Source organism: Monodon monoceros, unplaced genomic scaffold (assembly GCF_005190385.1).
Source record: "Monodon monoceros isolate NGI ecotype Baffin Bay Population unplaced genomic scaffold, NGI_Narwhal_1 Super_Scaffold_18, whole genome shotgun sequence".
NCBI lineage: Eukaryota > Metazoa > Chordata > Mammalia > Artiodactyla > Monodontidae > Monodon > Monodon monoceros.
The window spans coordinates 60,236,796-60,308,884 of NW_021703774.1; the positions used below are offsets into that span (position 1 = coordinate 60,236,796).

The following is a 72,089-nucleotide window of genomic DNA, read 5'->3' on the forward strand; positions in this document are numbered from 1 at the left end:
CTTGATCAAAGTTAGTAAGACACACAATTACAGGCTTAAAATGGTGCTTCTTCCCAGCTAGGTGGAATAATGCTTGGCACAATAACAATTGGCTGAATAAATGAATGAGCTCACAGTTTATTAGGAGGGATGAGACACAGACCAAAAATAACTCAGGCAGAAGGCAGAATGTAGTTAGTTAGTATCCCAAGAGAGATCCAGGGTGCTGTGTGAGTTCAAAGGAGGGAGAGAGCCCTTCTGGCTGAAGAAGTCAGGAAAGGCTTCATGAAAGAACAGATAATATATGAGCTGGCCTTTAAAGCACATGTTGGACTACAACAGCAGATACGGTGGGGGGAAGGAATTCCAGAGGGGTTGGCATGGAAAAAGTTTTGGGGTAGCAAAAATTAGTTTCATATAGTGGTTAGAGCTTTGAAGAAAGAAAACAGGGTTGTGCGCAGAAACTTGGCAAAGCTGGGATGGGGGCTCCTTTGGGTAGAGTGGTCCAGGAAGGCATCTCTGAGGAGGCACGTGGCATCACCAATGGCCATACCCCTGTCCTGGGTGTCAAATAGGGCCTCAGTGAGTGTCTGTTGAAGAGTGGAAGAATGACCACAACTGAGTAACCATGGGAGTTCAATTCACCTCCAGCCTTCAAGGTTCCATGAAGATGAAAGGTGGTATGAGAAAGAGGTGAGATGAAGGAGGGAGGGATGGAGAGTGGATGGGAATGGGGCAGAGGACTGAAGGGTGGCATCAGTCAGGGCGAGGCTTAAGATGACAGACCCTCAGGATAGGGAAGAAGAAGGTGGGTGGGAGGTGGGGGAAAGATGGAGAGCCAGCACACCTAAGAGAGGCAGCAGATAAAGAGGGGACCACATAGGAGGAGAGAGGAAAGAGGGCTTCTGTCTTCTTTATACCCTTTAAACCCTTACTCACCACCCCGGAACTCACAGAGGGTGACATCTGGGTCCCTAGCCTGGTGGACTAGAAATCAGAAAACCGCTTCTTAGCTATGTGACCTTGGAGAACCCATTTAACTTCTTTGAGACTTAGAAGCCTGTTTGTAAAATAGAGAATCATAATACTCATTTTGTTCTGATCACCCAGGTCTAAGGTGGAACCCCTTCCACTGCCTCAATTTCATTATCTATGTCATTTCCCAGGTCATGCTCCCCATAGCACTGGCACTCTTTTTTTTTTTTTTTGCGGTACGTGGGCCTCTCACTGTTGTGGCCTCTCCCGTTGCGGAGCACAGGCTCCGGACGCGCAGGCTCAGCAGCCATGGCTCACGGGCCCAGCCGCTCCGCGGCATGTGGGATCCTCCCGGACCGGGGCACGAACCCGTGTCCCCTGCATCGGCAGCGGACTCTCAACCACTGCGCCACCAGGGAAGCCCCTGGCACTCTTTAAGTAGCGTGACCAGCCATCCCAGTTTGCCTGGGATGGAGACATTCCTGGGACATAGGACCTTCTGTTTTAAAACTGGGAGAGTTCCAAGCAAACTGAGACAAACTGGTCACTGTATTTCTGACTATCTTGGTTGCTTGTATACTATCTTCCTCCCTGACCAGATTAATAGTTCTCTGGGGGTAGAGATTTCCAGTCTTCCTCATGACTGTGTCTCTAGCGTGGTGGTGAGGTAGACCGGAAGGGAAGTAGATTAACAGATCGTATTATGCCTTGAAGTATTTCAGCAATTGTGACTAACACCCTTTTTTTTATTGGCTTTGAAACCCTTCCTCTGAGATCATTTCCCTTCATATTACGAGGCGGCAACTTCCTGTCCCTTATAGGTGAAGCCCACGTGATAGTGAGAAGCTCAGGACTTTGCCCACCTGCTAGGTGGAGAGAAGGCAGGGGAGGTAACTGAGAAGGTGGAGAACGTTCCTTTTGGGGCCTTTGGTGAAGTGGGTGGAGCAGTCCAGTCCCACAGGTGAGCTCACCTGTCAGTCCAGCCGAGGGGTGGGCCATGGGGGCCAGGCTGGGCAAAGGTAGACAGGAAGGGAGAAACCACAGGGATCGAAGTCTTGACTGGGCCAGAGGCTGTCGTAGCTTGAACCAGTCAGCCCAGACTGGTTAAAGTCAGGGGCCCACCAGTGCCAGGCTGGACTCGGGGCAGAGAGGACGCAAGACCATGGAGGGGAAGATGCAGCCCGTGCTGTGGATGCTCTGTGCAGGTGAGTAGTGCCCAGGGGTGGACGAGACAGGGGCTGAATGCTGAGGGTCCCCCAGAGTTCCCCCAGGGAGGGCCTCCAATGACACAGTTGTATTCCTGCTGGGCAGAATGACATGTCTGTCGTTCAAAAAGCAGGTTCCAGGCCAGTGCCCAGAATCAGAATGTTTTTCATTCTCATATTAGTAAATAAAATTTCAGCCCATTTCTGGAATTCATAATACTCTCAAAACGATATTTTCTGATCCCAGATTAGATCATCAGATCAGACATAAGATCTGACAATTGGGACAAAAATATTTAAAATCAGGGTTGTCCCAGAAAAGCCAGGATGTGTGGATCCAGGATTTGTGTTCACTACCTGAGATTTTAATCATTGCCTTAAAACCAGAGAAAGAGGCAATGGTAAGAGTGATAACATCTGTTATCACATATAGGAAAACTGAGGCAGAGAAAGGCTGCAACTTACCCAATATCATCTACAGAGCAAGAGAAGACTCAAACCCTTCGAAAAACAGCCAGTTAGAAATAGAACGACCCTTTCCAAAGGCCAAAGCCCTTTAGCTCTCTTGATACTCTGGTCATTGCAAACTCAAAACATGGGGAAACCCCATGGAAACCCCACAAAATAAAAACCAGACATTCGCTGATATAATGGTAGACTCCAAATCAAGTGCTAAATAGCAAAGTCATTGTGTGAGGACCCACAGAGTGCTAAGGGTTAGGATGGAGGTCTTGGCGTTAGAGTCCTGGGCACCAACAGGAAGTAGAATGAGCAAGGAAGTTGAGAGATGGGGGTTGGGGGGATTTTAGGACTATCTTTTTTTTTTTTGCGGTACGCAGGCCTCTCACTGTTGTGGCCTCTCCCGTTGTGGAGCACAGGCTCCGGACGCGCAGGCTCAGCGGCCATGGCTCACGGGCCCAGCCGCTCCGCGGCATGTGGGATCTTCCCGGACCGGGGCACGAACCCGTGTCCCCTGCATCGGCAGGCGGACTCTCAACCACTGCGCCACCAGGGAAGCCCAGGACTATCTTTAATTCAGTGTATTTGAACATGCTGAGAATCTCATCAGCTTGCAATTTATTTATTTATTTTAAAATTCAGCCACATTTTAAATCTAAACATATTATTTCTCATTGAATGAAAGATTCTTTAAATTCTGTAGTGCTTTACAACTGGCAAACTTTCACACACACGATTTCATATAATCCCATAATAATCCTTTTTTTTTCTCCTACTCCAATCTTGCCCCTCTCCTCTTCCTTCTCCCCACTGGTAACCACTAGTTTGTCCTCTATGTCTGTGCGTCTGCTTCGTTTTTGTTTTATTCACTAGTTTGTTGTATTTTTTAGATTCCACATGTAAGTGATATTATACAGTACTTGTCTTTCTCTGTGTCAGCTTGCAATTAGAAATTGTGGGCTTCAGGGATCTGGCAAAACTGGGGCATGTCGAATCCAGGTTCGTGTGCCCCATGCACAGTGAGGCCGAACAAACCGAAATGTCGGGGTTTGGAGCAGAGAAAGTTTCATTGCAAGGGCAATGCAAAGAGAACAGATGGCTTATGCTCAAAAGAACCAAACTCCCCAATAGGTTTCAGGGAAGCATTTTTAAAGGCAAGGTGAGGGAGGGGAGTCACAGGGTATGTGAACAGCGGGTGCACATTTCTCTGATTGGTTGATGGTGAGGTAACAGGATGGTGTCACAGGGGTTAACATCACCAATCCTCAGGCTCCAATAGGTCTGGGAGCTGCATACTCATGGTCATCCAGTAGGTAACTTCTTCCATTTTCTGGGGGTTTTAGCAACTGTAAAACAACTCAGGAAATGTGCATCAGATACTGCTATCTAGGTATTTCAGGGAGGAACTAAACATTCTGTGACTGCAGTATGGCTGATTTACTATTTAAATTCTTACCAGTTCTCCTGGCCCAACTGCTATTTTTGCATTAATTCCTGATCCAGACTTTTGTGACTCAGGGGAGGTGTGGGAGATGAAAGCTTTTCTACAAACAAGAGACAGGCAGAGGACATGGGGAGAGGAGTCTGTCCTGGGAAGCCCCCATGGAATCCTGCTTGGTTACAGGAAGAGGTGAAGAGTTCTACCAGGAAACTTGGGAGCCCCAAGGCCTGGGAAGCAGAATGGAGGAGGGTCTGAGTTAGAGCTCACTTTTCAGCTCCTACAGGCAAGGCCCAGGCCAGCTGGCCTGCCGGCCCAGGGTGGTTCTCCTAAACCCCCAGGCTCCCCCTCCTGCCCCATCTCTCAAAACACGACCTTGGAGCTCTTGGCTGGAGAATAGCCCAGTGCTGGGGAAGGGTTGGGTCAAACTCAAAGGCCCTGCCAGGAGGCCCATCTAACTGGGGCAGAGGGGCCCTCGTCATCAGGTTAGAGGGCATACTTGGTTCATTCCTTCATTCAGACAGCTCTTTACTGAGCACATAGTTTGTGCAGGCACCACAGGAGTGAGGGGTCTGGAATGATTGCAGTCATGAGGGACCTGTCTCAGCCATCAGATTCAGACTGCAAGGATGTGCTTCAAGCCCAGAGGGTAGGAGGCTGAAAGGAAATGACCACCCTTTCTGGGCTGGGCCAGTGACCTCTGATCCTCTTTTATAGGGCATAGAAGTCTCCCCCCTGCCCCGCCATCTGTAGTCTGGCTGCAGCCCAAAACCCATGCATGAATCAAAAGAGGGGATTTGGGCTTGGGAAAAAAACAAAGCAGAACAAAACAAAACGTGCACCCAGCTTAGATTGAAATGTGGACTTAACTGTGAACTGCCTGGAGCAGTACATTTCACCTCTTCCTGTGAGAAGGCATGTGACCCCTGGGTGAACTCATCCAGCTCAACCAGCTCTTGGGTTTGTGTTCAGACACACTGATAATGTGTGTCTTCTGCCTCCACCCCCTTCCCTCCACCCTCCCAGCCTGCCCTGCCTCGCACCACGGGCTCATCACCTTTGCCTCCATACTTTACACTAAGGGGAAGGGACTGGAGCAGTGGGGCGGGGGAAGCTGGGCTTGGTGGCTAGCTCCGGGCATGTGTTTGCCAAGTGGAAATGTTTGGGGTGAAATAGTCATTGCTATGTACAAGTGAGCAATGAAGGCCTTCAAAGTTCAGATGTAAAAGCAGCTGGGTGGCCCTCCCCACCATGGCTCAGGAGAGGATGCCAGAGGAAGAGCAGGGAAATTAGGGAGGGCTTCCTGGAGGAGGTGGAGTTTAAGTTTAAGTTGGGTTCCAGAAGTCATACTGGCTTTCCCCCTACTTCCGTTCTTCATCTGAACTTGCCCAGTAACAACTTAAATTTTGCTGATGTCCCGGGCAGAGTAACATAACAAAGTTGATGAAAATAGACCCCAGGACTCATCGGATTTTGGGGAGTCAGAATCAAATCACATAAGGTCATACGAAGGGGACACAAACAGAAGGTGGTGCATTTGAGAATTTAAAAACAGTACTTAAATGGAATAAAAGTCAGCCTGACAATTCCAAACAATGTCAGTGACACAATACCTCTCCCTCCCTGACAGATGCTCCCACACCCTCCCCCTCGGACGGCACTTGAGAAGGGCAGGCGCTCTTCCTTAACTGACTTTAGCGTGGGGCAAATTAGTTGACCTCGATAAATCTCTATTTCCTAATTTGTGAAATGGAGAAGGTAACCTATAACGTGCAAAAATGCACACTGTACCTCATTCGGTTATTAGGGATAATAAATGAGTTTGTCAACGTAAAGACCCTGGAACAGTGCCTGCCACATAATAAGCATTCAGTAAATGCCAGTTATTTATTATTATTGTTGTTGTTATTAGTGTGGGCAAGTGTAAATTATAGGAAAGTAACTAGACTTTGGTGATCAATTGTCTCATCACTCTGATCTGGCAGACACCTGCCAAGAGAATGAGAGTCACTGAGGATGAGGGATTCTGTCACCCCTCCCAAAGGCTGCTAGAGAAAACACCCCAGCTTGTGTACAGGACCAAGGCTCTTCCACTCTGGGAATTTTTTCAGCCACCAGAGTCCATGAATGATTTGATGTGATGGAAGGTACAGCTGCAGGAAAAGAGATACATAAAGAGGATCCCACCAGGGGGAAAACGTCTCTGAGAAGCTCTGCCCAGAGTCACTAAAATCTTTGAAGACTTGATAAAAAGTACAAACAAACAACAACAACAAAAAAGCCCCATCTTCCTATAGCTAGAGGAAACCTCGAAGCTTAAATTTGAAAAACTTAGGAAAGTACTGCTTTTCACTGAGAAATAAGGGAATCCATCATCCCAAAATATTCCAGATGAGAAAAAAAAATTTTTTTCTCCCCCATCTAAAAGTTTCAATAAGCTCATGGTTGCTTCATCCATGGTGGGGTTTTGATGGGAACTAAGTTTCCAAGCTCTTGTTCTTTTGAGGTTGATCATGCCATTTTAGAATCCCTCCCCTGGGGCCTATGTTAGAGCCACAGTCCCCAGCAGGATAATTTTCCCTACATTCCTTAGACTTGTCCACTCTGAAGTGCCATGATCCTGTTTGTCACACAGGCTCGGGGAGCTCCCTGGTATCTTCCCTGTCAGAGTGTGACCCAGTGTCACTTGCACGTCTAAGTCCACGCAGTGACCTGGCCCAGGCTGTGAGGGTTACAGGGCTCAGCCTCAGACATGTACATCTGATGAGAATCAGATAAGAGAGTGGCCTTGTGCCCAGTTCATCTTGACCCCGAGAGGGTGGTATTCAGGCCAGAGCCAGAGTGGTATCAGCCGTTAAGTGCACTACAAGATGGGCAGCCTGGCCTTTCATCTGCTCCATGGTTGGGAGCCCCGTTGCCACACCAGTCCCCAGGACCTGGCTCCCACCTGGAGCCTGGGCATGACCTGCTGGTGCCTGAGCACGACTCAGAAGCCAGTGCTCACAGGAGGGCTCATGTGCCTGTGGAATCACACTGTCTTCCTGTCAGAGCTGAAATCAGGATTAAAATGCTCCAGTTCCAGCTCCAGCCTTGAAGTGGGAAGGACGTAATGCATGGTCAGCTTAAGAGGGGTATGTGTGCAAAGGGGGAGGAGGAGTGATGGTTTAGGGCATGGCTGGCAACCCAGACTGCCCATCACAGTCACCTGGGGAGTAAAAGTACAAATGCCCAGCTTCCCCACGACCTTCTGAATCAGAATATAGAGGGGCAGAATCTGGGCATCTCTCTGATTCTGAAAAGTTACCCAGGTGACTCTGATGTGGAAGTCTAGGTTCAGAGTTGCCTATTGGACCTTGAGGAAAAATAGGCTTAATGAACAGCCATCTCTGTGACTAGGGCTGATTCTCTGCATGCGACTTGCAGCTCAGTTTTGCACCATCTCACTGCTTCCCTGAGTTAATGCCCAGCCTCTACATTGGTGTGTTAACTTCTCACATTTTCGTGGGCATAGAAGTCATCTGGGGATCTTGTCAAAATACAGACTGACTCAGTAGGTCCCGAGATTACGCATTTCTAACAAGCTCCCAAGTGATGCTGCTCCAGGGACTACAGTTTGAGAGACAAGGCTCCGGGAAAGAGCTGGTTCATGGGCATGGCTGTGATCCTCATCTGGCCTTTTTGCCCTCCAGAGTCCCATCCCAGGGCTTCTTGGTGACCCAGCAACGCTGTTTACTGTGATGCTGGTCAGCAGGAAGGAAGCCTGGGGGAAAGTGCACCTGGCTCAGCAGGTGCTCGTACCCCTGGCAGTTCCTCACCCTGCTAATCCCTCCTTCTTTCCCGAAACACTCTATTCTGTCAGTTCCCATGATTCACCCTCTCCTGGTTCTCCCCCGACATTCCTGGCCCAACCGTTTCATGTCTTCTTTGCAGCTTCATGCTCCTCAGCCCACCATGAAACGGCAGAGCTCCCTGCACTCAGACCCCCTTCTACATCCACATCCACATCTCTAGCTGACACCCATTTCAACTGACTCACAAATTTCTGTCTTCAAACCCAACCTCTGTCTTGAGCCATAGAACCATAAATCCAACAGTCCGCATGACTTCTCGACTTAGACATCTCAGAATCAGTTCAAACTCACAAGCTGAAAACCAAACTCGTGGTCTTTGACCCCATATCTGGGTCTTTGTCAGTGACCTCTACATCAATAGATGACACCCCATCCATCCAGGAATGAAAGCCACAAACCCAACAGTCAACCATTACAGTTTTCTATTCCTCTGTAATAAACTACCCCTTAACTTAGTGGTAACTTAGTAACTTAAGACAATAATAAAAAACATTTATTTTGTTCACAAATCTGCAACTTGGATGGGGCTTGGCAGGGACAGCTTGTCCCTGTTCCCTGCAGTATCAACTGGAGTGACTTGACTGGGGTTGGGGGACCCACTTCCAAAATGCTGGCTCACTGGCTGGCAAGTTGGTGGTAACTCCAGTTCCTCTCTTTGTGGACTTCTCCACGGGGAAGTTTGGGCTTCCTCACAGCATGGTGGCTAGATTATAAGAGCAAACATCTAGAGAGACAGAAGGTGGAAGCTGCCAGTATCTTAAAGTCTGGGCCCAGATACTGATCCAGCATCTATTACCATACTTCCACCACATTCTATCGATCAAGCAATCACAGAACCCAGACTCAAGGGAGTGGATATGAGTCCTATTTATTTATTAATGTATTTATTTATTTTTAAATTTTTATTGGGGTATAGTTGATTTACAATGTTGTGTTAGTTTCAGGTGTACAGCAAAGTGAATCTGTTATACATATACATTTATCCATTTTTTTTAGATTCTTTTCCCATATAGGCCATTACAGAGTATTGAGAAGAGTTCCCTGTGCTGTACAGTAGGTCCTTATTGTCCATTTTATACATAGTAGTGTGTATATGTCAATCCCAATCTTCCAATTTATCCCTCCCCCCACCCTTACCCCCTGGTAACCAGAGGAATTTCAAAGTATTTTGGGACCATATTTTGATGCCACCATATCACCCTTAACAGCTCCTTCTCCTTCAGATACAAATTCAAGTCATCAGTATGTCCTGATGATTTTAGCCCTCCAACATCTCTTGAGTCTGTTCATCTTTCTCTGTTTCCTCTGCCACCTCACCGATGTAAGCTGCCTCTCCTAAGCTACTTCCATAGCCTCCAACTGGCTTTGGGAGCCTGTTTTATCCCTTCTCCTATCTGCTGTCCACCCTGAAGCCAAACTGATCTTTTCAAATGAAATTATGACCATGTCACTACCCCTACTTAAAGCTCTTCATTGATTTCCCATTACTATTAGGATAAGACTTATATCGCGAGGATAGATTCTCCTAAGTCACGTTTAGGCTCTATAAACCACTGAAATGTTCCCCCAAATCCCAATGTTTCAGCACCTAGACTGCCTCCTATACCTTTACACCTTGAACATTACAAAAATGTTTGTCATATCACATCCTGAACTTCTTGGTCTGGAAAAATATTATCATCAGACCTACCTGTCGTGTCAACACCTTCCTTTCTGTCTAACCTTAAAAAAATCACAAGTCCTTTCTCTCCATATAGCCTTCCTAGGTAACTTTGGGCCCCAGTGATTTCTTCCTGATTTGAATTTGAAGTCTCAACCACTTTTTTGACTCTCTGTTATACTGCCATTTAAGCTTTCACCCACTTTGGGACTTGTTTTCCTTAGCAGCTTGGGGATAAGAACTACTGCTTATGCTTTTTTTTTTTTTTCCCTTGGTATCATAGTTTCCAGAACAAGGGCTCACAGTATATGTTTGGTTTTCTACTATCAAGTTACAACTTTCCGGTCCTCTTTTCCTCTCCAACTCTTTTCATTGAGCTCTCTCCTCAAATCTAAAACTCCCTTTAATCCAACTAGGGCATCCATCTTACCAAACATTCTCAGATACTACTATTGACCTTTAAATTGTGAGACTCTACAACGTGTGCTAAACATAAACAACTAGATTCTTGTCCTTGGTGATTGGTTTTTGGGGGCTGTTCTGCCCAGTTCTCTCCTTTATAATTTTCCTTTCTCTCCCCTCCAAATCTAAGTTAACTTCCTATCTGGACAACTTCCCCAAATAAGGCTTCTTTCCAACCAACACCTGGCCTCTAACCAGCCCCACTGCCTCCCCCAGTGCCCATTTCTAAGCCCTGGTTCTCTTTTCTAAAACGGCCTCCAAAAAGCCCAGGGAAGGCAGCCCAAGTCTCACTCCCGCAAGGTCACTGGCATTCTGGGGGCCAGAGGTGGATGGACTAAAAGAGGATGGGCCCGCGGAGGGGGGCACTGAGGAGTGGGAAGGGCTGGAGAAGGGGGCCCATGGAGGGTGGCGACCACGATGCCCACAGCCGAGCCCCCAGCCTCACGCTGTGACCAGAACCGAGACTGCCGGGCACAGGAAGTGGGGACCCTGCCCGCAACATCAGGGAATGGAAGTGAGCGTTGCTGGGACATGGCTGTGGGGCGAAGGCTACTGGGGAGGGATCCGTGTTTGGAGCGTGCCCTTGGATTCGCCTCCTTCATTTCCAAATTGGAAGAAACTGACGAATTGTGCCGATGTTGCAAATTGGCTACCTGTCCCTTTCACCATATTCCTTGGGCTGAAATCAATCATCATACTCAAATTGTGACGACAAAAGTTGTATTGAGCAGGATGTTGTCAACCAAACCAGGAAACTTAGACAAGAGACTGGCTGAGAGCACTTGGCAGTGCCCTCCTTGCGATGAAGACTGGGATAAAGATTTGTGGAAACAGACCAGCACCCCATTTCTCTGGGGCACAGCCATCTAGTATAGTAACAATAGCCCTGCAAGCAACATAGTTATGGAATGTAAGCCTAATCTGGCTTCAGGTACCTGCGTTCCCAAGTCTCTGCCGTATGTTCTGCCTGGGGAAAAACAGTGGAAATCCACAGCAACTGAATATCTAGCTCACCAAATGCCAGACTCTAGAGGACTCTTGCTTCTTCCTGCTACCAGTGGGTTCTTCATTTTTCTCCTAATTTAATTATGGAAAGATAGACATCAGTGATTTTCTAACTGACAAGTACCTTTTGTCTCTCCCTCCTTTGAGCGTTCGCTCATTTGATGCAAGAACTCTCCGTATATGTAAAGCTGATTCACTTTGTTATAAAGCAGGAACTAAAACATTGTAAAGCAATTATACTCCAATAAAGATGTTAAAAAATAAATAAATAAAGTGTATCCCTTATAGAAAGTCCAAAAAAAAAGAACCCTGGTACTCAAAAGAACTGCTTGAAATAAATCATAGATTGTAGATAGCAAAAAAAAAAAAAAAAAAAGACTCCAATTGCTGTCATGGCCTCGCAGACTTGGGCCCATCCCATATTTCTGGCTGCACTGGGAGTGGTATAACTTCGGAATTGCTTTGTAGGAGAACCTTGAGGGGTGAAGTTTGTCAGATAGTGAAGTTTGTCCTAGACTTCCCCGATGGCACAAGTATGATGTTTGTACTTGGCCTCTGTGTTTATTTGGAGTCATCATGGGAGGCTAAAGGATATCACACAGAGGGAATCACAACCCCCCAAACCACCCCTTTGGTTCCATCTCTACTCACTGGCTTGTTTTAGTTTCTGGAACGTGGCCCACCTTCTCCTGTGCCCTGAGCTCTGCGCAGTGCAGTTCTCTCCCCCACTCACCTCTTCCCCCATTTTCTTTTTTTTTCTTTTTTAACATCTTTATTGGAGTATAATTGCTTTACAATGGTGTGTTAGTTTCTGCTTTATAACAAAGTGAATCAGTTATACATATACACATGTTCCCATATCTCTTCCCTCCTGCATCTCCCTCCCTCCCATCCTCCCTATCCCACCCCTCCAGGAGGTCACAACCCCCGTTTTCTTGTGGTTCCCTCCAGCTCATCCTCCAATGTCAACTCAAAAGGCCCTTCCTAAGGACAACCTCTTCTCATGTCCAAATCCTCTGTTATATCCTGTCATTGAGTGTGTACCACTTGTTACCATGGTGGTTTCACATTTGCCTCTGTGATTATGTATTTATTATCATTTGACTCACGCAGAGGATCAGACACCATGAATGCAGGAACTGTGTCTGTCTCTGCTTGCCATTTTGTCCGCAGAGTCTGTCAGGGTCCCTGGAACAGCCATTTGCTGGGTGGGTGTTAATGAATGAGTACCTACCCTTTTGATCCTCACCAGGCAGCAAAGTTGGTTTACTCTCAGCATCTCTTATCCCGTCTCTCTTCCCTTCCTTCTTACTCTGTCCTGCTTCTCTCCAAGCCTCAATTTCCTAATTGCATTTGTTTCTATCAACATTACCCATCGTTTCTAGGGATGGACGGATGAGAGGGGCTAATTAAGGAAATGGATTTGCCCTGCGTGTTAAAGGAAGAGAGTCACTTCACCATGTCTTCCCTCCCTCCCAGAGGGCACTTGTGTTTTAGCAGGGGCTTCAGCGCCTTCACTCAGCAGTGGGCATTTCAGTACTGAGACAGCCAGTGGAGGACATATTTGACTTGGAGGTAAAGTTTAGTTGTTCCTCAAACTACCCCACCTTGGCAGCACTCCGGTTTGTTTTCTTTTTTTTTTTTTTTTTTTGCGGTACGCGCGCCCCTCACTTTGTGGCCTCTCCCGTTGCGGAGCACAGGCTCCGGACACGCAGGCTCAGCAGCCGTGGCTCCCGGGCCCAGCCGCTCCGCGGCATGTGGGATCCTCCCAGACCGGGGCACGAACCCGCGTTCCCTGCAACGGCAGGCGGACTCTCAACCACTGCGCCACCAGGGAAGCCCAGCACTCAGGTTTTGTGTCCATGTCCTCCCTGCCTGCCGGGCTTGTCTCTGCTCCTAGATCATTCTGTCCCTGGAGCAGCCCTCTCTGCCCAGGGCACCAACTCCTTATTATTTGCACTTAACACTTAACACCACCTCCTTCCTGAGATACCTTCCTCCCCTGCCACCAAGGGACCTTTGGGCTGCTTCCTTGTTCTCTGCCCTGGTGAGTCAGGGATGCCATAAACACCTGGCATGGGCAGAACATGGTGACAGACAGACGCTCCCACTTAGGACTGTCACAAAGTTCCTGGGAGAGAGGCATAAATTGTGGAGGACAGGGTCCGCCGTCAGAGCTCACTGCTCCACACCTGCCCACCGACTTCTCTATCTCTGTACACATGGGAACAGGTGACTCTTGCTGTGGGCAAGGCTAGTCCTCCACCTATGCCCTCCCCCACCCAGCCAGAGGTCTTGCTCCATCTGGCTTCTCCTCTATTTTCAGTCTCTTCCTTTCTGGGAGTTCCATCCTTATAACCTAGGAGCCTGCTTAAGTCTCTCCATCTTCCATCCCAGAGGGGACGAAAGAAACCTTCTCAAGACCTTTCATGGCCCTCTGGCTCCAGCTTTCCCATCTCCCTGTGTTACGTGAGCTCCTTGACAAAATGGGCTGCCCTCACCTCTCTACTTCTTCACTTCCTGCTTGACATATAAAACTGTAACACGGCTTTATGGTTACAAGAGTACCGCATGTCTGCTGCAGAACATCTGGAAAATAAAAATACACAAAGAAGAAACCCATCATCCCAGAATCCAGAGATCACTGGTATTAATTCTGTATCTGGTATATTTTCTTCTAAGAATTTGCTTCCCCTCTGTGACTTTGTAGAAGTAGGATACTGTTGCATGTAGTTTTGCATCCTGCTTTACTCTCTTCTATGCACAAGTTCAACATAGTGAATTGAATCCCTTGGGGGCTATTTCAAGTCCCACCTCCTCAATAAGGCTTTCCATTAAAATCCTTCTTCCAGGTCCCTCCCCTCTCCACCCCTCCCCACAACCCCTACACTTCACTCCTTATCATTTGCACTTAACACTTAATTAGGTTCTATTAGGATGCGGGCTGACAGTGATGCTGGCTAACAGCTTCCTAGGCAGGGACTGTGTCATGAACCACTCAATCAGTAAAGTCTTATTAGCACCCAGCTCTGTGTACATACCTTGGGGTGGGAACTAGCAAGCGATGGGTGTAAGAGAAGTCTGAGACACAGACCCTGCTGGAAGGAGCTGCCCTATGATGAGGAGAGACGGCCCACACACATAGACCCACACTGACATGAGAATGACGTGTGCGTGGGGTGCATGCTCCCTGAAGCGCTTCAGTGAAACCAGTAAGGGCTGGGATGGTCCAGGTGGATTCCCGGAGGAGGTGGGGCATGAAGATGCCTCTGATCATTTTTCCAGGGCCTTGCACTAAACTAGGGCCTTAGGAAAAATTCATTAAATTGACCGGAATTCATAGATTCCTAAAGATCCATGTTGAACAAAGAGTTCCTCAAACATCCATGGAGTTCTAACCCCCCTCCCCACCTCTCCATCCCTCCTCCCCCATCTGCCAGTCTGAGAGCCTCCAGGAGTCATTCCCACCTTGTGGGGGGGGGCAGGACAAACCAACATGCACGTGCGTGTGTGAGCTGCACCCCTTTCCCTAGAGACCAGCGCTTTCTCAATGTCAGAGCATGTATCTAGTCCTGGGGTGCGATGGGCCCCTTCTGGCCTCGGGCACCTCCTCCCTAACTAAGAATGTGGTTTCTCTGAGCAAATGGATTTTGCTAAGTGGAGGCATTCCTGCCAGTTTCCCAAGGGTTCCCATAATGTGCTGTGTACGCCTAAAGTCTCCAGTCCATCGAGCATTTTATTATTCTCCTTGGATATATTGCTTTCTGGTTAGCTCTCAAGAGACAGTTTATTATCTTCTTAACAAGCCTTAATTATTTACAAGCAATCCTGGAGGCTTCAAGCTGTCGGTTCACACCCCGCCCACTTAGGGAGGTTAAATGACCTTTCCCATTTCCATCTGGGACCACTTGCCGACTTGGCATCCCCTCTCTGGGCTCCTTTTGTTCTTAATTTAATATTTTTTTTTGACATTTTCTAGCAATGTGTAAGGTAAGTTCTTCAACCAAGTTTCTCTGGTTGCAAATCCTACCCACCTTTTAAACTTAAGTTCTCTAGAACTCATTCAGTTTGCTGTCCAAGAGCACTTATTTGAGCATCTCCTAAGTGTTAGGCAGTTTTCTGAGCCCTGAGGATATGAAAAGGAAGGAAAAACAGTGTGGTAGAGGAGAAGGATGTGACAATATGGAATGCTGGCATAGTTCTTGCTTATGTGCCAGGATGAAGGTCATGCATGCTAAATATGTTTTCATCCAACCCTCACAACAACGCTGGAGTTAGATAATATTATTATCCTCATTTTATAGTGGAGGAAACTGAGGCACAGAGAAGTTAATTAAGTTGTGCAAGGTTACACAGCTAGGAAAACTAAGAATGAGGATGACAGCCTGGGCAGTTTGGCTCCAGCGTTTGTGCTCTTGGCCACTCTGCCATATGTAATAAACTCTCATGAGAGAGTGCTAGGATGAAGGTACTCGTGGGTGGTACCCATGGCACAAAGGACAGAGTCATCTACTCTGCTTGAGAGCCTTTGGGCATTTTCTCTAGGACAATGTATGTGGTTAAAATTTCTTCCTCAGCAAACCCCTATTGTGCTGTGAGATTTTGATTCCTTCCTTGCAGGTGAGAGCACCTGCTCCTCCAATTTGTATACCTTTGGGAAGGTTAACACATCGCTGAACGATTTGTTTTTAACACCTTATAATGAATTAGCTTATCAGATGGATGGTCTTCATGAATATCAGAAGAACTCAGCCTTGAGAAAAAAAGGAGAGTGGGGAGGGAGCGGGAAAGAAAGAATACCTCTGGAGCACGAGGGACACAGCTCTCGGCAGCAACAGGATGGGAGAGCTGCAACTACTGGGGAGAGGGTGGGTTCCGGCAACTGGAAAGAAGATACCCAATGTAGATCTGTACAAACAAGTAGAAAGGGAGGGTGTTGGAAGGCTCTAGAAGCAAACTTCTGCACTTCCTAGTTTTCTGATGGTGGATTAGATGTCCCACCTGGTACTTTTGTCTCATCCACTGAGTAGGATGCAGATTCCACGGAACAGAAAAACGAGGGCCACAGAGCTAATAAACAATAAGCCTATAGAAAGAGGTGAAAGGAACTGGGTTTATTACAGTTTATTACAGAACTGTGGGTGAGAAAGTTGGTGATTGCAAACGTCAGAATCCTCTGAGTTCGTGATGGGAAATTATTGAGAAGTTAAGCCAGATGTCTTTGCTGCCAGTGATGTCAGAAAAAGAGGATACTAACTGAATCAGTGAGAAGGATTTGATTAGCTGTGGAGGATTTCCAGTGATGGCTGTTGGCGTGAAGGTCTCAAACACAGGATAAATTCTCATCTAGGATTATGGAAAATGTAAGTGTGTCTCAGGGCACCAGATCAGCCTTTAAAGATCCTTCTCAGGTTTACAAATAGCATTTAAATAGTGCTCTATACTTGTTCAAGATTTTTTCCTTTTCTTTATGAGTTCTTTCTCATCCGTTCATTTCAATCTCTTCCCTCACAAATTAACATAAAATGACTTTTACTCGCTTTTGTAGTGGTCTCTAAAATTGATCTATTCTTTAGTTATAATCATTAGTAATTATTATTCCTTTACGATAGTTCACCCATGGTGGTGGTAGGTGGTTATCTCTCGTGATTAACTTCTAACTAAGGTTGTGCCTCAACAAAAGACTATGGGATGAGAAGTGGAAGTTATTCGATATGAATATATAGAGAGAGAATATATTGAACACACATATACATAATGTAGTCTGTCATATGTTGAGCACTGATTATGGGTCAGGAGTCATTCTAAACAAAGTACACATTTCATGTTATTTAATCTCCAAACAACCCATTTTTCAAGTGAGGACCCTGGCACAGAGAGCTTATGTAAACTGCTCAAGGTTATACATTTAGTAGATAAAGGAACCGGAATTCCAATGGACGCATTCTAGCTCTGGAGCCTGTGCATTTAAACTCAATGCTATGCTACTTCCTGAAATGGCCATAGAGAAGTTGTGGACATTAAATATGGACTGGTACAGGAGTGGCCCAAGATGGCTGCATAGAAAGACGCTGAGCTCACCTCCTCCCACAGACACACCGAATCTATACCTACATATAGAGCAATTCCTCCTGAGGAAAATCTGAGGGCTGATTAAACAGCTACTGCACATAGAAGCACAGCATAGAAATGGGTAGGAAAGACAGAGATGTATCCATGGGAACCCAATCCCCAACACAGCAACCTGCAGTAAGGAGGGATACTGCTGACGGGCCTGAGTATGAAATTGCCCACCCTGGGAAACAGCATAAAAATCAGCAGTTTAAAGGGTATCCAGACTATATAAGAAGGAAATCCATTTACTAGAGCTTCTGCCTAATGGGCGTCACTCACACTGTAGGCATAGGTCCACCCAGATTCAAGGGATGGACCTCTTGATGGAGGAGAGTCAAAGTCACATGGCAAGAAGAATGTATGTGATGAGAGATACTGATGTGGCCACACTCTTTTTCTCGTCTTTTTTCTGATAAACTTATACAGAATAAATTCTCCTGGGAGAACCCTCTCTCTCTTTACCTTGACTTAATCTTATTCATCAATTTTCTTACCATATTTAAGCACTCCATAAATATTTGCTAAATAAATGAATAAATCATCATCACAACAAAAAAGACGGTGGGAAATATTTATTGAGAGCGTTCTATGTGCCAGGCATTAAGCAAAGCATTTATACACATTATCTTGTTTAATTCTCCCAAGAGCTCTGAGAATACTAGTGTCCCTTTTTATGGATGAGAACTGAGGCTGACAAAAGTTTACACAGTGTGTAAGAGGTGGGGCTGAGGCGCAGAGCCAGGCTTTTACCCATCACACAACGCAATTAACTTTGTTGAGATGCCGTGGGATGGGAACAGGGTGAACCAAGGTACACGTGTTTGTCTTCACCCCGGGCCTGGTAGAGAACAGCTGGTGTGCCATGGCCGAGATCTCAGTTGTAGTGTGTCTAGCTGTGGCTGGAAGAGCGTCACTGGCCATTCCCTCAGAGATCCGGTGGAGAATGGGTATGAATGCCCATGTCAGTTACTTCCCACTTTTTTTCCAGTCTGGGTGACTGTCCACGCCATCTCTGTGGAAACCCCAAAGGATGTTCTTCGGGCTGCTCGGGGAAAGAGCGTTACCCTTCCATGCACCTACAAAACTTCCTCCCTCGACCGAGATGGATTTATCCAATGGGACAAGCTTCTAAGGAGTCATACGGTAAGGATCTTTAAAAAGTTGGGAGCGTCATGAGTACCACCTGACCATGACCTCTTGGAGGCTAAGCACTACAAAGCCATTCAATAAATGTTAGGCAGAATAAACCTAGTTAGTGCCCAGGCTGGGATGGGTGGGGAGGGAGCAGTGAATGTTGGACCCAGGGAGGGCCATATTATGCCACCTCTAGTGTGAAAGAGTCACCTTCCCCAAAACATCTTTCTGTTGGTCAGTCTCAAATGACCTAAACTGTATCATTCCTTTTGATTAGCATAGCGCTCTCCCTTGAGGCCAAATTTTATTATAGTTTTTTCCTGTTTGGGTTCTTTTGGGGACTATGGGAAGATTTTATTTTCTATTTTGGAATAGATAGTAATCCCATGGCTCAAAAATTAAAACATCCTGAAAGTGTACATGGAGAAGTCTCATTCCTATCCCTGCCCCTCTTGTCCTATCTACCCAGTTTCCACACCCTAATCCTTCTATCTCTCCGTCCTCCCCAGCAAGGCTAATTTTCACTGGTACTGGTTCTTTGGGGCCAGCATTTAATCTGATTGATTGGTATCTCTGCTACAATCATTCAGTATTGTGAATATCACTTTTGGCTAAGATTTAGCTTCTTGTGTATCCTTCCAATGATTCTTTACGCCAATTCAAGAAAATGTGAATGTATATATTCACACGCATGAAAATACATCTACTTTTGACCCTAGAATCCCAGTCCCCTATTCCCCGCACCAAAGGCAACCACTATTACCAGATTTGGGGATGGACTTCTATAGATGCTCCACATGTATACCATGCACACACAAACATAGACATATACTTACATATACGTATATGAATATGTATGTTTATATAAACTACATGCATACTGTCCTCCACTTGGCTTTTCTTCCTCTTAATATACCTTTGAACTCTTTCCATATGTCAGTACATTTATATCTATCTCATTCTTTTGTAAATATTTTCATTAAGTATCACATTTTATGAATGCTCTATACGTACCAATGATGGACATTTGGTTTGTTTCCTATATTTTGCTGCTACAAATAATGCTGCAATAAACATCCTTATATATATGTCTCTAGGTATATTTTAAATATTATTGTCATTATTTATAAATATATATTTATATATAAGATAATTTATTAAAAATGAACTTCTGGGTCAAAGGCTATGTGAATTTAAAATTTGGATAAATAATGTCAAATTGCTTTCATTGGATGTCAGACCAACCTTTATGTTCACCAACAACAGTGTAGGCACCTATTTCTCTAACAGAGTAGTCTCAAACTATTTGATATTCGCCAACTTGATGAGTGAAAAAGTATCTCATTATTGATTAAATTCACATTTCTTTAACTGTAAGAAGGGGAACATCTATTCATAATATATATATATATATTTTTTGGACCACGTGTGCAGCATGTGGGATCTTAGTTCCCCCCAGTGGGATGGAACCCATGCCCCATGCAGTGGAAGCATGGAGTCTTAGCCACTGGACTGCCAGGGAGGTCCCTATTCGTAAGTTTGAAAGTGAGTTCTACTTTTAAAATGCACACATGCCTGGCATTAGATCCCCAACTACTCAGAGTGAAAGCATTTAGCTTTATCCCTGACAGAAAAGAAACCAGGACACCCAAGTCCTAGAGCAGCAGGGCCGATGAGAAAGGAGAGCAAATCTTGGCCTGAGGCACCTTATTGTCTGTTGCCCAAGGCACCCTGATGGGACAGAGCACATGTCCTATCTGTTTCCAGAACCCCAGGAAAAAACCTAGAGAGGGCAGCCGCTGCCTTTAGCTTGTAGAATCTGAAGACACGTTCTTTCACCGTCACATATATTCAGCAAACAAGACGTTAGGTCTCTGGTAGGCACGCTTCTGAGTGCTGAGATAAACACTAAAGATCTTTTGTTGACTGATGGATCCCTTACTTTCTAAAGGATTTGAGGCAATCCCCTTGAGAGCAAGCAAGGCTGCAGAGCAAGGGATTTAACCTGTGCCCTCAAGGAGATTATTGTGACAGGTCCTAGCAAGGGTTGGGGGGGTGACTTGGGGGAGATCCCAGGAGGGGGAAGCCTTAGGATCGCTGTGATTGGGAGGAGGGTTGGGGCATGAAGAGTCCTTGGCAGAGCCAGTAGGTCAGAAAAGAACTGAGCTGGGAAAGACCAGCATCCACAGACGGGTCCACAGCCCAAGACAGGTCCTCATCTCCCACTTTGTTGCTCCTCCCCTTTCAGCCAAGCTTCCTGAGTTATCCGCCCCTACCAGGGCTGTTGTATGTGGTTGGGCAGATTATGCACTTGGGGACCCAGCCCAGGGCACCTGACCGCCATTAGCTTGGCAAAGGTGTGTCTGTCCAACAACTAGAGCACCTTTTCCTGATTTGCGTAAAGAGCATGCCCAGGCGTCAGACCTGACACTATGTCTCCACACTCTCTTCCCTACCCGGCATGGTCAGCCTTCCTCCCCTAATGCTCCACCGAAATCACCAGCAGCTTCTCTTTTGTTAAATTCAGCATGCTGATTCAGTCCTCATCTTATTTCATTTCTCCCTAGCTTTTCCAGCTATCAACCACTTTTCCTATCTTGGAATCTCCCTCCCTTGGCTTTCTGGTAGCCTCGTCTTGACTTTTGCTCGTATCTCTCTGACCTCTCTCTGACCTTTCCAAATGAAGTAACTTGGGGACTTGCCATTTCTCTACTCATTTACCCGAGGTGGCTTCAGCAAGCCCATGGCTTGATGCCATCTGCTTTGCATATATTATCTACTTTAACTCTCACAAAAATCCTATGATACAAGTGTTATTATCATTATCTCCACTTTGTAGATGAAGAAATGGAGTCATAGAGAGGTCAGCATTTTGCTCAAGGTCATAGAACTAGTAAGTGGCAGAACCGGGATTTGACCTGAGGCAGTCTGGTTCAAAAGTAATGATCTTAGCTAGTACTATGTTCTGTTTGATAAATGATAAGTATATCAATGAATAAACAAATTCCAAAGGCGAGAGTCAAATAAATAAAGGGGGCTTGGAAGCCAAGGATGGCTACCTAGCACAATGCCTGCACGTAGTAGGTGTTCAATAAATATTGGTTGACTGAATGTCTGAGAACAGACAATGAACTAAAATGGAATGGGTAAGAGGTGCCAGAGGTTACAAGAGGTGAAAGCCTCACTTACTCACACGTGCTCCTCTGGTATGAACTGCCTTCCTGCCCTGGGCTTTCAATATTTTCACTAAAAACATATAAATACATCATAAGAGGAATCCACAAATGGACACCACGTATAGAGCTCTTTGTTCTGCAGGGTTGGTGTGTCAGTACACCTGGGCCTGGGAATGGTGGATGAGGGTAGTCAGGGCAGGCTGGAGCATCATGCCAGGGCCTTAGGCTGAAGACCAAGTGGTATTTCTTCTTCCTCACAGGAAACGGTGCTCATCTGGACATTTTCGACCCAAACCTACATCTACGGTGAACTTTATCAGAACCGCGCCAATGTATCAGGCAACGTCCAGCAGTCAGATGCCTCCATCACCATTGACCGGTTGACCATGGATGACAACGGCACATACGAGTGCTCTGTCTCACTGCTGAAGGACCTGGGTGGTGTCTCCAAGTCACGCGTCCGCCTCTTGGTGCTGGGTGAGTGTCTCCTTCTCCCTCCTGGGGTGGTAGGAAGAGGGGCGGTGAGAGGAGCCGGGTACCCTGCCGGTAAGGTAAAGCCAGGGAGCAATGCCTGACCAGGAGCTAAGACTCCTCCCCTTGCCCCGTCTGTCTCAGGGGTTGGGGTGCTTCTCCTACCCCTGGAACCAAATACTCTTCTGTCTGGGCAGACAGCTTCCCAGGGCCAAGGTCAGGGCTGATTTGGAGTGGCCCCTGGGGGTCAGCCTTGGAGATTCTGTCCCTGCTCTGTCCACTGCTCTTTCCCTCACACCAGCTCCTCTCTTTCTCATGCCAAACTTACTAAACAGAAGAAAAGGGGAAATCCTAGATCCTACTGTAAAGACTCTCACTGCCCTGCTTTGATGCTGGGGGCCAAATAATGACTCTCTTACAGCTCACGCATCTTTCCCAGCCCTAAATTCAGCTAATCAGTAGAAGCCCTTCACACCACCATCTCCCCACCCCTCGGCTCCAACACACCATTGATCAGGTTCTACTGCTTCTGAAATATGTCCCATGATAACATTCTTTCTACACAAATAGCTTATTATTGGAGTTTATAGCTTTGGAATAATTGAACAATCACCTACTCTTAGTATCTCCATTTTGCAGATGAGGCCAAGAGAAAGTAGACGCCTGACTCAACATCAAACAGTTATTGGAAAAACTTTAGGGAGCACCCAGCCTGTGTCCACTCTAAGAAATGGCCCCCACCGTGGAGGTAGCAATACTTTAAACCAGAGCAATGGATCATGTTTCCTTCATTTTGTCCCCTTTACACTACATAGTGGGATTTTATTTTTAATTACATAAGATGGCTGCCTGGGTTTTTGAATCATTGTAGTGAGTCAAACCATAAAGCCCTGCATAAAGAATAACCATCTCCTCCTTGCACCTTCCTACTAACAAGGTGGCCAAGGCTAGTACTTGTGTGTATTCTTCCACACTCTTTTCCATGTCCTTTCAACACACACACACACACACACACACACACACTTTCTTTTTGTTTCTTTACTTTTCTTTAAAAAAAAGAGATCACATTATAAAGATTATTCTGTAACTTTTTCTTAATGTTTCATGAACATTTCTCCAGATCAATGTATACAAATCTACCTATTAATAGAATACATTCCCGTGCATGGATTTACTATGATTATTCCAGTGTCCCATACTAATGAGCATTCTCAGGCTGCTGCCATTTTTTTTTGTACCAACAATACTGACTCTCTCTCTCTCTCTCTCTCTCTATATATATATACATATATATATGTATATATATATATGTGTGTGTATTCTTTCACTGTGTTATATTTGTTTCTATTGGATAGATTCTTAAAAGAAGGATTTCTATTGCTTAACATCATTAGGTATCAAGGAAATACAAATTTAAAAAAGTAGAATTTCTAGGTCAAGGACTATGCCTTCATTAAACGTTACTCCATACCGGCAAACTACTTTTCCCCAAAGCAACTACTACTGCCATGAGCATTATGTGATCATGTCTGTTTTCCTATATTCTTACCAGGACTGAATATTATCAATCTTTTTCAGTTTTGTAAATTTTGTTAATTTGCTAGGTGAAAAAAAAGCCAGTTCAGTCCAAGTCAGTATTTTAATTTAACATCCAATAAGCTTCACACCTTTCCTTAACTTTGTGCTGACCCCCTAAATCTTGGGGACCAGCAGTGGAATAAGGGCTGGGTCTGTTTTCTTACTCTCCTTGGTCCACCTCCTCCCACCCCCACTTCTGGCTCCTCTCAGGTCATGGCCAAGGCAGGGAGTGTTAAAGGGAAAAAGGCAAGGCCATGTTCACCTAGCCAGGCCACTTACCATTTTCTCTTGGCTAACCCCAATCATAGCAGACATCCCACTACTGCTTCTTTTGTGGGGTGCATTAGTGGGTTCTTCAGTATCCCCCAGGGATCCACCTGACACAGGCAGTATGTGCACCCACTGGCCAGACTCTCACATCCACCACCCTTTTCCACCCTCCCCTGCTTATGGCAACTCACTCCTGCTCTCTGCTGTCCACTCTGGGCTCGCATTGATCCAGCAAGCAGCTCTCTGGGACTGAGTCCCTTCAGTATGACAAGAATCAGCCTCCATCATTACCCTTCTAAACCCACCATCGCAGTCTGCTCCAGCCAGCTTCTCTGGGCAAGGGGTACGCACCATAGTCTGACCTCAGATGGGTCCTCAGACACCCAGGGACATCTATAAAGCCCTTCCATCTTCATGCTCCAGGAGTAGCACTGCAGGGACTTACTGATTTCTGTCCCTCAGCAAACCTCAGCCAGGAGTGAGGGATGCCAGCTCTCGACAGTAGACAACCCCATTCTCCATGCGGGATTCTATTGGTTCCTCCCTGGCTGGGCCTGAGTTGAGGGGAAATACCTCCTTCCCTTCACCTAAGAGAAGGGGGGAGATGCTCATGGATCCCTATTCCTGAGAATCCTCTTTAAAGAAATCCCCTCCCGGGCTTCCCTGGTGGCGCAGTGGTTGAGAGTCCGCCTGCCAATGCAGGGGACACGGGTTCGTGCCCCGGTCCGGGAGGATCCCACATGCCGCCGAGCGGCTGGGCCCGTGAGCCATGGCCGCTGAGCCTGCGCGTCCGGAGCCTGTGCTCCGCAACGGGAGGCCACAACAGGGAAGGGCTTGCGTACCGCAAAAAAAAAAAAAAAAAGAAAAAAAGAAATCTCCTCTCAGATGAATCTCTAGCCTTCTGGGTGAGGGTAACTGTTAATCATAGGATTTGCTCTTGGGAAGGTCACAGAGATGTTTCTCATGCCTCTCCTCAGTACTGAGGACACTTACCATTCAGAGCCTCAACCTGAAGGTTTTAGTGGAAATTCTGAGACACAGGAGAAGTCCCCTCTGTATCCTGCTGATGCTTTCTGTTATGGATTTAGGGTCTCTTGTCTTGCACAAGGTCTCCCACTACCACCTTTGAGGTCATAAAAATGAACTTAATGTTTTTTCTTATGTCTGTAAGTCTTATTTTTTATCCTTAGATTTTGTTTGGTCTGGAATTTATTTTTGAACATAGGATTCTAAGGGTCTTTGTTTTCTTCCAAATGGATAGCCAATTACATCAGCATCGTTTATTATATCAAAGAAACAACTATTTTCCCACTGGAATCCCAGCTTTGTCACATATTAAGTTCTTACACATACATGGCTGTTTTTTACTCCTTATTTTATTCATTTATCTTTTGATTATTCCTATGCCAAAATCATTTGCTTTTGACTACAGTACGTCTGTTGTCTGTAGTCAGTGTTGAGATACACAGACATACAGACGCACGGACACACAGACACATACACATTTAGAGTTATCAGTATTTGTGTAGTTGGCTTTTAAGGTCTGGCGCTGGGTAATATCTTCTCTTACTAAACTTTTCCAAAAATTTTTGTCAGTTTTTACACTTTTATTCTTTCATATTAATTTTAAAATCACTTTGCTTAGTTAAAAAAAGTTGGTTGGAATTATATTCAATTTGCATTTTAATTTGCAAAGAATGACATTTTAATGATATTAAGGAAGATGGTATATCAGATTTTCTGACCTTCAAAATTGGTGAATCTCTAATGATAGAATTCCAGACTTTCTGTGGCCAAATGAGGATTAAGGTGTTTACTTAGTTGTATAGGAGGAGGGCAGGAAACTGCACCCATTCCATGTAACCAAATACCCAATCTCTCTGTGTCTTCCTGCTCTGAAAACCAGAGGGATCCCTCTTAAATGGAGGGAAAACTACCATCAACTTCCAATGACCTTTGCCTGTATAGAGTTGTTATAGATAACACAAATTCACAATCATAACAGTTATCATTTATTGAGGGCCTGCTATGTGCCAGGCATCTCACTAAGTGCTTTATGGATATGATCTCATTTAACCTTTGCAATACATCTGTGAAAGTGGGTATTAACACTCATATTTAATAGAAGGGAACACTGAGACTTGAGAGGTTAAATGACCACTAGAAGGTGTCCAAGCTTTGATGGAAATTAAATCCAAAGCCCTTCACCGTCCCACCCTGTAAGTTTGCCATTCCCAACCAGCAGCCCTTCCAATTCTGGATGAGTCCCAAACTCTTCTAGGCTTACTTATCGGTATACTCTCTCTTTCACTCTATGGCAGATGTAGACTTGCCAATATGTTTTATCATGTCACAGCATTAACTTGTATTTTTCCCTTCTTGACCCATGCCAGTGAAAGAAGGTTGAAGGGGCAGAGCAATGCCAGCCCTGGATGTGCCCATTGCCTTCATTTGTCCACAGGACATACCCATCTTGGAAACATCACTCATTGAAAACTGAGATTCTGTAATTGCTCTTCCACACTGAAGGTCTCAGCTTAGGGTCTGGGACACTGAAGCCCTGCCACCCTGTGAGTGCATGGATGTTTATTTCAGGGTTTTCATGGGGAGCTCTGATGCTTTTAGAGCTTTAGGAACATCCTCCCCTAATCTCATGGACAAGGCTGACACCACCACATTTTATCATCTTATAGCATTTTTACAGCTGTGTTTTAGTTGCCCCAGACTAGGTGGAGTGCCATGATGTGTTTTTCTACCGGCTCCATTGAATCAGGGGATTCTACCTATTTGTGGAGGGCTCCTTATGTCAAAATATCTAATGCACAGAAGGTTGTTAGAAAAAGCCTGTTTCTGCTCTGCTGTCCTGTTCTTATTCCCCGGCTACAACAACCTTAGTCCAAACACAAATAAACAAATAGCTGTGTTTGGTGATCCCTTGCCTCTTTAAAAAACTAATTTAAAAAAAGAAGAAGAAACAAGAAAAGAAAGACATTCACCTATATCACTGGGTTTTATATTTCTCCATGTTTTCTTCCAGATCCTATCCACATGCTTATTTATGTACGTAACTAAATTTGTAGCTTAACGACTGGCACTTTTCTCTTTTCATTCCACATCACCTAACACTTCTTGCTATCTTAGCACTTACTGTTCTTTAAGCTTCATGCCACTCCAGCAAGCGGACGCAGAGTCCCTCTGTCCCTGGACTGGACACTCAGGCTGTTTCCAATTTAAGCTATTGTAATTAATGTTGCATCAAACCGTTTTGCGTGCATAGCGGTTAATTTTATTTGCATTAGCTCCTGGGGGAGATAATACCCAGCCAAGAAAATGAGCTATTTTCTCCTGTTTCTCTTCTGTATTCTGCACTGTCCCGTCATCCACCCCACTCCCATCCCTCCCCTTGCCCTGATTCACCCGCAGCTGAGTCCCTCACTTTGACCCACCTGGCCCTTCTCGGGCTAATTCTGTCTCCTTCTGGCTTCCCTTAAATAGCTCCTACTTTCTTCTGGCAGCAAGCTGGTTTCGGAGAAGGCAGCGGGAACCCACTCAGGTGCGAATATCCCGATTTCCCCTCCCCTCTCAGGGCCAGCTGCATTTTAAGAGAGGAATTAGTTAACTCGAAGGGCAAAGGCTACAAATTTAATCTGAAATTATGCAACTCGGTGAAAAGAATGTTTTGCTTTAAAAAAAGATAATTTGGTACTACATGTTAAGAAACCCAGTAAAAATCCTTTTTTTTTAAAGTTTTCTTTCCGAATGGCTTTGCTGCTGGGCTAATTTTAGGGAGAAGGGCTTTAATTATGTGGGTCCACCCACTCGTGCTGCGTGACCTCACAGTAAACTGGCGCGAACACGGAGCTTCCGGGCCGAGGCGGGGCGCGCGCCCTCTTGGTCACCGCCGGGAAACCACCTGGCCCGGGTATCGGCGACCTGGCGCCGCCGGGCAGGATAGGTCGTCTCCCCGGCCTCTGGCGCCCCCTGACGTCTGCGGCGGGAGTCGCAGGCTTTGGAGAGGCCTGGGAACCCACAGGGTCCCCGATCCCTCCCTTCACTCCGCCCTCTATAAGTATTCAGGTGGTATCTGCATTCGGTTTTGGGAGGTAGGACGCACCAACTGAGAATCCGAGATCCACAAGAGTCCTCGCGGGTCTCACACTCCCCCGCAGCGGGTAGAAGGGCAGTCTGAACTAGATCTGTCTGATTCAAGGTCCTAGCTGTTCTTGACGGTGGGAACTGAGAAGGGGAGCTTCAGGGAGGGGTCTGAACTGAGCGAGGGCTGGGGGTGCCTAGGATGACGTGAGCCGGGAAGGCAGTTTGGGGGCCGAGATTAAGGGCCCTGGGAAAGGACCCTGATACATTCCTCCATAAGGTGGGTCTCTTAGGGGATGGTTGGTCCTTGTTTGCCATTATCTCTACTGCTGCCTCGGAGTGGATTAAGGGTTTGCTTTTAATAATTTTCCCTCAGCAAATGGTGGTATAAGAAAGCTAGTCTTGGGACTTCCTTGGTGGTCCAGCGGCTAAGACTCCGTGCTCCCGATGCAGAGGGCCAGGGTTTGATCCCTGGTCAGGGAACTAGATCCCACAGGCCACAACCAAGTTTGCATGCCGGCAACTAGCATGCCGCAACTGAGACCCCGTGCAGCCAAATAAATAAATAAATATTAAAAACAACACAAAACAAAAAAACCACTGCCTACTGGCAAAGGGCAGCTATTGGCATTAAAAAAAAGAAAGCTAGTCTTCGGATATGTTCAGCATGGTTTTCTGTGTTTCTCTAGGTGCTCATTTGCCCCAGTCCCTTCTCTCTCCTTTTTGGCTTGTATTACAAAGAAACCGGGTTGTGGAAAGGCTTGGCTACCAGGCATGCACATTTAGCATGACTCTGAGTCAATGTGAGACTTTGAAGGTGGTATTATATTTGTGGCCAGCTCTCTTTTTGTGGAATAAAGGCTTAGCTTCCTGGTAAAAGCGTACCTGGAAACAAAGGTGACAGTTTTGATCGGTGGGGAGGGATATTCCTGTCCCTCTGGAGAGCTCAAGAGATAAAGCTTGGCTTAGCAACCCTGACCTGGTCCGGGTCTCCTCGGAAGTGATGCTCACTTTCTCTGTCCACCAGGTGCCTGCTTGCTGGGTCAGCAGGGAGGACGGGAGGGCAGCTTGTGAGAGTGGCCTGCGGGTAGCAGCCTCTCCCTTCCCAGGCTGCTTCAGTCCTGTGGGTCTGGGCCTGGATACCTGAGTCCTGTCCTTGAACCCGGGGCCTTTTAAGTTTAGGGACTGTCCGATTGGGGGTGGCAGTAGGAAATGCCTCTGATTTGCCCCATGCTCACCCCATGCCTGGCTGGCCCTCACTAAGATAGCAGGAGACGTGGGGCACACCCAGCCACCACCGCCAGTGTCAGAGAGGAAATATCATGGGCTGTGGCGCTAGAGGGGAGAGATGTGTCCTGGGTAGCTTCTCCTGGCAACTCTGGGCCAAACAGAGATTGGAATTCACCCGCCATGCCCAGTGACCATGCACATGTGCAGTCTAGATTGTAGAAAGGGCAGCGCTATTTACTGGGGCAAGCAAGCCATCCAAGGGGGCACATAAAGAAAGAAGCAGAGGGGACAAGCCTACCACTGGGGAATTCCAGTAATAGTCCTCTCTACCGGGTGTCGTCCTCTTCCCACCCTCAAGGACGTGACCTGAAGTCCCAGGCATACTCGATGCTTCTTTGCACAGGCTGCTCCCTTTGCCTGGAGTGCCCTCCCCTCTCTTTCTCTGCCCGCCCCCCTCCGCCAATCACGTCTACTATTGGCTTTGTGATTGGGTCAGTGTCCCTTGTTGTGCCTGTCCTGTCTCAGCATCCTTGCCTCCTGCCTGGTCCTTGTTTGATTACTTGTCTATTGCCCCCACTGGACTCCTTGAACATGAAAACAGTACTCACTATGTCATCCCCACGCCCAGCAATGACAGGCATACTGTAGGTGCCTGATAGGTTTTGTGGAACAAACCACTCTACACAGCGGTATGTTAACTAACAGTGCTGAGTGAAAGACCCTGGCTTAAGGTCTTCAGGAATTCTGGGAGATCAGGTTAGGCTTGTGAGTTGAGGGTGGTCAGTTGGTTTTGGTAACCTCCTTTCTTTCTTTTTTTGTTAATAAATTTTATTTTATTTGTTTATGATTTTTGGCTGCGTTGGGTCTTCGTTGCTGTACGTAGGCTTTCTCTAGGTGCGGTGAGCGGGGGCTACTCTTCGTTGGGGTGCGTGGGCTTCTCATTGAGGTATCTTCTCTTGTTGTGGAGCCTGGGCTCCCGTAGTTGTGGCTCACAGTCTCTAGGGCGCAGGCTCAGTAGTTGTGGTGCACGGGCTTGGTTGCTCCGTGGCATATGGGATCTTCCCGGACCAGGGCTATGAACCTGAGTTCCCTGCATTGGCAGGCGGATTCTTAACCACTGCGCCACCAGGGCAGTCCCATAACCTTCTTTCTGTGGGCTTTCCTTTTCTTGTGTCTGCTCCTTCCGGCCCCTCCATCCCCTCAACCCTCATTCTTCACCCTGCACGTAACCCTGCTGCCACCAGGGGTCTCTCCTATCACCCAGTCACTTGTGGCAATTGCATTTTACCAGCAAAGCACGGGAAGACGGTAATGCTTAAGTGAAGGGAACATTCCTAAGAAGTTAGAATTGAAGGGCTTCAGAGAGAGAGGCTTTCATTGAAACCAAGGATAGGCAAACTACAGCCAAATCCAGGCTTCAGACTGTTTTATATGGCCTGTGAGCTAAGAATGGTCTCCACATTTCTCTGCCTGTAAACAAACAAGGCAGTATTTTCGTTTGTGTGTGTGTTTGGGGTGGGGGTGGGGTGGCTATCACCAAGCGCCAACTAATTCATGGCTTCTCTTTGGCCCCTCCCCTACACAGTGCCACCCTCCAAGCCAGACTGCAGCATTGAGGGAGAGACTGTGATTGGGAGCAACATCCAGCTGACCTGCCAATCCAAGGAGGGCTCCCCAGCCCCTCAGTACAGCTGGAAAAGTTATGATGTCCTGCACCAGGAGCGTCAAGTCGCACCAGGTAACGGGGTCAGCAAGGAAGGCCAGCCACCCCCCCAACCCCGAAGGCTGCCCCTTTCCCTCCACCCTGCATTTGGCACTGCAATATCTTGGACCATCTCTCTAAGCAGCATTTTCTCTTAATAGCACCTACCTCATAAGTTGTTTTGAGAAATAATAACGTAGTAAATGTTAACTTGTTTTCTTTATTCCCCATAACTGAATTCTCTTGAGTAAGCAAGTATCAATAACCAGTCGGTGCAAAAGCACTAGGTAGGATTTTAGTGTTTGTTATGATTATGTCCTAAAGTATACATTTAAGGCCTCAAGTCTAATTCTATGGCTCCACTTAAGGGTGGGGAATTTCCTATTCCCATCCCCTAGCCAGGCAGGTCCATCTCAGACTCCCCTGGGGATCCCCATCCCCCAAACTCACCCCCATTTTATGGTCCCACCCAACTACAGGACCAGGTCTGCTGTAAGGATCCCACATTCCCAGGGAAGGAAATGGTAGGTTCTGCTATGGTTGTCAGGGGACTGGTTTTGTACAGGGCAGCTTGGTATTTGACCTTTTGGTCAGGAAACAAACTGAAAAAAAAAAAAAGAAAGAAAGGGAAAAAAAAAGAGCTGTATAAACATCCCACTGTCATTACCTTGGAGCCAAGTGATGTGGGAAAACCCCGGTGGAATCCCTGGGCCCCTGTGCACACTGGCTGCCTGGCCAGCTGCACTCACCACTCCTGAAGATCAAGAAAGACAAGGCCTGGAAGGTCCCATTGGATTAACTTCTGGGAGGACTTTCTGTCCAGTGTGGGTGGAAAGGAAGTGGGAGGCGGAGCAGTGGATGTAGACAACGGTTCTGAGGAGATGGGACAGGAGAGTGAGCCTTGCTGGGTGAATGCACAGACAGGGGCTCCGGTCAAACCAGGGTGAACGTCACCACTCTACTGTTCATTTGTTTGGGGGCAAAACAAGAACTTCTTAAAAGTAAAAAAGGAATTAGTAGAACCCACTCTATTCAATGTGAAGTAGAAGATGTATTGTGGATTTCAACAAGCTTCTGGTTTTGTTTACGTATTTCTGGTTGGCAAGTTTTATTGAATGTGTCAAAACCACGTGGCAGCTCTCCTCTGGCCTGTGAACAGCCCAGGGACTCCAGCAATGGTCGCAGAAGGTCAGCCATGGACACTGGTTGGTCTGACCTTCCAGCAAAGTGTGTACAGGTGGGCCCAAAGCTGAGGGTTGCAAGGTGGTAAATGCTGCAATAGTTTGTATCCAGTGGTGCTGGAACCCAGAGTATGCATAAAGGGGTCAAAGAGGGTTTCTTCAAGGTGGGGGCACTTGAGGTGGCAGGAGATCATGTTGGTTAGGAGCACGGCGTGGGCTTGAATCCTGGCTCTGCCACTTGTTAGCTGTGTGACCTTGGCAAGTTACTTAGCCTCTCTGTGCCTTCCTTTGTACATCTATAAAAGGGGCATGAAACTAGTATTTACTTCATAGAGATGTTGTGAAGATTAAATAAAAGTACATATAAAGTACTGAGACCAGGGCCTTGTAGAATTATTAGCTGTTATCTGGACTGGGTCCTCAAGGATGAGTAGGCCAAGCTTGGAGAACAGTACAGGAACCACACATGTGGGAATGATGGGAGGTACTGCCGTAAGAAAAGCGGCGAAGAGAGATCGCGCAGGGCCTGTGCATCAGGCTAGGGAGGCTGGCCTCTGCCCTGTAGGAAACGGGCACCCCGCTCACAGCTCTCCTGCCTCCATCAGGAAAGACTCCTCTGCTTGTTAGAAACCAAAGCTTAGTTTTTCAGTGATCCAAAAGAGGAGAAACCTGAGGGCATGAAAGTAGGTTAAAGGGAGATGCACTTAGTTACTTTGGAAAAGATTTATCTTGCCTCTAGATAAGATTTACTGAGAGTCAGAACTGGGACCTGGGAGTGACCCAGAAAAGCATGGTTAATGGTAATAACAACACAAGCTTGCATCTGGATGGTGCTGTGAGGTGGGCGTGGTTCTCAAAGCCTTTGGCTCCACCTACCTCACGGGGCCCTAGAGCATCTGTTGTGTCTTCTTCTTCTGTGGGTCAGTCCAAACCCCTTTCTGACCTTTAAGACATTTTAAAAGTCCACAGTGGGCAATTTGGGGAGCAGAGTTCCTCAACCCTCCTACATCTAAAGACAGAATTCTCAACATTAGAGATTGCTTCCTTTGACTTGGATCAGTGGAGGCAAGCCAGCAGAAAAAAGAACAGGGAATCTGGAATCAGCACACAAGGATTTGAGTCCAGAATTCTCCACTTTGTAGCTTAAGTCACTCACAACCTCTCTGACCCTTAATATCTTCATGTGAAAACCTGGGACTATCATACTGCCTTCCCGAAAGGCTACGAAAAGAGTAAGAGGAGATCACATATGTGATAGCTCTGAACTGTCCCAGTCAGCTGAGATTCATGTACTGAAGGAGTAGTAATCTGGATGTCAAGGAAGGAGGGTGGGGGGCAGGAAAGTTAAGTCTTGTCAATTTGACATCAGTGTCTCTGGCAGACCAGGGCTTCTCTGGAGGTAAACTTCTCCCCAGCTGGAGCAGAAGGAATGTGGGAGCCCTATTGTCCTGTGCATTTCCCGTCTTGACCACAAGGTGTCGCCACCGCAGCGGAAACATTCATTGTAGCCAGATTTCAGGAACTATTGGGTCCTTTCCAAAAAGAAAAGGGGCTTGAGAGCCCCAGATCAGAATCAAAGCAGGTCTTGTGGCAATGTGTGTGCAGTGGTTAATCCAAAAGTAGCTTCTAATGTCCATTGTTTGTTTTGAGAAACTGGGGCAGGATAGTGCTGACTCTGGCCTAGGATGCCATATGTTCCAACACCCTAAACAAGGCCAGGAGCTCCAAGCTGGGCTCTGATAATTGGGAAGGTCCTGGAGGAGTCTGAGGTCTTCTGCCTTCTATCTGTCTGCAGTGTGCTGTGTACATTTAACACATAGACTGAGCTTCACGTGCTAAAATAGTGGGACTCTGATAAGAGCTATACACCCCTGAAACATTGCCCAGGGTCATAGAGCATTTCCCAGAATGCTCTTGTGTTCCTTCAAGATGCCTCTTAAAAATATAAAAATCCAATTGGTTTAGAAAATGAGACCATTAATATCGAAACCCCCTGTTGGAGATGCCCAGTGCTCATTAGCACATCAGAAGCTCTAACCCAATGATTTCTAAACTTGCTTTGGTCGTAGACCACTTTCTCGGTAACATATATTAACATCACATGTAAGCAGTATTCCAGAAAAATGCACCAAGGTATGGAATTCTAGGATAGAAGGAGTAGCATTTTATAAAAAATGAGTATCCAGAGAACAGCATGCTGGGTTTCAAGGGAAGAATCTGAAGAAAGTGTATGTGAAGAAGATTGGAAGAAAATAACTTCAAATCAAAGGGCTGTTATTTACAGCTGGTGATATTACAGATGATTTTTATTTTATTCTCTGCTCTTCATAGAAGCTTTCCCTGACCCTTCAAGTGAGATTAAGATCAAATTGCACTTCCATTTTGAACTCTATAAAACACCCTGTAATCACCATTGTTTCATGTCTGTCTTCTTTTATATACTGGAAACGCCAAGAGGACAGGGACGTTCATCATCTTGTTTTGAGCTGATGTGATGAGAATATAAACGTTGGACTGAATTGAAGTAATAGTTTTATGTCATAAATTCTTGTATAATATGCATATATTTTTGTAATGAGTGTAATGTAATACATATATAAATTCTTGTAATGAGCATCCAGTACTTTTATAATTTTTTTCTTTCCTTTTTTAAAATTTTTATTTTCTATTATAGTTGATTTACAATATTGTGTTAGTTTCAGGTGTACAGCAAAGTGATTCAGTTTTACATATACATATATCTATTCTTTTTCAGATTCTTTTCCCATTTAGGTTATTATAGAATATTGAGTAGAGTTCCCTGTGCTATACAGTAGGTCCTTGTTGATTATCATTTTTATGTATAGTAGTGTGTATATGTTAATCCCAAACTCCTAATTTATCCCTCCCCCCGCCCCCGACCTTTCCCCTTTGGTAACCATAAGTTTTTCTGTCTGTGAGTCTGTTTCTGTTTTGTAAATAAGTTCATTTGTATCATTTTTTTAGATTCCACTTATAAGTGATATCACGTACTATTTGTCTTTGTCTGACTTACTTCACCTAGTATGATAATCTCTAGGTTCATCCATGTTACTACGAATGGCATTATTTCATTCTTTTTTATGGCTGAGTAATATTCCATTGTATATATGTACTACATCTTCTTTATCCATTCATCTGTTGATGGACATTTAGGTTGCTTCCATGTATTGGCTGTTGTAAATAGTGCTGCAGTGGACACTGGGGTGCATGTAAATTTTCAAAGTATGGTTTTCTTCAGATATATGCCCAGGAGTGGTATTGCTGGATCATATGGTAGCTCTATTTTCAGTTTTTTAAGGAACCTCCATACTGTTCTCCATAGTGGCTGTATCAATTTACATTCCCACCAACAGTGTAGGAGGGTTCCCTTTTCTCCACACCCTCTCCAGCATTTATGGTTTGTAGATTTTTTGATGACGGCCATTCTGACTGGAGTGAGGTGATACCTCATTGTAGCTATGATTTGCATTTCTTTGATAATTAGTGACATGGAGCATCTTTTCATGTGCTTTTTGGCCATCTGTATGTCTTCTTTGGAGAAATGTCTATTTAGATCTTCTGCCAATTTTTTTGATTGGGTTGTTTGTTTTTTTACATAGAGCTGCACGAGCTGTTTGTATATTTTGGAGATTAATCCATCGGTTGCTTCTTTTGCAAATATTTTCTCCCCCTCTGTGGGTTGTCTCTTCATTTTGTTTATGGTTCTCTTTGCTGTGCAAAATCTTTTAAGTTTAATTAGGTCCCATTTGTTTATTTTTGGTTTTATTTTCATTACTCTAGGAAGTGGATCCAAAAACATGTTTCTGTGATCTATGTCGAACACAGTTCTGCCTATATTTTCCTCTAAGAGTTTTACAGTGTCCAGTCTTACATTGAGGTCTTTAATCCATTCTGGGTTTATTTTTGTGTATGGTGTTAGAGAATGTTATGATTTCATTCTTTTACATGTGGCTGTCCAGTTTTCCCAGAACCACTTATTGAAGAGATTGTCTTTTCTCCATTGTATATTCTTGCCTCCTTTGTCATAGATTAATTGACCATAGATGAGTGGGTTTATTTCTGGGCTTTGTGTCCTGTTCCATCGATCTAAAAGTCTGTCTTTGTGCCAGTACCATACTATTTTGATTACTGTAGCTTTGTAGTCTAAAGTCAGGGAGCCTGATTCCTCCAGCTCTGTTTATCATTCTGAGGGTTGCTCTGGCTATTTGGGGTCTTTTGTGTTTCCATACAAACTTTAAGATTTTTTGTGCTAGATCTGCAAAAAATGCTATTGGTAATTTGATAGGCTTTACATTGAATCTGTAGATTGCCTTGGGGAGTATAGTTATTTTGACAATACTGATTCTTCCAGTCCAGGAACATGGTATATCTTTCCATCTGTTTGTGTCATCTTCAATTTTTTTATCAGTGTCTTATTGTTTTCAGAATGCAGGTCTTTTGCCTCCTGAGGTAGGTTTATTCCTAGGTATTTTATTCTTTTTGATGCAATGGTAAATGGTACTGTTCCTTAATTTCTCTTTTCGATCTTTCATTGTTAGTGTATAGGAATGCAAGAGATTCCTCTGTGTTAATTTTGTATCCTGCGACTTTTGAATTCATTGGTGAGCTCTAGTAATTTTCTGGTAGCATCTTTAGGATTTTCTTTCTTTCTTTTTTAGCAGCATCTCAAAATTCAAAAGGTTTATTACTCATCTATTAATTCTATTACATTTATTTATTCAGTTTTATTGTTTTAAAATATATCAAAATAAATAGAGAAATTTATACCTATCTTATCTATATATGGAAGAACAGCTGGTACCCAAGGTGGCACCAACAATCCTAGCAGCTCTTACTTTACATATCCGGAGTAGTCAGCAATTTCCATTTCTTTTTCCGTCTCAGTGAAAAATTACAGTTTCCCCAAAGAGGTGTATTTGGCAGCATTCTCACGCTCTTGTTGAGCCCGCCTCTTCACGGCCTCCCGCTCTGGCCTCTGCTCTTGTTCAATGGGCTTTTTTTTTTTTTTAACATCTTTATTGGGGTATAATTGCTTTACAATGGTGTGTTAGTTTTCTACTTTATAACAAAGTGAATCAGTTATACATATGCATATGTTCCCATATCTCTTCCCTCTTGCGTCTCCCTCCCTCCCACCCTCCCTATCCCACCCCTCTAGGCGGTCACAAACCACGGAGCTGATCTCCCTGTGCTATGCGTCTGCTTCCCCCTAGTTATCTATTTTACATTTGGTAGTGTATATATGTCCATGCCACGCTCTCACTTTGTCACAGCTTACCCTTCTGCCTCTCCATATCCTCAAGTCCATTTTCTAGTAGGTCTGTGTCTTTATTCCCATCTTACCCATAGGTCCTTCATGACCCTTTTTTTTTTTCTTAGATTCCATATATATGTGTTAGCATACAGTATTTGTTTTTCTCTTTCTGACTTACTTCACTCTGTATGACAGACCCTAGGTCCACCCACCTCACTACAAATAACTCAATTTCCTTTCTTTTTATGGCTGAGTAATATTCCATTGTATATATGTGCCACATCTTCTTTATCCATTCATCTGATGATGGGCACTTAGGTTGCTTCCATCTCCGGGCTATTGTAAATAGAGCTGCAATGAACATTTTGGTACATGACTCTTTTTGAATTATGGTTTTCTCAGGGTATATGCCCAGTAGTGGGATTGCTGGGTTGTATGGTATTTCTATTTGTAGTTTTTTAAGGAACCTGCATACTGTTCTCCATAGTGGCTATATCAATTTACATTCCCACCAGCAGTACAAGAGTGTTCCCTTTTCTCCACACCCTCTCCAGCATTTATTGTTTCTAGATTTTTTTTTTTTTTTTTTGCAGTACACGGGCCTCTCACTGCTGTGGCCTCTCCCGCTGCGGAGCATAGGCTCCAGATGCACAGGCTCAGCGGTCATGGCTCACGGGCCCAGCTGCTCCACGGCATGTGGGATCTTCCTGGACTGGGGCATGAACCCGTGTCCCCTGCATTGGCAGGCGGACTCTCAACCACTGCGCCACCAGGGATGCCCTCATTGTAGTTTTGATTTGCATTTCTCTAATGATTAATGATGTTGAGCATTCTTTCATGTGTTTGTGGGCAATCTGTATATCTTCTTTGGAGAAATGTCTATTTAGGTCTTCTGCCCATTTCTGGATTGGGTTGTTTGTTTTTTGGTTGTTATTGAGCTGCCTGAGCTGCTTTTTTGGAGATTAATCCTTTGTCAGTTGCTTCATTTGCAAATATTTTCTCCCATTCTGAGGGTTGTCTTTTCATCTTGTTTATGGTTTCCTTTTCTGTGCAAAAGCTTTGACGTTTCATTAGGTCCCATTTGTTTATTTTTGTTTTTATTTCCATTTCTCTAGGAGGTGGGTCAAAGAGGATCTTGCTGTGATTTATGTCATAGAGTGTTCTGCCTATGTTTTCCTCTAAGAGTTTGATAGTTTCTGGCCTTACATTTAGGTCTTTAATCCATTTTGAGCTTATTTTTGTGTATGGTGTTAGGGAGTGATATAATCTCATACTTTTACATGTACCTGTCCAGTTTTCCCAGCACCACTTATTGAAGAGGCTGTGCTTTCTTCGCTGTATATTCTTGCCTCCTTTATCAAAGATAAGGTGTCCATATGTGCGTGGGTTTATCTCTGGGCTTTCTATCCTGTTCCATTGATCTATGTTTCTGTTTTCGTGCCAGTACCATACTGTCTTGATTACTGTAGCTTTGTAGTATAGTCTGAAGTCAGGGAGCCTGGTTCCTCCAGCTCCATTTTTCGTTCTCAAGATTGCTTTGGCTATTCGCGGTCTTTTGTGTTTCCATACAAATTGTGAAATTTTTTGTTCTAGTTCTGTGAAAAATGCCAGTGGTAGTTTGATAGAGATTGCATTTAATCTGTAGATCGCTTTGGGTAGTATAGTCATTTTCACAATGTTGATTCTTCCAATCCAGGAACATGGTATATCTCTCCATCTATTTGTGTCATCTTTAATTTCTTTCATCAGTGTCATAATTTTCTGCATACAGGTCTTTTGTCTCCTTAGGTAGGTTTATTCCTAGATATTTTATTCTTTTTGTTGCAATGGTAAATGGGAGTGATTTCTTAATTTCATTTTCAGATTTTTCATCATTAGTGTGTAGGAATGCCAGAGATTTCTGTGCATTAATTTTGTATCCTGCTACTTTACCAAATTCTTTGATTAGCTCTAGTAGTTTTCTGGTAGCATCTTTAGGATTCTCTATGTATAGTATCATGTCATCTGCAAACAGTGACAGCTTTACTTCTTCTTTTCCAATTTGGATTCTTTTTCTTCTCTGATTACCGTGGCTTCCAAAACTATGTTGAATAAAAGTGGCAAGAGCAGACATCCGTGTCTTGTTCTTGATCTTAGAGGAAATGATTTCAGCTTTTCACCGTTGAGTATGATGTCAGCTGTGGGTTTATTATATATGGTCTTTATTATGTTGAGGTATGTTTCCTCTATGCCCACTTTCTGGAGTTTTTATCCTGAATAGGTGTTGAATATTGTCAAAAGCTTTTTCTGCCTCTATTGGGTTGATCATATAGTTTTTATTTTTCAATTTGTCAATGTGGTGTATCACACTGACTGATTTGTGGATACTGAAAAATCCTTGCATCCCTGGGATAAATCCCACTTGATCATGGTGTATGATCCTTTTAATGTATTATTGGATTTGGTTTGCTAGTATTTTCTTTAGGGTTTTTGCACCTATGATCATCAGTGATATTGGCCTGTAATTTTCTTTTTCTGTGGTATCTTTGACTGGTTTTGGTATCAGGGTGATGGTAACCTCATAGAATGAGTTTGGGAGTATTCCTTCCTCTGCCATTTTTTGGAAGAGTTTCAGAAGGATAGGTGTTAACTCTTCTCTAAATGTTTGATAGAATTCACCTGTGAAGCCCTCTGGTACTGGAATTTTGTTTGTTGAGAGTGTTTTAATCATAGTTTCAATTTCAGTCTTGTGATTGGTCTGTTCATATTTTCTATTTCTTCCTGGTTCAGTCTCGGGAGGTTGTGCTTTTCTAAGAATTTGTCCATTTCTTCCAGGTTGTCCATTTCTTCTAGGTTGTCCATTTTATTGGCATATAGCTGCTTGTAGTAATTTCTCATGATCCTTTGTATTTCTGCAGTGTCAGTTGTTACTTCTTTTTCATTTCTAATTTTATTGATTTGAGCCCTCTCCCTTTTTTTCCTTGATGAGTCTGGCTAAAGGTTTATCAATTTTTTTTAATCTTTTCAAAGAACCAGCTTTTAGTTTCACTGTTCTTTTCTATTGTTTTCTTCATCTCTATTTCATTTATTTCTGCTCTAATCTTTATGATTTCTTTCCTTCTACTAAGTTTAGGTTTTTTTCATTCTTCTTTCTCTAGTTGTTTTAGGTGTAAGGTTAGGTGGTTTATCTGAGATTTTTCTTGTTTCCGAGGTAGGATTGTATTGCTATAAACTTCTCTCTTAGAACTGCTTTTGCTGTGTCCCATAGGTTTTGAAACATCATGTTTTTGTTTTCACTTGTCTCTAGGTATTTTTGATTTCCTCAGTGATCCATTGGCTGTTTAGTAGCATATTGTTTAGCCTCCATGTGTTTTTGTTCTTTACAGTTTTTTTCTTGTAGTTGATTTCTAATCTCGTAGTGTTGTGGTCAGAAAAGATGCTTGATATGATTTCAATTTTCTTAAATTTACCGAGGCTGTCTTTGTGGCCCAGCATGTGATCTATCCTGGAGAATGTTCCATGTGCACTTGAGAAGAAGGTGTATTCTGTTGCTTTTGGATGGAATGCTCTATAAATATCAATTAAGCATATCTGGTCTAATGTGACATTTGAGGCCTGTGTTTCGTTATTTATTTTCTGTCTGGATGATCTGTCCATTGATGTAAGTATGATGTTAAAGTCCCCCACTATTATTGTGTTACTGTTGATTTCTCCTTTTATGGCTGTTAACATTTGCCTTATGTATTAAGGTGCTCCTATGTTGGGTGGATATATATTTACAATTGTTATAGCTCCTTCTTGGATTGATCCCTTGATCATTATGTAGTGTCCTTTGTCCCTTGTAACAGTCTTTATTTTAAAGTCTATGTTGTCTGATATGAGTATTGCTACTCCAGCTCTCTTTTGATTTCCATTTGCATGGAATATCTTTTTCCATCCCCTCACTTTCAGTCTGTATGTGTCTCTAGATCTGAAGTGTGTCTTTTGTAGACAGCATATATACGGGTCTTGTTTTTGTATCCATTCAGCCAGTCTATGTCTTTTGCTTGGAGCATTTAATCCATATATGTTGAAGGTATTTATTGATATGTATGTTCTCATTGCCATTTTGTTAATTGTTTTGGATTTGTTTTTGTAGGTCTTTTCTTCCTCCTTAGTCTTTTGTTCACTTCTCTTGTGATTTGATAACTCACTTTAGTGTTCTGTTTGGATTCCTTTTTCTTTTTTGTGTGTGTATCTATTGTAGATTTTCAATAGATTGCGCTTATCAGGAGGTTATTTTTGTTTTTAAAGATTTTTTTTTGATGTGGACCATTTCTAAAGCCTTCATTGAATATGTCTCAACACTGTGTCTATTCTATGCCTTGGCCCTTTGGCCGTGAGGCATGTGCGATCCCAGTTCTCCCACTAGGGACCAAACCCACACCCCCTGCATTGGAAGGCAAAGTCCCAACCACGGGACCACCAGGGAAGTCCCTATCATGAGGTTTTGATATAGCAGACTATACATATACAAGATTGTTTTAAGTTGCTGGTCTTTTGATTTCAAATGTATTTCCAATATCCTGCATTTGTACTCTTCTCTTCTCATGATTAGTGATTTTGATATCATATTTGTGTATGGATGATTTCCTGCCTTTAATCTATGTTTACCTTTACTGGTGAGTTTTTCCATTTGTAATTTTCTTGTTTCTAGTTATGGTCTTTTCTTTTCTGCCCAGAGAAGTTCCTTTAGCTTTGTTGTAAACCTGGTTTGGTGGTGCTGAATTCTCTTAGCTTTTGCTTGTCTGCAAGGCTTTTGATTTCTCTGTCAAATCTGAACAAGAACCTTGCTGGGTAGAGTATTCTAGTTTGTAGGTGTTCCCTTTTCATAACTTTAAATATATTATGCCACTCCCTTCTGGCCTGCGGAGTTTTGGCTAAAAAATCAGCTGAAAACCTTATGGAGATTCCCTTGTATGTTACCTGTTGCGCTTCCCTTGTTGCCTTTAATATTTTCTCTTTGTCTTTAATTTTTGTCAGTTTGATTAATATGTGTCTTGACATGTTCCTTCTTGGGTTTATCCTGTATGGGACTCTCTGCACTTCCTGGACTTGGTTAACTGTTTCCTTTCCCATTTTAGTGTAGTTTTCAGCTATTATCTCTTCAAATAGTTTTTATGGCCCTTTCTCTCTCTCTTCTCCTTCTGGGACCCCTCTAATGCAAATGTTGGTGTTTCTAATGTTGTCCCAGAGGTCTCTTAAACTGTCCTCATTTCTTTTCATTCTTTTTTCTTTATTCTGTTCCATGGCAGAAATTTCCGCCATTCTGTCTTCCAGCTCACTTATCTATTCTCTGCCTCAATTATTCTGTTATTAATCCCTTCTAGTGTATTTTTCATTTCAGTTATTGCATTATTCATGTCTGTTTGTTTGTTCTGTATATCTTCTAGCTCTTTGTTAATCATTTCTTGTATCTTCTTGGTCTGTGCCTCCATTCTTTTTCTGAGATCTTGGATTGTCTTCACTCTCATTATTCTAAGTTCTTTTTCAGGTAGACCTCCTATTTCTACTTTACTTAGTTGTTCTTCTGGGGTTTTATCTTGTTCCTTCATCTGAAACATATTCCTTTTGCCATTTCCATTCCCTAGGCTGCGTGGTTGTAGTTCCTTTTGCTTCCAGTGTCTGCCCCCTGGTGGGTGAGGATGTTCTAGAGGTTTGTGCAGGCTTCCTGGTGGGAGGGACTGGTTCCTGCCCACTGGTGAGTGGAACTGTGTCTTGTCCCTCTGGTGAGCAAGGCTGTGTCAAGGGGTGTGTTTAGAGGTTGCTGTGGGCTCAGGAAGATTTTAGGAAGCCTGTGTGCTGATGGGTGGAGCTGTGTGCCTGCCCTGTTGGTTGTTTGGCCTGAGGCATCCCAGCACTGGAGCCTACATGCTGTTGGGTGGGGCTGGGTCTTGGTGGCAAAATGGCGACCTCCAGGAGAGCTCATACCAATGAGTACTGCCCAGTACCTCTGCCACCAGTGCTTGTCACCACAGTGAGCCAGTTCCACCCCCACCTTCCCAGGAAATGCCCCCCTGCCATCAAGACCAGCAGGTATGTCTGGTCCAGGCTTCTATGAAATCATTGCTTTTTCCCTGGGTCCCAGTTCACACGAGACCTGTGCACACCCTCCAAGAGTGGCATTTCTATCTCCCCCAGTCCTATGGAGTTCCTGCAATCAAACCCCACTGGCCTTCAAAGCCAAGTGCTCTGGGGCCTCCTCCTCCTGATGCCAGACCCCCAGGCTGGGAAGCATGATGTGGGGCTCAGAACTCACTCCTGTGGGAGAACCTCATCTTGTTGTGGCTTCTTCTTTGTCTCTGGTTGTAGAATATCTTTTTTGGTAAGTTCCAGTCTTTTTTTTTGATGGTTATTCAGCAGTTAGTTGTGATTTTGGTGTTTTTGTGAGAGAAGTTGAGCTCAAGTCTGTCTACTCTGCCATCTTGTCTCCAACCAGAAGCCCAATTTCGTTCATACTATAGATGTGGATATGTGGATAAGCACACCTTTGGGTGTGTCTTCTCAGACCAATTCCCATAAAATGTGAGTCTGTACTTGGCAGTTCCACAGGCTCAGCAGTGTAAGATAGGTTTGTTGGTCGCCCCATCAAATATGGAATTTTGTTCACAAAGTTTCTTGGTTAGGGAGCCCTCATCTTGAAAATAAATGATGTGTTTCTGTACGATGCTAGCCTTTAAAATCACACAGCCTGTTCCTGCTGGTGGTGCTGCAGGGCACCTGGATCCACATCCTCTTCTGTGGTGTGCTTTTGGTGACCACAACAGGGCACTTACTCATGAACTGTGTTTCTTCTTCATCTATGATCTGGAAGGTCCTGGAATGTTCTTCTCCTTATCACCCGCTCTGTTCTCTTTCCTATAATGTTTTTAAAGTAAGTTGTCAACTTCTCCAGGGAGTTCTAGACCTCAAATGGAATTTTTGTTACTGTTTTGTCATTTCTTAATTTTGTGACCTTGGGCAAGTCACTTGACTTTTCTAAGCCTCTCCAGTTACCACTATGATATTGGAGATAGAAATATTTGTTCCATCTACCATACAAGATTGTTGGAAGAATCAGAGGACATTGTATTTGAGGAAGCACATCCAGACAAGAAAAATCCACACCGAGATACAATCTTGCAACAGAGTGGAATTGGGCAGGGAAAGGATTGGACACCAGGCGAACTGGCAAGAGGTTAAGCTGGAGTGATTTCCAGGGCCAGATCTGTAATGTCACGTCCATATTAAGAAGCCTGGACTTGTTATTGAAGACGATGGGCTGCCTCTGAAATGTCTGAACAGGGCAGTGGTTGGATCCTATTTTCAGTTTAGAACAGCTCCTCTGGATGAAGTATAACCACCTGTTGATAGTGGGGTAGGCAGGCTCTGCAGCAAATTAGAGGACAAAGGTCTCTAACTCTTCTCTCCAAACAGCAGTTATGACAGAGCATCTTTGAGGACAGGACATAAAAATTTGTCTAAGCATAAAGCTCTCCATTTCAAGGTGAAGAAATCCATAGGATCATAGATTTAGCAGGAAGGTTTCTCAAGAAGACATCTGGACCATTGCCCTGAATTCAGGAGAATCAGGTGCTTTCCCTCCCACTTCCAGATGAGGCAGCTATGGCTCACAGAATTTAAATGGCTTACTTAAATGGTGGAAGAGGAAGAGGAAGAGTCTAGACCGACAGCCTGCCTCCTCCCTGCCTCACCACACACACACACACACACACCCATACAAATACCACATACACTCACACACAGAAATCCAGAGGTCAGAGTTCTTGAAATTCTAAAGCCTTCTTTCACATGAGTCCAAGCTAAGGAATTCTGTTTCTGAAGATTATGAAAGTGGTTATAATCATGTGGTCTAATTAGAAAGCATTTCCACGCAATGTATAATGTATATTATGTTTCCTGAAGACTTACTATACATCAGCCATTTGGCTGTGGGTTTGTATTTGTTAGTACTTCATTTTATGCTCACAATTACTGTGTGATGCAGGCACTATTATTATTTTATTTATAAATAAAGAAACAGGTTCAATGAAGCTAAGTTCCTTGCCCAAAGTCAATAAGTGGCAGAACCAGGCTTCAAACCCAGGATGCCTGCCTGAATTCTAAGCACTTTAGAATTGTGCAGCCTGCCTGGTTTAATCTTCCTGCAGCCCTAGAGGTAGGTATTTTCTCCATATTACAGATGAGGCTTGGACACGTTCAGTGGCGGTGCTTGTATCTGCCTAGGATTTCCCTAGCCGTTTCTCTCTACTCCGGTGGCCCGTCTCCTCAGCCTGACTCTTCTCCCTTCTCAGTCACAGGACAGATCTTCTCTCTGAAGAACATCTCCACAGAAATGTCGGGCTACTACATCTGCACCTCCAGCAATGATGTAGGGATGGAGTCCTGCAACATCACTGTGGCTGTCAGACCTCGTAAGAGCAGTCTGGGGGGGGGGAAGGGAGGGCGAATGCCAGAGGTGACAGGCTGGTGGTCCAGAGTCAGCTGACAGGGACCAACATGGAGGTGAACTGGGCAGCCTCTTTGGGGGTCTCCCATTGGCAGGGTGGCTGAGGTGACGGCCAGATGATCCTGTCCCAGGCTCCCCTCATCTGGAGGCCAGTCCAGTTCCCTGGGTTCTTTGGAAATAGTGCCTTAGGCTGGCTTCTGGAGACCTGCTCGGTCCTGCCTGCCCTTAGGGTCGCTCAGGGGACAAGGGGGAAGTGCCCAGACTGGGCTGCCACAGAGTCAGGACCCCATCCTTTTGGGGTGGGATACCCTGATGATCTTGGGGATGAACTAGAGTAGGAGCTGGCATGACTGACACCCGAGGACTTTTTTGGAGCCTGTTGGCTCCAAATCTGTTGGCCATCTGTCCTTGTCAACGCTTCCATCCTGAAGAGTGTCCCCCTTGTCTGGTCACATTCCCACGAGGCTGTGACTTTCATGGAACGCTACCAGAAGCAGGCAGCGCGGCCACCTGGGCTGGGAGGATGACTGGGGCCGCTCAGAGCCTGGGAGGGACCACCTCCCGCCTCCCAGACGCCCGGCGTGCTCACCACCCGGAGCCTCGGCTCGTGTTGGGGGCTCGCGTTGGGGACTGGGGTTGGGGTTCAGGACGTGCGGCTCTGTTTCTCGCAGCCTCCATGAATGTGGCCCTGTACGCGGGCATCGCGGGGGGGCGTGGCCGCGGCACTCATCGTCATCGGCATCATCGTCTCCTGCTGCTGCTGCCGGGAGACTGGCAAGGCTGAGGATGCGGACGTGACGCGGCCGTGAGTGTCGGGGGTGGGCAGCCCGTTGGCAAGGGTCTCAGCACATTGGGAAGATGCACCCCGGCTCTTCACAGCCCCTTCCACTCATAACACCCCAGGGGGCAGCTGGTAACAGTAAAAAATAACTTTTATCAGCCCCGTTTTATAGCTGAGAAAAGAGTAAATGATTCACCCAAATCCTAAAGTGGCACTGCAGTCCGGAACTTGACTCCAAGGCCTGTAGTTCTCCAGCCTCTGATCTCAGGGTGGGGCTTCCGGTGGGTGGCCAGGGCAGGGGTAGGGGGGTGCAGAGGCTCTGTAACAGGCCGCTCCCTGCTCCCCTCGCAGAGCCAGCCTGTTCCCATAATGCCCTCAGCTCAGGTCTGTGCCACCCTGCTTCCACTCTGAGCCCAGCCCTTCAGCCCAGCGTCCCTTTGCCGCTGGACGGGTGGGGATGGGGGATCTGATGGCTGTCCCGTGGGGAGCACTAAGCCCAGCTCCCTCAGGTCTGAGTGAGTGAGGGCAAACCCTTCCCCTCTGTCCTCACTGCCTGCAGGAATCGGGCGGGCTACCAGGAGCCACCAGAGCAGCTGACAGAGCTTTCCAGAAGACAGGAAGAGGAGGGCGAGGCTGACTACAGGAATGAAGACCAGAGGGGCCCCAGCCGAGAGTCCCTTGACCAGGCTGGCCGATGACCAGGGCCTGCTGCAGGAGGGGGTCAGGGGGAGCATTAGGGGGTCATCCCCCTGCCTCCATGCCTCCCCTGTCCTTTCCAAGCCCCACTTTTCTGACCCTTGGTCCCAGTCATTGATGGGATGCTTCTTCCCCCATGTCGGCTGCTGGAGGACTTGGCTTGGCCTGGCCAAGGAGATCTCACTTGTGACAGCTTGTCAAGGGCGCTCACCTTCGAAGCTGCCCTCCCATTGCTGCGCCCGGCTCAGGGCCCCACCCTCACCCTGGACTAGGCAGCGGCCTCCGCCTCCCCATGGCGCTCCTGTCCCGCTCCGTGGGGGTGACGCCAGCCTCCGGAGGGCCAGAGTTGCCCTCTCCACCTGAGCGCCTAGCACCCAGGGGAACGACTCCTGGCAGAGGTTTTGTGCACAATACATTTTTGTTGAATGAATGAAAGAATAAACGAGTATGTAAAGGAGTCCCTTCATTTGTGCAACTTTGGCGCTTTGGACCCACGTTGGCCTCAAGCTCCCTTTCCAGCCGCATCTCCCGCAACTTTCCTGAACATTCCAGATGCTCCCTGCGAGGGCCACCCCAGCTCCCACTGCACACTCCTTCATGGGGCTTTGCTTTCTCTGTTTGGCTGGGAATGCCTACGCAGCTCCCATCTCTGCCTATCAAATCCTACCTGTCCCTCCAGGCCCATCTCAGATTCCAGCAAATTCTATAACCCCATCCTAATCTCCCACACAGATGGAGACAATCTTGTTACTTTGTCCCACGCCCATCATGGGCCACATGACACAGTTGTCTGAGCATGTCTCTCCCCCTGTGTTACAGTGTGAGCTCCAGGGGGCAGGACATGGGCCTCACTCCCTCTGCTTTCCCTGGAGTCCTTGCAGCCGGCAGCCCTCCTAGCACTCCTAGCGGGTGCTCAATCCAGTTTAATTGGGGAAACTGCTTTGGTAGGTTGGGCCTTCCGCTCTCTGGTCTCCCTGATGGGATTGTGGACACAAATGACTCCCACCCAAACCCACTTGCTAGTTTCATGATTTAAGTGGGAGATAATTTAAATGAACACACACCCATGTGAGCACACACAGAGGAGCTAGTTTGCAGCTGGTCCTGGCTTCTCAGATCATAGTGATTCCTCTCAAGACCAGAGTAACTGACGTGTCCACCTCTGTTTCCTGATACCAAACCCCTGCCCTGACATTGCCCGTTCCTGACTTGGCTGGGCTGCCGCCTCTGCTTTGCTGGCTGGGCTGTCCTGCTGCCCCTTCCACAGCCTCTCCCCTGTTGGTCGATTATTTCTTCTGCTCCTAAGAGCTCAGGCAGTGTCCTGGCTGCTTGGGTCTTGTGACCCAGTGGCTGGTCTTACCCAAATGCAATTTACTAGTAAGTAAACACTGTCATTTTTTCCTGGATGATTATAAAAACAATTCTGTAAATCTGTTGTCCATCTGTGATTTTTTAAAATATATTTTTTATATATTTTGTTAAATTCTTTGCTTCAGTAAAAAATGCCATCAGTAGTAATAAAACTGTCAGTGGAGATTCTTATTTCTTTTTTAAGGTGGGTTTTATTTTTTATTTTTTTTAACATCTTTATTGGAGTATAATTGCTTTACAATGGTGTGTTAGTTTCTGCTTTATACCAAAGTGAATCAGTTATATATATACATATGTCCCCATATCTCTTCCCTCTTGCGTCTCCCTCCCTCCCACCCTCTCTAACCGCCCCCCCAGGTGGTCACAAAGCACCGAGCTGATCTCCCTGTGCTATGTGGCTGCTTCCCACTAGCTATCTATTTTACGTTTGGTAGTGTATATATGTCCATGCCACTCTCTCACTTTGTCCCAGCTTACCCTCCCCCCTCCCTGTGTCCTCAAGTCCATTAAGGTGGGTTTTATTCATACCAAGGTAGAGCTTATGTCTCGTGGGCTTATGTCGACCAACCGTGGGCCTCTTGGGCTTCCTAGGAGAGGTGAGGTGAGGTGACAGAGTCGAGTGAGAGGAATAGAGGGTCAGATCCTGTGGGTCCCATCGACTGTGGCCACTATAGGGTCAGGCAGTGTCGCTAGTGGTTGCCGGGGGCGAGACAGAGCCTGTCTGTTTGTGGAAGAACATTCCGAGTGCCTGGGAGTCAGGCATATGCTTCAAGGAAGATGCTGGGGAGGCCCCTGCCAGTTACACCCCAAATAGCGCCCCTCCTGAGAGAGGGGAGGAAGCAGCGCCACCTCCATCCCGCTCCAGCTGTCAGAGACCTGGTGACTCCTCCCCAAGCAGCTTGCCCCACAGTCGGCGCTCAGCTCTGCCACCCTCTCCTGCCATATGTTCAAGGTCCTCTCCTCCATGTTCTTCCCGTGGTGCCCTGTGCTCCCCCCATCCCAGCACCTGTCCCACGGTACTGTCATAACCACAGTCTGTGTCTGCCTAAGCCTGTGAGATTCATGAGAATAGGAACTGAATCTTACTCATGGCGTGGCACGTTGACACAAAACTTGATACCTGTTTGTTGAGTGAATAGTTTCGTATCCTGCCCAAGGCCATCTCCTCGTCCTCTAGATACTTTGGGTGCCTTCCAGCCCTCCTGGTGCAAGGTTCTACACACATATTCTTGAGGTAGCTGTGGAAGGGAGGCACCCACCTCCCCCCATCCCGGCCTGGCTCACCTCTCTGCCTCTGGAAGGGCTCTGAAGGTTCACCCACCTTAGCTCCAGGCTTAGGCAAGAAAACGAGGGAAATCGGGAACAACTGCATTCATTCAGCTACAAATATTTTGTGAGCACCTACTATGTGCCAAGCACAGTGCTGGCTGCTGGGGATATAAAGGTCACTATGACGTCACTACTCGGAAGGAGCTACATTCCAATGGAGGTGACAGACGGGAACATGATCATGTGAAATGGAGAAGATGCCACAAGAACGCAGTGGCGGGAGGCTGGACTAACTCAGCCGGAGGGGTTCAGGAAAGCTTCAAAGAGGAGGTGATGTGTGGGCTGCATCTTGAAGGAAAACGAGGAGTTTCACAAGTGGAATGGGGGTGGCGCTGACCCTTCTGTCCTCCATTTCAGGTCTCTCTTACTTGGGTCCAAATCACATTATCAGTTGGTGACACTACACTCTCCTGCTGAATTTATTTCAATCTAGAAGCTCAATGAGAATCAGATTATTGTAGGTTCTCTTACAGTCAATATTAGCCCAATAGTACAGCCTCCTTCCCAATACAGGGTTTCCAGCTGACAGTTCAAAGTCTTAACGGTGTTTGAGAAGAGAGTCCAAGGCTGCCATTGTCTGAGGGAAGATTGTTTGCTAGACACTTGTTAAGCACTTGAGACAGTTTTTCATGCAATCCTCACTTGTACTTTCAAATATTAAGGCATATGGCAAGGTCAGGCATGCATATCATTACCCAAAGAAGGACTCTAGCTGCCCAGAGAGTTCCCTGCCAGGCAATATGTACCTTGGTAAATTAGCCGCAGTTCAGGGTCTTGTTCTTAAGTTGCTTTTGTGCACTCTGACAGGGCATTGGCTTTCAAAGGCAGAGTCACATTAACCAGACTCACAGAGCCTGATGTACAATACTAATAGCAAGCACTTAGATAGCAGGTGCTCTGAGCCAGCCACTTGTTTCAAGCACTTTCCATAGAACATCTCATAATCCTCACCACAACTCTATGAGATAAATCCTATTATTGTGCCCATGTTACAAATGAGGAAGCTGAGGTACAGTGAATTTTAGCATTTGGGATAAACACAGAGTGTCAATTTGCTATTTACAGTTGTCAAGTAGAATGGACTTCTGTCCACCTGACCCAGGCATTCTCACCCTATGGGCACCATGTCCTCAGTTGCTTACTGGGCATGGAATCATAACAAGGGAAGTTGGTTGTCTTCAAGGAGCCCTCCCCCACTGTAGCAGTGTGTACACCCAATCATGTCATCTGTGGGGACTCTGAAACCTTCTCTGGCCTTGACCCTATTCCTGGAGGTTCTGGTTTAGGGCCCTGGGCATCTGCAGAGGTGATGCCTGGTCCCTACTGGAAAGTGCAGGTCCCAGGAAAGGCCTCTTCATGGACACTTGGCTATTGGCTATTGAGTTTGCTCACCGAGATTACCTCTCCTGTGGCCAGTTTCCAGAAAAGCTTGTCTACTGTCTCTATTTTATGGATGAAGAAACTGAGGCTCAGGGAGATAATGTCATCTGAGTTAACATAGCACGTCAGTATCAGAGTAAGGATTAGATTCAGCTCTGTCTGATTCTGAAGACCACACTCTTCCCATTGACCATATTTCCTCTTGACCCCATGTGTATGTACAGGATGACTGAATGGGGAAAAAGTGGGAGTGGAGACGGAGTTAGGGGGTTTTGTTAGTTTGTTTTAAAATTGGCAGTTACCTACTATAATACAGGTATTTCAGATATAATGTTATATGTGCATTTCTAAAAAACCTTGCATTCTGCAAAATCACAAGCTAAAAATAATAGGGCTTAAAAGAAAATTAGTATTAGAAGCACACCAATAAAGCTTTGTAACCTGATCACTTTTATTTTGTTTATTTTTTAAAATTAATTATTTAATTAATTTTATTTATTTGGCTGCGCTGGGTCTTAGTTGCGGCATGAGGGATCTTCGTTGCTGCATGCGGGATCTTTAGTAGCGGCTTGCGGGATCTTTAGATGCAGCATGCAAACTCTTAGTTGTGGCATGTGGGATCTAGTTCCCTGACCAGGGATCAAACCTGGGCCCCCTGCGTTGAGAGCGCAGCATCTTAGCAACTGGACCACCCAGGAAGTCCCCTGATCACTTTTAAACATTAACAATCCTGGTGAAAATACAAGTGGTGTTAAGTCCGTGCTGTTAGTATCAAGTTTCATAGTTATCAACCTCAAACCCTCAGGCCCCATGGGTATTCATTTCTGTAGAGACCTACTCATCAAAATTTAAAAATGATCCAGGCAGCCTCACCGTAGTGTTGCTGGTGGTGGTGGGGGGTCTCTCTATTAAAAATTTGATTTTTATCACATGTGTTGGTTTTAGGCTATGTGCATATCTTTGTACCTGAGTTTTCTTGTTAGTACAGTAGAACCTTGAACAACATGGGTTTGAATTGCACAGGTCCACTTGCAGTTTTCTTTCAATAAGTGTATTGGAAAAATTTTTGGAGATCTGCAACAATTTGAAAAACTCGCAGACAAACCGCATAGCCTAGAAATATCAAAAAAATTAAGAAAAAGATAGATATATCGTGAATGCATAAAGTATATGTAGGTACCAATCTATTTTATCATTCACTATCATAAAATATACACAAATATGTTATAAAAAAGATAACATTTATCAAAACTTATGCTCACAAACACAAACCATACATGGTGCCATACCCAGTAGAGGGAAATTTAAACAAGTGTAAAGATACAGTATTAAATCATAATGGCATAAAATTAACTATGGTACATACTGTACTAACGTATATAATCTCATAGCCACCTCCTGCTGCTATTGTGATGAGCGAGTGTCCACCATGCTGTGGGGTGCTAATCATGATGTGAGCAGTTTATCTCTCCAGGAAATTGCATGTCACAGCAAAAAGTGATCTCAAGGTTCTTGTGTATTTTCCATTGTGTTTAGTGCAATACCATAGACCTTGAATAACGCCACGGGACCCATACAAAGTGTCACTAGTGATGCTGGAAGTGCTCCCAAGAAGCAGAGAAAAGTCATGACATTACAAGAAAGTGTTAAATGGCTTGATAGGTACCATAGATTGAGGTCTGCAGCTGCAGTTGCCCACCATTTCAAGATAATAAATCCAGCATAAGGACCATTGTAGAAAAAGAAAAGGAAATTCGTGACGTCATTGTTGCAGCTACTCCAGCAGGCTCGAAAATTTGGCACTTTTTGCAAAACAACTTTTAATCTAGTATTGAAAGTGCAGCTTTTATGTGTGTTCAGGATTGCTATCAGAAAGGCAATACCTGTAGACTCTAATGTGATTCGAGAAAAAGTGAAGTCATTATATGATAACTTAAAGCAAAAGGAAAGTGAAGGATCTAAAGCTGGAGAATTTAATACCAGCAAAGGATGGTGTCTAATTTTAGAAAGAGGCGTGGCTTAAAAAATATCAAGATAAGAGGAGAAGCAGCTTCTGCTGACCAAGAGGCAGCAGACGAGTTCCCAGATGCCATTAAGAAAATCACTGAGGAGAGAGGAAATCTGCCTGAACAGGTTTTTAATGCAGATGGAAGTGCCCTGTTCTGGAAGAAAAATTCCACAAAGGACATTTATTAGAAGGAAGAAAAACAAGCACCAGGATTTAAAGCAGAAAGGGATAGGCTAACTCTACTATTTTGTGCAAATGTAGTGGGATTTATGATCAGGACTGCCCTTATCTATAAAGCTGCTAACCCCCCAGCCTTGACAGGAAAATATAAACACCAGCTGCCAGTCTCTTGGCTGTACAAGAAGAAGACCTGGACAATAAGGACCCTTTTTCTGGATTGGTTCCTTCCATGCCTTGTCCCTGAAATCAGGAAGTTCCTTGCCAGTAAGGGACTGTCTTTTAAAGTTCTTTGGATATTGGACAATGCCCCTGGCCACCCAGAACCCATGATTTTAACACAAGGCATCGAAGTGCTCTATGGAAATGATTGCCAATGCTGTGGAAGAGAACCCCAGTAGGGAGAACATCATGAAATTCTGGGAGGTCTACACCATTCAAGATGCCACTGTTGTTATAGAAAAAGCCATGAAAGCCATGGAGCCTGAAACAATAAATCCCTGCTGGAGAAGACTGTGTCCAGATGTTGCGCGTGACTTCACAGGATTTACAACAGATTCTATCAAGGATGTCATGAAAAAACTGTGGATATGGAAAAAAAAAAAAGTTGGGGAGTGAAGGTTTTCAAGATTAAGATCTTGGAGAAATTCAAAAGCTAACAGACTTCACACCAGAGGAATTCAAAGGATTGGCATACCATATAGAAACATTTTTAGAGAAATGAAAAAGCAAAAAAGTCAGACAGAAATTACAGTGTATTTCCATAAAGTTACACCAAATGTGCCTGTCACTCCAGCCTCCGCTTCTATCTCCTCCACCTCTTCTGCCTCTGTCCCCTCAGCCCACTCAATGTGAAGACGATGAGGAGACCTTTATGATGACCCACTTCCCCTTGATGAATAGTAAATAATCATCATGCCCTACTGTTAATAGATTTATCTGTTGTGTTTGTGTGTGTGTCTTCGTGTGAAAATCTAAAAACTGCACAGCAAGAGCTGTATGAGAAGTTTTTGTGTCATCATTGTCATCATTGCTTAAGGATTCATCATGCAGAACATCGTGTATAAGACTTGTGCTGAAGTGGGTAGCCCATCCTTACATAGGCATAAGGTGAGTGATATTTACAGTAATATAAAATTAATAATGTTTCAGTTTTCTTACTTTGTTTTCAAAGAATTACATTACCATGTAGTATGCCTCTCCCTCTCTCATAATTGGAGAAACTGCCTACTAGCCTATCATCCCAGGTAAGTGTGGGTTTTTTAAAAATGTAACAATGTTTCCAATACGGTACTATGAATTTGACTGTAATATTGGATACCATAAACATTTTTTTTACTTAACCATTTCTCTATTGCGATTTCTTCTTTGTTTTCTCATCAAACTTATATTTTCCTTTTAATCTCTTTGTAAATTTTTTATTTTATATGAGAGTATAGCAGATTAACAATGTTGTGATAATTTCAGGTGCACAGCAAAGTGACTCAGCCATACATACACGTGTATCCATTCTCCCCCAAACTCCGCTCCCATGCAGGCTGCCACGTAGCACTGAGCAGAGTTCCCTGTGCTCTACAGTAGGTCCTTGTTGGTTATCCGTTTTAAATATAGCAGTGTGTACATGTCATTTTAATGATTCATTCACTAGTGTATAGGTTAGGCTACCATGAAGCACTTGTAAACATTACACTAGCTACAGTAAAGCAATCATATTGCTGCTTCTTCGTTATCAAAACGTGATTCATTATACTTGTAAATAAACATGAATTTCTTTTTCACATTGTCTTTTCATTTTTGATGTTTGGTGTTAGTAACATGTACCTATAACATGTACAGCGTTTGTATCATATAAGATGATATTGATGTAGGTACTGTCAGATGAGTTATCTTGTGAACAGACAATGTAAAGTTATGGTATTAATAAATACAGTACAATACTGTAAATGTATTTTCTCTTCCTTATGATTTCCTTAATAATATTTTCTTTTCTCTAGTTTACTGTGCTGTTATGTTATCGGTAAGGCTTCCAGTCAACAGTAGGCTAATAGTAGTTAAGTTTTTAGGAAGTTAAAAGTTATAAACAGATATTTGACTGCACAGGGATTGGACCCCTATCCCCATGCTATTCAAGGGTCAACTGTATATAGATATACCTGCCTTTGCCACTTGTGGGAAAGGGCCACAATATATTGTAGGACCTTTAAAAAGATCCTCTTTTTAAAAATTACGCAAGGGAAGTGTCTTTTGTTCTCAACCAGCTTAAGCCAAGCTATGCTACGGTAACAACATAAAATCTCAGTGGTTCACAATAACAAAGGGTTATTTCTTGCTCATATAACATGCCGTCTCAGGTCAGCTCAGCCTTGTTCCACATCTTCCTCCTTCTGGGACCCAAGCTGAAGATCAACCTGCAACAGGGAAGAAACTTTTTATTCTATTACAAGTTAATCAGTAAAGGGATATTGCCTATAAGCTTAAAATGATACATAAGAGCTCATTTCTGGGAACCCTGCCTCGCAGGTAATGAGCATTAAGCTAAAATACCCTTGTTTAGTTCACAGGAAACATCCTGACCAGTTCCACCTGTGAATGACTGCAGGGAGGAAGAAATTAACACCTCCCCTCCGGAGGCTGACCGGAACAAGGAAATGTTTGACTTCACTTCCTCCACTTTTAGTATAAATGAAGCCTGAGTTCTAACTCAGGCAAGACGGTTCTTTGGGGGACGAGTCTACCGTCTTCTCAGCTTGCTGGCTTTCTGAATAAAGCCATTATTCCTTGGCCCAACGACTCCTCTCTCGATTTATTGGCCTGTCGTGCAGTGAGCAGTTTGAGCTTGGACTTGATAACAAGTTTAGGCACAGCCCACCAGGAGCCTTGCTGCTCATGGCTGCCCGTTCACGTCAAGCCCTAGCAGCTGCTGGGGCCACTTGTCCTGGGACATCTTCCCTTCAAAATTCCCCGAAGCAGCACCGGCTGCCCCAGCGCTTGGATGTAGGAGCAAGGAATCAGCATTTGGGAGCTGAGAGCTCTATACAGTAGGGTAAGTCGCTCCGGTGTGTACCGCTGGAAACTTTATTCCTCTCCATTTGGGGCTTTTTCTCTGGAATAAGCCAATTTGTTTTGCATTTGAGTGGGGTACCCTTTTGGAGAGAGGGAAGAGTTGTTGGACTTTTACCCGATGTGTGTACTAGTTCATTTGTTTCTTTGGATGTGAAGTTTGTGTTTTGTCTTGAATTTGTCTCTAAAAATGGGGACTGTTTCAGCTGTCCCTAAAGCCCTGTGAGGCGCATTTTGGATAAGTGATCTGATTACAGCTATGAACCCATGGGTGAGAGAAAGATGATATTTTATTGTAACAACGTGTGGCCACAGTACCTGTTAGGATCTCCACAAGGGGGTTTAGCAGGGTTATCTCGGAACCCCATGCACCATGTACTGCTACCCTTGCTGTGTTAATTACGTTATTTATGGCCTCCTGTGTCATTGGTATATGTAAAATCCCCAAGACCCAACTTGAGGGTTCATTTAGAATTTTCTGTTTGTCCTTTGGGTTTTTTCTTTCATTTTGTTTGGTACTGTTTCTCCATTTACAGCCAAATCAGTTCTGTGATATTTAAAACTTTTACTGATGTCAACTGGAAGAAAGGAACAGGAAAAAAAAGCTGTCTGTTCTTGTCCAAGAGTGGGACATTCCCAGGAAGGAGAGAAAGTTTCCACTTGGTTCCTAAAATCACCAAAAGCTACAAATAAAAGTGTCTTTTCCATAAATATTAGTAAAAAGGGTTTAGTCATCTAGACAGGTGACCTTGATTTGTCCCATGTGCCAGAAATGCAATTCGAATCCAACCTCTTCTGTAACTGTTGGGTTTTATATTGCTGTACCTGATTCATGGCTGAAATTTTGGAATGAGAAGTATGAGGTCTCTGTTTGTGTTTGTACTTGTTATAGATGTGTGGCATTGCCGAAACTAACTTGTAAAAGAACTATTTAATTGGCTTAAGGGAAATTAAGTGCTTATATAAATACTCAAATATAAAAGAAACTGGCCAGAATGAATTTCAGGTTCATGTGATCTAGGAAATATTCAGTATTGAATTAATATCTGGTGTTAAAGTTAACTTAATCTTGTTGCTTTGATTAATACAGACATGTCTTCAGACTCATCAACATTAATTATAGTACTTCTATTGTCCCTAGGTTTACTAGAAATCAGATAAGACATTATTCCTGTTACAAAGTTTGTCAGCAAGAAAAATAACAATACGACAAAGCTTTTAAGTAAATAAAACAGAGGTAAATGAGGTAAGAGTTTTAGGTAAACTCCGTAGGAATAATTATGCTTTTAGAATGTATATATAAAACAGTGTTTCCAGATTTTCGTAACTTGAAACGAAACTAAGTTAAATGAAGAGAATTTGTTGACTATCTGGGTCATTTCAAATAGGATAGAATATTAATTGCTGGCCAGGTCTAAGTTTACCTACTTTTGCCTTCTTAGGAGAGGAAGACTGAAGCATAAGTTTGTCAATCAGAAAATGCTGATATGACCAACAGTTTACAATTACTTCTTGGTTTTCACTAGAGATTAAGGTTTTAAGGCTAAGCTAAGGGAAACCTTTCAGTATGCAAAGATGTAGGATGTGTTTTTCAGCACAGAAGGTATGAGGAATGAAAATCCCTTTCGTTAAAGGGAAAAAGGTGACATGATCAGTATTGGCTAAGATAAGAATTGAACTTAATTAAGAAAATGAATGTTAAATGTAAAGTGGTACAAAACCTGAACCGGTTTCCTAAGAGGACAAAGTTTTCTTAAAATATTGAACCGCTTTTAGTAATCGTGAGTTATTTGTTTAAGCGATCTGTATTTGCCATTGAGATCTTATTATCACTGGTTAAAACTTTTTGATATTTTGATAAACTTCCCCCAAATCAAATTCTGGGTGAGGTTCATTTGACCTCTAGCTAACTTTGAAGTTTTCCAAAGGATCCCTGGAACACCTCAAACTACTTGTTTTCTCTCCATCTCAGAGAGAGGAATACTCAACTAATTGGGCTTATTCAGTATGTTGAAATGGGAAGCACTGTCAAATAAGTTGTGATAACTCTTTGGACTGTATCATATGGGTAAACATTATTAATGTACATATTCTGGACATTATATGGAACTCCTAAAATTCTGGTGTATCCTGGTGGATGATATCAGTCATAATATTAGTAATTATCTTAAGTTGTTTGTCACAGCAGTAACCAAGTTTCTTTTCAATTGCATTGTAATCCCAGTTGGTTGATGCTGAAGCAAAATGGTTAGGGATAATCAATTGCTAGTTATAGCTTTACAGTGGCTTTTGAATGACTATAGCTATTTTGTGAAGAAGCAGAGAACGATGAAATCCTTTATGTGCAAGCACTTGTGCTCTTACATCAGGGAAAACAAGAAAAGGAAGGGAATGAGAGTGAGGATATGTTGCTTCAAACCTTAACTCCTTCCAGCTGAGCTAGGTGTCCCAGCTGCACTGGCTATTATGCCAATATATTCACCCCTTCCTCCACCTTCCATTCTTTTCCACCTTCCATTCTTTTCCAGCCCCAATTCCTGACCCTGGGGCTCAGGACTTTCCCTCCTTCTAGGGATCAATTAGAAAATCCTGTTAGTTTCTGGGCCACAGGGACTTGGTCTGGTATCACCATCTAAGAACCAAAAGGGCCAGGAGTTTGGGCCAGGAGCCACTCCCAGGGCAGGACAATTTCAATTGCTGTTATCTCACATAGGGGGTTAAATGCAAATAACTAGCCAACTGGGTTTATATTTTAATTGGAAAGATCACCACCCCCCTTTATAGGGATAATCCTCTACACCTGAAGCCCACTTGGCAGTACCCACAGACGAACCAAACTGAGATCCCAGTGAGGGAGGAATGCTGGAATTAGAGCAATACTTATTAGTGCGTCTTGGCAGGCCTTTGAAAAGGGGAACCAAAGCAAAAGTTTAAACAGAACTCAAGAAATTTGGCAAAAAATAAAAATCCCAGGAAAGGAGACAGAGCTTCCCCCCATACCCTACCCCTTGAAGTCTACGAAAAGTTAAGACCAGAAGTGTGTGCTCACAGCACCCCAGCGAAGGCCAGTAACACATGGCCAATACTAATCCCATCAAGAAGGGATGTCAGGACACCTAATCTAAAGCAATATCCTTTGAGGCAAGAGGATCACTTCTCCCATAGACTGACTTGTCAAGATACCAGCCAGTGTATTCCTTGCATCTGTCCCTCCAGGACATATACAAAATTGGTGGTATTGGTACTGTCCATGCGGGTCCAGTGGAGACTGTTCTCAAATCTGGCATGATGGTCACCTTTGCTCCAGTCAACATTACAACTGAAGTAAAGTCTGTTGAAATGCACTATGAAGCTTTGAGTAAAGCCCTTCCTGGGAACAATGTGGGCTTCAATGTCAAGAACGTGTCTGTCAAAAATGTTCGTCGTGGCAATGCAGCTGGTGACAGCAAAAATGACCCGCCAATGGAAGCAGCTGGCTTCACAGCTCAAGGGATTACCTTGAACCATCTAGGCCAAGTCAGTACTGGATGTGCACCTGTGCTGGATTGTCACACAGCTCACATTGCTTGCAAGTCTGCTGGGATGAAGGAGAAGATTGATCATCATCCTGGGAAAAAGCTGGAACATGGCTCCATATTCCTGAAATCTAGCGATGCTGCCATCATTGATATGGTTCTTGGTAAGCCCATGTGTGTTGAGCTTCTCTGACTATCCTCCTCTGGCCCATTTTGCTGTTCATGACATGACAGATGGTTGCTGTGGGTGTCATCAAAGCAGTGGACAAGAAGGGCAGTGGGAACTGGCAAGGTCACCAAGTCTGCCCAGAAAGCTCAGAAGGCTAAATGAATGTTATCCCCAATACCTGCCACCCCAGTCTTAATCAGTGGAAGAATGGTGTCAGAACCGTTTGTCTCAATTGTCTCAATTGGCCATTTAAGTTATAGTAAGACTGGTTAATGATAACAATGCATCGTAAAACCTTCAGAAGGAGAGGAGAAAGTTTTGTGAACCATTTGTTTTGTATGTGGAAGTTCTACGTTTTTAGTTTTTAAAATCGGTAGCTTCTAATTAGTTAAAACCCTCCTTAAGAAAATTATCCCCTGATTTGGATTAAGGCATTGGAACTACATTCATCCTGGAGGCTGCAATCAACAGGAAAAACCAAGAAAATGAATACTAATTTAACTTGGGATAAGGCCTTGCCAGTTGCCCCGCTACAGATCAGTGGCTCCCAGAAGCAGGCTTAAATTAAACCCCTTTGAAGTATTGTATGGTAGGCCACTCCAGGTGTCTGCCCAGGCGAGAGAATCTGTAAATACTTTAAAAGACCTAGCAGTTGCCAATTATGTTAAAACTTTGGACACTTTACCAACCTCTGTTCATGTGTTTGCCTCCAGCAGGTCTTGCCCATCCAACTGAAGTAGATGGTAGTTTCATTGTAGCTGGAGAAGGGTCACCCAATTTGTTTACTTTTGTTCAAATAACTAGCACAGGAATTGAGTATATGTCTTGGGAACTGGAACCAAAATCCCAAGTTCAAGTACAAATTAGACAACAAAGTGTTAAGGGGTTTCACCAGGTTCAAATAGTGGTAGATAAAAAAGGACTGACCAAAGATTCTAAGGAATATTCATCACCTCCAGAAGTAGCCAGAACACTTGTCCCTTTTCCCACAAGATTGTGGGATGGATATTGACAGTGGGGAATTGTAATAGGGAAGAATCTTTGTATTCTATTACAAGCTGATCACTAAAGGGATATTGCCTATAAGCTTAAACGATACATAATGGCCCATCTCTGGGAACCCTGCCTCCCAGGTAATGAGCGTTAAGCTAAAATTCTTTTGTTTAGCTCACAGGAAACATCCTGAACAGTCCCACCTGTGAATGACTGCAGGGAGGAAGAAATTAATATGTCCCCTCTGGAGGCTGACTGGAACCAGGAAATGTTTGACTTTACTCCCTCCGCTAATTCGGGCAAGATGGTTCTTGGGCACACAAGTCCACCATCTTGGTTCACTGGCTTTCTGAATAAAGTCACTATGCCTTGCCCCAACAACTTGTCTCTTGATTTATCGGCCTATCATACGATAAGTAGTATGAGCTTGAACTCGGTAACAAACTCAGCTCTCAGGACAATTCTGGTCTCACGGCAAAGGAAAAAGAAAAATGAGAGACTCACAAGATGAGTTAGAGGCACTATCCCTTCTGCTCCCATTTCATTGTCCAGAGACAGTCACATGTCATAGGGCAGGGGCTCGTCCTCCTCAGGGAGACACAGTGAAGATACTGAACAATCATACCATCTACTCCACGGTCCCTTCCCTGTACGCAGTTTCCCCATATAGCTTAATATAAAGGAAAGTGAATCAGTTCTTAAAATTACTTAACTTGAAGCTACTTTTGGAAGGAAATGTAGCCACTTGTGCAGAATATTTAGCTTCTTCATTAAGTCCATCATATATTGCTTAGGTTTTGTCTTTCATTGCAGGAAACTAGTTCTTTATTGCTGGGAAAGCCATCACCTCCCCAAGGCCTGAAAGGACCAGGGGAGAGAAGGGGGTGAACCCTTCCAGAACCCAGCAAGAGCTAGAAGCACAGAGGAAGGTTTCCAGCAGCTGGTGGAATCATGGAGAGATGCCGCCACCACCACAGCAGCAGCGCCAGTGCAGAGAGTGGGCAGAGGAGGAAACACCATGGCCCATTTCTCCTCCCACTCTCCCATCCTGCCCACCCCTCGTTGGCAGAACCCAAGTAGAAACTAGATGGCAAGAGATCAGGATGTGCCCTCCTGGAGTACAAAGTAAAGGAGAAAGGGAACGAGAATGGATTTGGGGGAAAGGAGGAAGGTGCAAATGAAGAATAATCAACACAGCTGCCTTCGCCTATAACCAACTGGGAGTATTCTATTTTTACCAGGAACTAGATCTCTTCATCCTCCTCAGTCTCACCCCTGCACCTTCTTAAGGGGGTGGAGAGAGACTCATTCTGCCTTCTAAAAAAGTTATAGCTCATTCAGAGGTGACCCAGTCTACGTTCCAAAAAAAGGAATTTCAGAAATACTCATACTGTATTCTGAAGGCCTAAAGAACAAGCACCATTCGATGTCTTTCCAGTTCCAGAAAATGGGGGATTGATTCCTCATATGGCTGGTCCTGCAACCATGTCGTAGCTGGCTGGGGGAGGCTGTAGGGTAGCACATATGTATATGCCAAACATACACAGGAAGGTGGTGTGATTCTATAGCACCTCTCCACTAGACTTTTTCCCCTTACAATATTTTCCTTGAAATAATATCAAACTTGCAAAAAAATAAGTATTATATAAAAGACTTCTCCTGAATCTTTTGAGAATAAGTTGCCTGCACGATGTCCCATCACCCTATATATGTGTGTTTAATATATGTTTTCTTCCCGTAAGGATATTCTCCTGCCTAACTACAGTATAGCCATCAAAATCAGGAAATCAGCATCAGTATCCTCAGACCTCATTCAAGTTTCACCAGTTTCCCCAGGAATATCCATCTGAGGAGAAGACTCTAGTTCAGAATTACTCATTGCATTTAGATATGTGTATTTCGTCTCCTTCAATCTGGAACAATTCCTCGGTCTTTCCTTGATTTTCATGCTTTTGACACTTCTGATGACTACAGGCCAGTTATTTTGTAGAATGTCTCTCAGTTTGGGTTTGTCTGATGTTTCTTCGTGATTAAATTCTTGCGTCTTTGACAAGCATATCACAGAAATGAAGCTGTGTTCTTCTCTTTGCATCCCATTACTTGGCACAGGATTTCAGTTTTCCTGTTATTGGTGATGTTAACTTTGATCACAGGATGAAGGTGGTGTCTGCAAAGTTTCTCCACTCTAAAGTTACTTGTTTTCCCATTGCAATTAAAAAGTGTTTCCTTGAGAGGTTTTTAGAGACTATGGAAACATCCCATTTCTCATTAAACTTTTAGTTTATTCATCAACTTATTAAGTTTTATAGACTCTAGCATTTCTATTTTACCCACCGGGCTAGGACCCATTGCTATCATTATTTATTTTGACATTTAATGGTCCCAGATTTGGCAGTGGGAGCCCCTCTCAGCAGTGAAAAGATACAGTGAGTGAAATATATTTATTCCACACACACATTATCCTCTACTTTACCTCTGTATTGATCTATATTCACCTCTCTATACTGAAGACCATTAGTTCACACCAATGCCACCAATTCTAAACCAACACACCACATGGTTCATTCGAGTTTTCTCCCTTTCCATATTGGTATATTCCTCTTCCAGCAGTGAAAATTCAGACTCCAATTTTCTTTCATTTATTTCCTTATTTGATCAATTTCCCTGGCTGTGACCAAACTCCCTTTACTCCACCTATGCTCTCAGCATACACATTTAGATATTTGATTCTTCTCATATTAATATTTGAGTGTGTTATGAGGTAGGGGTTGAAGTTTAAGTTTGTTAAAACGTTTACCCATTTATTGAAAAGACTTTTTCAATAAATTTATTGAAAAGACTTTTCTTTCCCCCTAGCCTTGGTACCTTTGCAAAAAATTAATTGACCATATATGTCTGGGTCCATTTCTGGACTCTGTTCTTTCCTGTCGATCTATTTTTCTGTCTTTATGCCAGTACTACTGTCTTGATTACTATAGGTTTATAGTAAGCCTTGACATCAGAGTCCTCTAACTTAGTTCTTCTTCAAGATTGTTCTGGCTATTCTGGACGCTTTGCCTTTAATAAACTTGAGAGTCAACTTTTACATTTATGAAATAAATAGTTGTAACTCTGATTAGGATTGCACTGAATCGATAAGTTGGGGAGAACTGACATATTAACAGTATTGAGTCTTCCAGTGTATGAGCATAGTATATCTCTCCTAATATTTACGTCTCTTTAGCTCCTCTCAGCACTGTTTTGTAGTTTTCTTTTTTTTCCCAGAAAATTCTTTTAATATACTTTAAATGAGAAATAATAACACCTAGCTTTCTATTTAATCCTGTTTCTACTTTTTAAAAAATTTTTTTAATTTAATTTTATTTATTTTTTTATACAGCAGGTTCTTATTAGTCATCAATTTTATACACATCAGTGTATACATGTCAATCCCAATCGCCCAATTCATCACACCACCACCGCCACCCCCGCGGCTTTCCCCGCTTGGTGTCCATACGTTTGTTCTCTACATCTGTGTCTCAATTTCTGCCTTGCAAACCGGTTCATCTGTTCATCGGTTCATCTGTTCATCGGTTCACCATTTTTCTAGGTTCCACATATATGCATTAATATACGATATTTGTTTTTCTCTTTCTGACTTACTTCACTCTGTATGACAGTCTCTAGATCCGTCCACATCTCAACAAATGACCCAGTTTTGTTCCGTTTTATGGCTGAGTAATATTCCATTGTATATATGTACCACATCTTCTTTATCCATCCATCTGTCGATGGGCATTTAGGTTGCTTCCATGATCTGGCTATTGTAAATAGTGCTGCAGTGAATATTGGCATGCATGTGTCTTTTTGAATTATGGTTTTCTCTGGGTATATGCCCAGTAGTGGGATTGCTGGGTCATATGGTAGTTCTATTTTTTAGTTTTTTAAGGAACCTCCATACTGTTCTCCATAGTGGCTGTATCAATTTACATTCCCACCAACAGTGCAGGAGGGTTCCATTTTCCCCACACCCTCTCCAGCATTTGTTGTTTATAGATTTTCTGATGATGCCCATTCTAACCGGTGTGAAGTGATACCTCATTGTAGTTTTGATTTGCATTTCTCTAATAATTAGTGATGTTGAGCAGCTTTTCATGTGCCTCTTGCCCATCTGTATGTCTTCTTTGGAGAAATGTCTATTTAGGTCTTCTGCCCATTTTTGGATTGGGTTGTTTGTTTTTTTAATATTGATTAATCCTTTTTCCGTTTATTCATTTGCAAATATTTTCTCCCATTCAGAGTGTTGTCTTTTCATCTTGTTTATGGTTTCCTTTTCTGTGCAAAAGCTTTGAAGTTTCATTAGGTCCCATTTGTTTTTGTTTTTTAATTTCCATTACTCTAGGAAGTGGATCAAAAAAGATCTTGTTGTGACTTATGTCAAAGAGTGTTCTTCCTATGTTTTCCTCTAAGAGTTTTATAGTGTCTGGTCTTACATTTAGGTCTTGAATCCATTTTGAGTTTATTTTTGTGTATGGTGTTAGGGAGTGTTCTAATTTCATTCTTTGACATGTAGCTGTCCAGTTTTCCCAGCACCACTTATTGAAGAGACTGTCTTTTCTCCATTGTATATCCTTGCCTCCTTTGTCATAGATTAGTTGACCATAGGTACATGGGTTTATCTCTGCGCTTTCTATCTTGTTCCATTGATCTATGTTTCTGTTTTGGTGCCAGTACCATATTGTCTTAATTACTGTAGCTTTATACTATGGTCTGAAGTCAGGGAGTCTGATTCCTCCAGCTCCGTTTTTTTCCCTCAAGACTGCTTTGGCTATTCGGGGTCTTTTGTGTCTCCACACAAATTTTAAGATTTTTTGTTCTAATTCCATAAAAAATGCCATTGGTAATTTGATAGGGATTGCATTGAATCTGTAGATTGCTTTGGGTAGTATAGTCATTTTCACAATATTGATTCTTCCAATCCAAGAACATGGTATATCTCTCCATCTGTTGGTATCATCTTTAACTTCTTTCATCAGTGTCTTACAGTTTTCTGCATACAGGTCTTTTTTCTCCCTAGGTAGTTTATTCCTAGGTATTTTATTCTTTTTGTTGCAGTGGTAAATGGGAGTGTTTCCTTAATTTCTCTTTCAGATTTTTCATCATTAGTGTATAGGAATGCCAGAGATTTCTGTGCATTAATTTTGTATCCTGCATCTTGTAGTTTTCAATGTAGAGATTTTGCAAGTATTTTGTTAAATTTAAACAATACCCTTTTGCTAATTGTTTCCTATTCTGTTTTGTTTAGGTTTTTCTTCTTACAATTCTTTTTTCCTGTCTTCGTTTGGGTTAATGGAATATTTTTAAATATTTCATTTAAATTTCTCTGTTAGATTAGAGATAATGCATATAAAAGTGCCCATAGCATATAGTATGCACTCAACAAATTATTAGTTACACTTTAGTTTTTCTCTTAGGAAAATGGGGTCTGATATATTACTCTCACACTAAGAGCCTGGAGAACATTTGACTGAAAAGGCAGCTGTTGTAGCTCATATAAAAAGCATGTGAAATCTCTTGGCCCTTGGGGTACCCCTGTATAGAAGCTCCTGATGGGAGTGTGGAAACTCATGGGTGAGGGATTTTTCTCTTTCCAGGTGTGAGAAAAGTTTGAAGACAATTTCCCATAGCAAATTCAAGGAAAGCTTGAATTGCTCACTTTCTGGAGAGTTACTATCATAAATGGGTGTTGAATTTTGTCAAAAGCTTTTTCTGCATCTATTGAGATGATTATATGGTTTTTATTCTTCAAGGTGTTAATGTGATTATCACACTGATTGACTTGTGGATATTGAAGAATCCTTGCATCCCTGGGATAAATCCCACTTGAACATGGTGTATGATCCTTTTAATATTTTGTTGGATTCAGTTTGCTACTATTTTGTTGAGGGTTTTTGCGTCTATGATCATCAGTGATATTGGCCTGTTATTTTCTTTTTTTGTGGTGTCTTCTTCTGGTTTTGGTATCAGGGTGATGGTGGCCTCATAGAAAGAGTTTGGGAGTGTTTCTTCCTCTGCCAGTTTTTGGAAGAGTTTCAGACGGATGGGTGTTAACTTTTCTCTAAATGTGTGATAGAATTTGCCTGTGAAGCCCTCTGGTCCTGAACTTTTGTTTGGTGGGAGTTTTTAAATCACAGTTTCAATTTCAGTACTTGTGATTGGTCTGTTCATATTTTCTATTTCTTCCTGGTTCAGTCTTGGAGATTGTATCTTTCTAAGAATTTGTCCATTTCTTCTCAGTTGTCCATTTTATTGGCATATAACTGGTTGTAGTAGTCATTTATTATCCTTTATATTTCTGTGGTGTCTGTGGTAACTTCTCCTTTTTCATTTCTAATTTTATTGATTTGAGCCCTCTCCCTTTTTTTCTTGATAAGTCTGGCTGAAGGTTCATCAATTTTGCTTATCTTTTCAAAGAACAAGCTTTTGGTTTCATTGTCATATCTATTGTTTTCTTCATCTCTAGTTCATTTATTTCTGCTCTGATCTTTATGATTCCTTTCCTTTTACTAACTATGGTTTTTGTTTGTTCTTCTTTTCTTTAGGTGTAAGGCTAGGTTGTTTATTTGAGATTTTTCTTGTTTCCTGAGGTGAGATTATATTGCTATAAACTTCCCTCTTCGAACAGCTTTTGCCGTGTCCCATAGGTTTTAGATCATTCTGTTTTTACTTTCATTTGCCTCTAGGTATTTTTATATTTCTTCTTTGATTTCTTCAGTGATCGTTGTTTAGTAGCATATTATTTAGCCTCCATGTGTTCTTGTTTTTTACATTTTTTTTCTTATAGTTGATTTCTAATTTCCTAGTGTTGTGGTTGGAAAAGATGCTTGATATGATTTCAATTTTCTTAACTTTACCTAAGCTTGCTTTGTGGGCCAGCATGTGATCTCTCCTGGAGAATGTTCCATGTGCACTTGAGAAGAATATGTATTCTGCTGCTTTCAGATGGAATGCTCTATAAATATTAGTTAAATCCATCTGGTCTAATGTTTCATTTAAGGCCTGTGTTTCCTTATTGATTTTTCTGTCTGGATTATCTGTCCATTGATGTAAGTGGGGCGTTGAAATCCCTCACTCTTATTGTGTTACTGTTGATGTCTCCTTTCATGGCTCTTAGTATTTGCCTTATATACTGAGGTGCTCCTATGTTGGGTTCATATATATTTACAATTGTTATAGCTTCTTCTTGGATTGATCCCTTGATCATTATGTAGTGTCCTTCTTTGTCTCTTGTAACAGTCTTTATTTTTTTATTTTTTTTGCGGTACGCAGGCCTCTCACTGCTGTGGCCTCTCCCATTGCGGAGCACGGGCTCCAGATGCACAGGCTCAGTGGCCATGGCCCACGGGCCCAGCCACTCCACGGCATGCAGGATCCTCCCAGACCAGGGCACAAACCCATGTCCCCTGCATCGGCAGGCAGACTCTCAACCACTGCGCCACCAGGGAAGACCTAACAGTCTTTATTTTAAAGTCTATGTTGTCTGATATGAGTAATGTTACTCCAGCTTTATTTTGATTTCCATTTGCATGGAATACTTTTTTTCATTACCTCACTTTTAGTCTGTATGTGTCCCTAGACCTGAAGTGGGTCTCTTGTAGACAGCATATATATGGGTCTCTTTTTTTTGTATCCATTCAGCCAGTCTGTGTCTTTTGGTTGGATCATTTGATCCATCTATACTTAAGGTAATTTTTCATATATATGTTCTTGTTGACATTTTGTTAGCTGTTTTGGATTTTTTTTTTTTTTTTTTGGCGGTACGCGGGCCTCTCACTGTTGTGGCTTCTCCCATTGCGGAGCACAGGCTCCGGACGCACAGGCTCAGCGGCCATGGCTCACAGGCCCAGCCGCTCCACGGCATGTGGGATCTTCCCGGACTGGGGCATGAACCCGTGTCCCCTGCATCAGCAGGCGGACTCTCAACCACTGCGTCACCAGGGAAGCCCTGGATTTGCTTTTGTAGGTCTTTTTCTTCCCTTCCTCTTTTGTTCTCTTCTCTTGTGAATTGACAACTAACTTTAGTGTTGTGTTTGGATTCCTTTTTCTTTTTTTTTTTTTGTATCCACTGTAGAACTTTGGTTTCTGGTTACCTTGAGGTTTTGATATAGTAGTTTATATATAAACAAGATTGTTTTAAGTTGCTGGTCTTTAATTTCAAATGCATTTCCAATATCCTGCATTTGTGCTCTCCTCTTCTCACAATTGGTAATTTTGATATCATATTTGTGTGTGGATGTTCTCCTACCTTTACTGTATGTTTACCTTTACCAGTGAGCTTTCCCATTTGTAATTTTCTTGTTTCTAGTTGTGGCCTTTTTTTTTTCCGCCTAGAGAAGTTCCTTCTAGAATTCACTGTAAAGCTGGTTTGGTGGTGCTGAATTCTCTTAGCTTTTGCTTGTCTGTAACGCTTTTGATTTCTGCATCAAATCTGAATGAGAGCCTTGCTGGGTAGAGTGTTCTTGGTTATAGGTTTTTCCCTTTTATCACTTTAAATATATCATACCACTCCCTGCTGGCCTGAAGAGTTTCTGCTGAAAAATCAGCTGAAAACCTTATGGGGATTCCCTTGTATGATATTTGTTGTGTTTCCCTTGTCGATTTCAATACTTTCTTTGTGTTTAATTTTTGTCAGTTTGATTACTATGTGTCTCAGCATGTTCCTCCCTGGGTGTATCCTGCCTGGGATTCTCTGCACTTCCTGGACTTGGTTGACTGTTTCCTTTCCCGTTTTTTTTTAATTAATTTATTTATTTAGGCTGCGTTGGGTCTTCATTTCTGTGTGAGGGCTTTCTCTAGTTGTGGCAAGCGGGGGCCACTGTTCATCGCGGTGCGTGGGCCTCTCATTGTCGCGGCCTCTCGTGTTGTGGAACACAAGCTCCAGACACGCAGGCTCAGTAGCTGTGGCTCATGGGCCCAGTTGCTCCTCAGCACGTGGGATCTTCCCAGACCAGGGCTCGAACCCATGTCCCCTGCATTGGCAGGCAGATTCTCAACCACTGTGCCACCAGGGAAGCCCTCCTTTCCCATTTTAGGAAAGTTTTCAGCTATTATCACTTCAAATATTTTCTCTGGCCCTTTCTCTTTCTCTTCTCCTTCTGGGACCCCTATAATGTACATGTTGGTGCATTAAATGTTGTCCCAGAAGCTCTTAAACTGTCCTCATTTTTTTTCATTCTTTTTTCTTTATTCTGTTCCATGACAATGATTTCCACTATTCTGTCTTGTCTGTTTTTCTGCCTCGTTTATTCTGTTATTATTTCCTTCTATTGTATTTTTCATTTCAGTTATTTTATTGCTCATCTCTCCTCTGTTCTTTATATCTTCTAGCTCTTTATTAACCATTTCTTGTATCTTCTTGGTCTGTGCTTCCATTCTTTTTCCGAAATTTTGGATCATCCTTACTCTCATTACTCTGAATTCTTTTTTGGGTAGATTGCCTATCTGCACTTCACTTTCTTGTTTTTCTGGGGTTTTGTCTTGTTCCTTCTTCTGAAACATATTCCTTTGCCGTCTCATTTTGTCTAACTTTCTGTGATTGCGTTTTCCATTCTCTAGGCTGCAAGGTTTTAGTTCCTTTTGCTTCTGGTGTCTGTCCCCAGTGGGTGAGGATGTTCTAGAGGCTTGTGCAAGCTTCCTGGTGGGAGGGACTTGTTCCTGCCCACTGGTGAGTGGAACTGTGTCTTGTCCCTCTGGTGAACAAGGCTGTGTCACAGGGTGTGTTTAGAAGTGGCTGTGGGTTCAGGAAGACTTTAGGCAGCTTGTCCGCTGGTGGCTGGGGCCGTGTTCCTGCCCTGTTGGTTGTTTGGTCTGAGGTGTCCCAGCACTGGAGCCTACAGGCTGTTGGGTGGGGCTGGGTCTTGGTGACAAAATGGCAACCTCCAGGAGAACTCACACCAATGAGTACTCCCTTGTACCACTGCCACCAGTGCTTGTCCCCACAAGTGACCCATAGCCATGCCCCACCTCCCCAGGAGACCTTCCAAGACCAGCAGTTATGTCTGGCCCAGGCCCCTACGAAGTCACTGGTTTTCCCCTGGGCACTGGTGTACATGAGACTTTGTGTGTGGCATTTCTGTTTTCCCCAGTCCTATGGAGTTCCTGTGATCACCCCTCACTGACTTACAAAGCCAAATGCTCTGGGCACTCCTCCTCCTGATGCCATACCCCCAGGCTGGGTAGCCTGATGTGGGGCTCAGAACTCTCACTCCTGAGGGAGAATTTCTGTGATATAATTATTTTCCAGTTTGTGGGTCACCCACCCAGCAGGTATGGGATTTGATTATATCATGAATGCACCCCTCCTACCCTCTTGTTGTGGCTTCTTCTTTGTTTTGGATGTAGAATATCTTTTTTGGTAGTTTCCAGTCTTTTTTGTTGATGGTTGTTCAGCCATTACTTGTGATTTTGGTGTTTTCATGAGAGGAGGTGAGCTCAGTTCCTTCTACTCTGCCGGCTTGTCTCCAACCCCTGACAGATTCTTCTATCAGGTAGATTCTTCTATCAGATAGATAGATTTTAAACAAACCCATCATGTTGCTATTTCACATTTTCCTCATTAGATCTACACAAAGTATTCCACAGTTGAAAGTCTTAACTGAGCATTGTTTACTCAGTGTGACAATCTTCTATGATTTTTTTTTTTCCTCAATCAAAACAAGGCTACCCATGGAAAGATAAGCCATTCTGTTTCCACCTAAAGTTCACTTCCCAGGCTCCCAGAGGCCTTGACAGACACGTGTCAGCCTGGTCTACTGCCAGGTTAAGGAACCTTTCACACTGTCAGGCTGGCAGCATGCCCCGACTACACGCAGACCTCCCAGGGAGCCAGAACATGGAGCTCAGCAAAC

At 44.0% G+C, this 72,089-nt stretch overlaps 1 protein-coding gene and 1 pseudogene across 1 annotated transcript; both read left to right on the top strand.

Moving 5' to 3' along the window:
- The first annotated feature begins 2,021 nt into the window (after nt 1-2,021).
- On the top strand, nt 2,022-46,530 carry GPA33 (glycoprotein A33). The gene is made up of 6 exons (XM_029231134.1): nt 2,022-2,159; nt 18,137-18,291; nt 21,719-21,935; nt 30,685-30,837; nt 45,570-45,689; nt 46,396-46,530. The coding sequence occupies exons 1-6, from the start codon at nt 2,117-2,119 to the stop codon at nt 46,506-46,508; spliced, it is 801 nt and encodes a 266-aa protein (XP_029086967.1). The 5' UTR covers nt 2,022-2,116; the 3' UTR covers nt 46,509-46,530.
- Nucleotides 46,531-54,513: 7,983 nt separating this feature from the next.
- Nucleotides 54,514-60,372, top strand: LOC114897860 (annotated as a pseudogene).
- Nucleotides 60,373-72,089: the final 11,717 nt, after the last annotated feature.

Coding starts and splice junctions, on each gene's coding strand:
- GPA33 (XM_029231134.1), top strand. CDS start 2,117: ATGGAGGGGAAGATGCAGCCCGTGCTGTGGATGCTCTGTGCAG. Junction 2,160..18,136: donor GCTGTGGATGCTCTGTGCAG/GTGAGTAGTGCC, acceptor CTTTTTTTCCAG/TCTGGGTGACTGTCCACGCC. Junction 21,936..30,684: donor CGTCCGCCTCTTGGTGCTGG/GTGAGTGTCTCC, acceptor TCCCCTACACAG/TGCCACCCTCCAAGCCAGAC.